At 50.2% G+C, this 68,663-nt stretch overlaps 4 protein-coding genes and 1 long non-coding RNA gene across 6 annotated transcripts; 3 read left to right on the forward strand and 2 right to left on the reverse strand.

The window, feature by feature from the left end:
* Positions 1-13,040: 13,040 nt before the first annotated feature.
* PTMS (parathymosin) lies at positions 13,041-15,865 on the reverse strand. The gene is made up of 5 exons (XM_065626856.1): positions 15,558-15,865; positions 14,828-14,899; positions 14,012-14,093; positions 13,788-13,852; positions 13,041-13,182 (listed from the first exon to the last, which is right to left on the reverse strand). The coding sequence occupies exons 1-5, from the start codon at positions 15,603-15,605 to the stop codon at positions 13,132-13,134; spliced, it is 318 nt and encodes a 105-aa protein (XP_065482928.1). The 5' UTR covers positions 15,606-15,865; the 3' UTR covers positions 13,041-13,131.
* On the forward strand, positions 15,449-22,554 carry LOC135984511 (uncharacterized). The gene is made up of 4 exons (XR_010605640.1): positions 15,449-15,546; positions 20,055-20,151; positions 20,631-20,718; positions 20,801-22,554. It is a non-coding gene; the product is annotated as an uncharacterized LOC135984511 (long non-coding RNA).
* A 1,637-nt stretch (positions 22,555-24,191) lies between these two features.
* MLF2 (myeloid leukemia factor 2) lies at positions 24,192-31,363 on the forward strand. Its single transcript, XM_065640428.1, has 9 exons — positions 24,192-24,387; positions 24,599-24,672; positions 26,596-26,722; positions 27,177-27,212; positions 28,827-28,880; positions 29,264-29,389; positions 29,742-29,901; positions 29,990-30,230; positions 30,777-31,363. The coding sequence occupies exons 2-8, from the start codon at positions 24,623-24,625 to the stop codon at positions 30,166-30,168; spliced, it is 732 nt and encodes a 243-aa protein (XP_065496500.1). The 5' UTR covers positions 24,192-24,387; positions 24,599-24,622; the 3' UTR covers positions 30,169-30,230; positions 30,777-31,363.
* A 9,903-nt stretch (positions 31,364-41,266) lies between these two features.
* Positions 41,267-44,955, reverse strand: COPS7A (COP9 signalosome subunit 7A). Of its 2 annotated transcripts, XM_065635752.1 has the most exons (8): positions 44,606-44,955; positions 44,423-44,498; positions 43,808-43,896; positions 43,530-43,732; positions 42,974-43,079; positions 42,432-42,583; positions 42,037-42,102; positions 41,267-41,761 (listed from the first exon to the last, which is right to left on the reverse strand). In XM_065635752.1, exons 1-7 carry the CDS (start codon positions 44,765-44,767, stop codon positions 42,063-42,065), a joined length of 828 nt encoding a protein of 275 aa, XP_065491824.1. In that variant the 5' UTR covers positions 44,768-44,955; the 3' UTR covers positions 41,267-41,761; positions 42,037-42,062. The 2 variants fall into 2 exon arrangements, with proteins under 2 accessions (XP_065491824.1, XP_065491814.1); XM_065635742.1 differs by having other exon boundaries at positions 41,274-42,102; positions 44,606-44,954.
* Positions 44,956-60,718: 15,763 nt separating this feature from the next.
* Positions 60,719-62,182, forward strand: PIANP (PILR alpha associated neural protein). The gene is made up of 4 exons (XM_065658420.1): positions 60,719-61,280; positions 61,461-61,542; positions 61,798-62,025; positions 62,161-62,182. The coding sequence occupies exons 1-4, from the start codon at positions 60,719-60,721 to the stop codon at positions 62,180-62,182; spliced, it is 894 nt and encodes a 297-aa protein (XP_065514492.1).
* Positions 62,183-68,663: the final 6,481 nt, after the last annotated feature.

Here is a 68,663-nt window from a genome sequence, read left to right on the forward strand (position 1 = left end):
GGAAGATTCATGTGGGAAGAGACCTCTAGGGTCTCCGCTCCATCCCTCTGCTCCCAGCAGCATGACTCTCAGACTAGACTGGGTTTCTCAGGGTCTGGCCCAGGCAAATCCTGAACAACTCCAATCGTGGACATGCTCCAGCCTCTCTGAAAACATGTTCTACACCCTCACAGGAGAGGCTTTTCCTTCTGTCCCATAGGAAGTTCATATGTTGCAACCTGTGCTTCTTGTCTTGTGCCTTTTCTCTGTGCCTCTGTGAGAGGATCTGGCTGTTTCTTCTCTCTAACCCCCTTTGGGCAGTAGCAGGCAGCAGTTAGCTCCCTCCTCTTCTTCAGGCTGAACAAACGCCCCTTGTCATGCTTCATGTCCTCCACCCCACAGCCATCTTATGGCCCTTTGCTGGGCTTGCTCCAGTGTGCCAATGCCCCACAGTGTTGCAAATGTGCCATGAATCGTAGAATCATAGAATAGTTTGGGTTGGAAGGGACCTTCAAAGCCCATCTAGTCCAACCCTCCGCAATGAGCAGGGACATCTTCAACTAGACCAGGTTGCTCAGAGCCCCGTCCAGCCTGGCCTGGAATGTCTCCAGGGATGGGGCATCTACTGCCTCCCTGGGCAACCTGTGCCAGCGTTTCACCACCCTCATTGTAAAAAGTTTCCTCCTCATGTCTAGCCTGGATCTCCCCTCCTTTAATCACTGCTTGCTATGTTCTTGCTAATGAAGCTGAGCATTCGGCTAGCCTTCAGCACTGCAGAGACACCCTGCTGGCTCTGGAGGTACCCCCATTCTCACCACGCTGGAAGATGACTGGCTACCATTGCGGCATGTACAACAGGCTTTTTTGGTGTAAGGACTGACCCTTCTTTACCCTCAAAGGAGGATGGGACCAAAGAGATGGAACTGTACTTCTGTGTAAAGGGGCTTTACAATTCCCTAGAAAAGGTGGCACCTCCCATGTCAGGATGAGGGCTGGGAGAGATCTGGGTTCCCAACAAACTAAATATTAGGAAGTTCTGCCAGGAGTCAGTCACCGGGGTACAGTTAAGGCCATGTGGGGAAAACATGAGTTTAAGCTTTTTTTGCATTTTTTCCTTTTTTTTTTTTTGGTGCCACTTATAATTTTTCCTGGTTCTAAGAAGTTCCTGTCTGCAGATGTCAGGCCCCGTTCTCCAGGAGGTGAACAGGCCACGCTGAGCAGCGTTCTCTCTACTACAACAGCCTTCTCTGTCAGGTTTTTCTCAGAAAGCCACAAAAAACCAAAGGACCCTCTGTAGCTGCACAGCGCGCAGTAGAAGACCTGTAGAGTAGACGAGAGTAGAAGATAAAGCAGCTAATGCTTTTGTGTCCTGTGTAAATGCTTCAGACCCTTTGCTGATGAGATGAAAGTGTCCTAGAAATTCAGGCTCTGTGAGCTTCCAGTGCTGGGCTGCCACATGAATTGTTCAATCATCCAGCTGCTTTCTGATGTCCATGGCTGTCTCATGCTGCCAAATGTGGCCAGGAGGGCTACACAGCTCTGCAGGTGTGACTGTCTCTCCTGGCACGGTGCACACTTCATATTTGGCAAGGTTGACAGGAAACAACTGCCTCCTAAGACCCCTGGTAAAATCACACTTAAAATTAAAACATAAGGTTATATGTTGAGGAACAGAGCATGTGGATCACGCTTCCAGAACAGAATATGGTATCCTGGGAAGAAAAGACTCCGGGGAGGGAGATAAATGATAGCATGCTGTATAAAATGGGATCTCAAAGAGTGAACAGATTGTGTTACCTCTGTTTACAGCACAAGTTACTGGAATGTGTCCATGATTCAAAAAAGGATGTGGAAAAATGGAAGAGTGGTACAAAAAAACTGACTTAGCCCTGGAGATCTTGCTTTTGAGTGTACAGAACTTGAGGTATTTGATCTGTTTTACCTAATCCAAAGGAAACGGTGGTGAGCTCAGGCAGCAATTTTACTACAAACAAAAGGAAATGAATTTTACCCATCATAAAGATGGTAGAATTATTGTTAGAGGATGTTGTCGAGACCAGGAATATAAAGTAGGTAGTTTGTGGATGATCAGTTCCTCACTGGCTTTTGAATATGATGACCTGGATATGCCGGCCAGCTGAGGATGTCCTTGGTTCTTGTTTACAGGAAGATTCTATACGATGCCCTGTCCCTCAGCACCTTTCCTTAGGGATCTTGTGTCAGCCATAGCAGAGCACTAGGCTGGAGAGACCATAGGCACAACCACTTTTACGCTCCCGCATTCACAATCGATCTTTGATATTTTCTCCCCATGAGGAGATGTGAAATAGAGGCAGGTTGTCTGCTCCAGCAGAGGAGCGTAATGATGACCCGTGGCTTGAAATGAAAACCAAAATCTGACTGGAAATGAGGTATGTGTTTTTCAGAACAAGGCTCTGATGTGGGAAGAACTCTTGTGGTGGCCTCTTCACCACCTGCAGGCTCTTGATGTGAAAAATGCTCAATGGCATCCTCTTGCTCTGCCCTAGGGTACGAGGCTCTCTGCAGGAATGATGGAGCCATGCCAGCTGATCACCATCATGAGACTAAAACACCATCTATTCATATTTCCCCAAGCTTTTCCCTTACTCACAGACCTGACTGCAGGGCTTCCCTAAGAGTACATGTGGGCCCTTTTTAAGACTCGGGGAAAAAATCCAGCTGGTCTTGCTCTGCAAGAAAACTCCAGTGCAGGGCTGGGAAACAGCAGAAGAGTGTGACTGCTGAGCTGAGGCACACAACCTGCAGAGAAAATGAAGGAAAAGGCTCCTGGACTCAGATGAACTGAGGCGGTGGTGGCATGTGGGTGTGGGGACTTTCCCCTGAGTTTATCACGGACCTGCTGTTTTTTCCCTAGCTACAGGTGGTCAAAGGGCTCACTTGTTCCAGACTTGAAGGAGATACAGGGGTTTCTCTCTTTTTTTTTTTTTTTTAAAAACTATAATTTTCTTCGGTGTGTTGCTTATTAAGTCAAAATAAAAGTCACTGTGAAAGACTGGTAACCTCAAGGGTTCTGTGTGCCCCCACCTGAACTGTAAGAGCACATCAGCTTATGCAAAGGAGGAAATAAGGATGAAATGGTCCAGTCACAAGCCAAGGTAAAGTTCAGAAGCCTTAATAATGGAAAATGAGGCTACAGTCAAAATACTGGCCCAAGACTAGTTATTCAAAAGAAAAAAAAATGGAAAGGGAAGGGAAGAGGGAAGGGAAGAGGGAAGGGAAGAGGGAAGGGAAGAGGGAAGAGAAGAGGGAAAGGGAGGGAACGAAAGGGAAGGGAAGGGAAGGGAAGGGAAGGGAAGGGAAGGGAAGGGAAGGGAAGGGAAGGGAAGGGAAGGAAAGGAAAGGGAAGGAAAGGGAAGGGAAGGAAAGGGAAGGGAAGGGAAGGGAAGGGAAGGGAAGGGAAGGAAAGGAAAGGAAAGGAAAGGAAAGGAAAGGAAAGGAAAGGAAAGGAAAGGAAAGGAAAGGAAAGGAAAGGAAAGGAAAGGAAAGGAAAGGAAAGGAAAGGAAAGGAAAGGAAAGGAAAGGAAAGGAAAGGAAAGGAAAAGGGTAACAGCATTTCCTGCCCTGGTCTGTGAAAAACAAACATTTGAGCTGGACATAAAAAAAGACAACTCCTCAAAGTGAAGGGGCACGCTCATGGAAGGGTCAGAAGATGACCTGGAAACCTTCCCAGGTAGGTGCCTGAGGGTGGGATTCCACCTTACAGCTGCTGTCATGAGGAAACTGATCCAAGAGACTCTCTTGCAAATTTGTCTTCCTGTCTCAGTGCCACTGGGAATGCTACCTCTGGCTACGTACTCAGCCCCCCATGCACAATTTATGATAATATGGGCCCTTCATGGGGCTGTAAGACAGACCAGTGTAAACACTGGGTTTAAAAGGAGGAGGAGAAAAGGTGAGTGTGTAATTAGAGTAGGGAATAACTAAAATTACTTCCACAGCAGGTTCCTAGCACACCTGAGTGGATGAGAAACTGTGCTAAGGAGTGCAAAGGACAGAAAACTTTTAAAATGCCATTGCTGTCACATAGAAGCACACTCTGAATGGCTGGCTGATGTCTGTAAAGGGCTCCGGGACAAGTACACTATCCAAGCAGTGTCCTAAACCCAGCAGACAGTGCAGCACTGACAGACTAGAAGATACTTGGGGCAGTTGCTGTGGCTGCCTGGGGACTTGTGGGCCTGCCAGCTAAACCCAGAAGTTTGTTTCCCCAAGAAAATTCTGCAACTGACAACCCTAAACCAGGTTCTTCAGAAAGCTGCAATGATACCAGGTTCTATCTCTGTTGTTGGGCATCCAATATAGGTTCTTGATAACCAACTGGAGTTGTAGACAATGAAAAAAAGAGGCCACTAACTTCCTAAGGGGAGACAGTCAAACTTCAAGGCTCTACCTAGGGGATCCAATAAGGGAGGGAACAGTAGTGGGAAAGGATCCAAAATCAGCTACAGCTGAGAAGACTGCGAGTGGCGTGAATGTATATGTGCCTTTCTAGTGGAGGGGCTTTGGGATCTGCATGGATGGAGCCAGTCCTGGCCACAGAAGAAGAGTCATGAGCTCTGGGATTACTACAGCCTTCCCACAAGTCCTTTAAGTTGTGCAAAAGGCTCACAGGAGCTGTTCTGTTTAACCTTAGCTTCCAGGTAACCTTTCTCTGACAGCATGCGAGAAAAGTAGATGAGAGGAGGGCATGGTTACGCTGCCTGATGCACCTGATAGTATGGTATAACCCCAGAAAGGCTGTTTTTTGAGGAAGAACACATTGGAGGAAATATCCCTTTTCTGATCCAGAATTGTTCTTGTTCCAGACAAAAAGTGCAGTAAGGGCTGTACTGGGCCAGGAGAGATGATTTGTGGAGCAGATATTAGGGAAGTAATACAGTGTCCCATTTAATAGAAGTGGATTCAAGGGAGGAGGAATCTCCTTCCAGGTTCTGCCTTGCACTCTTGAGGCAAAGGACCATTTCTCCTGGAAGCCAGAGAGCAATCTGTGTGTGTTGAAATCACCCTGTGGACACCCAGACGAGACAAATCTGATGCTGATTGATCACACAGGTACTTCTTGTTTCTCCATGTTTGAATTAGGACTCTTGTAAGACCGGTGGTGTGATTGGAGCCATTCTTGATTCCTCCACTCCAAGAGACAGCTCACAGCAAGCTCTCTGCCAGGTATTTTGGGTATGGAGTTGCTCGGATGAGGACGGATCACAGTCTTTCAGTCAAGTATTTACAGAGATACCAAGTTTGGTGCCACCAGGGGGCCCTTTAGGCAGGAAAGCTGTAGATCTATGCTTAAAGGACTCCAGCGAGTCTTCTTTCACTAATGAATCCGTTCAAGAGGATCAAGAAAAGCAATATAAAGTGCACCCTCCAAGCTGAAAGAGGTGTTAGTTTGAGCTACGTTTGGTTCTGCTGCCTGTTCTCCCAGAGTGGTGCTCTTTTTCAGCACAAGCAGAGGTCTTGAAAGAAGAGATTGGGGCTTTGCCTTTGTATCTGAAGTTACACAGAAGGACTGGGTCCTGCTGGAGGACCCCTTGGAGTCGTCAGTGACGAGAGCATGTACAGTGCTGAGATGTTCTAATGCATAGCGACTGGGGTACTGCAGGTGTCACCACTGTACATCAGTTCCATGACAGCATTTTCCCTTCTTGTCTGCAGTCTGGGATCCCATCAGCTATCTGTAGGGTTTTCACCTTTGGAAATAAAAGCAAAAGCAACAGTGGCAAATACTGGGAACAACTGTAGGAATCTTGCCACAGATGGGAGACCTTAAATCAAGATTTGATCTGGAAATCCTTTAAAGCATGGAAAGACTGAGGTTGAACAGGATCATCTCCCAGTGAGAAACTACAGTCAACACAGCACACTGTTAGCAGTGCTCTACAAGAATGCTTATTTCTACAGCTATGAAAATAGATTCACCATCCCCAAAGCAGTCTATATTTTCTTTAGATATAAGCAAAACCTCATGACTAATTTGAACTACCAGGTTGGCTTTCCCAAACTTCTCTACTGAACCTTCTGTGAAATTTACCTTGTGGAGAGCAGACAAATTCCTATCTACCATGCTGCCATCCTGGAAGCTCAGGGGGTTTGTTGGAGCCGTATCTGACAGCCTCAGCTGTTTTCAAGACTGGATCTGACATAGGAAAAAAATCAGAAGTACCATTTAAGAAACTGTCCTTCACATAAGAAAACACCAACTAGCTGTAAGTTTTCAGATGGGATTTCTGGTGTGTTTATGGACAAGTCTAACAGAGTGCTACCTGAGTCCATGATGTGGAGTGCTGTCCAGCGAATATGTTTTTGTGAAGTCATTTGGATGCACAACAACAGAAAAACTGGTGAAGGATGCTTCAGGTAAGGATTGTTGAAAATTTTCACTACAAATTATGCAGCCTAATAAATGCACCCTAAAATGATGGATGAATTGCTGTAAGATGTGGGAAAGTCTAAGACATGACTCTATCTGAGCTGCCAGAGAGGTATTGGCGGACATACATCATCACAGACCTCTGGAAGATGACTAGTTTTGCTACATCTTATGGCATTTACTGGTTTTAGGATCTTCCATCTTGGATGTATGAAGCTCCAGGAACATTTCAGACTTAGGGACAAGATTCTTAATTGCAGGACACACGGCCAAATATCTTGCTGACATCATGGCACCAATTCATGGATTAAGCAACTACGTTAAAAATAAAGCATCTTGAGCTCCAATAAGACACTGGAGATGTTCAACTGGAATTTTTGAGATACCTGGTAGAGAATGGGGACAACAGATGTCATTATAAGAGTCACTGGAGATCTGTAGAATGTGCAGCTCTTATAGCCCGCCAATGACAAGTAGCATCAGCTCAATATCACCTGCAGCATATACATCAGTCGCATGCTCTTCTGTCCTCCTTACTGGGTGATCTGCAGCAAGTCACCTAGTTATCTGCCATAGTCTGCCTGCACAGACACACCTGACAAGGTAAAGCATGTCTGCTCTGATATCCCAGTTCTCTCAGGCTTAGCTAAGGAACTACTGTTGTGCACAGATACTTCCAGCTGGGACTCAGGCTTCCTGATCAGCCTGAGATGGGAAAGCATACTCTTCTGTGTCTGATAGAAAATGCTTCCCACAAGAGTGAAGCTCTATCTGATGGCACCATGCTTGGTCCATACACCATTTTGTGTGCCTGAGACCCTTGAATACTAACACCTGTGGCTGTCCATGTTTTGCTAAAACCGTAAGAGCTCACCCCAAAACCCCAAACTCAGCCACTCGTAATACCAGCACTCCAGTCTTGTCCATCTGCAATATGTCCCCAGTCTGAGCCCACACATGTAAACACAGACCCCTTCTCTGAGGAAACACACAGGCTGGATCAGCTATGAGCATGTTTGTCTTTGCTCTTGAAATAAAGGAGAGAGGTGGGAGGGAAAAGTACATGGGCTTCTTAAGGATCTGGGAAGCCAAGTTGCTTCGGTTTCCCATATGGTGTATGGGAAGCGACTGAGCAATGCATCTCCTAACCAGAGGGCCTAAAGAAACCCCTGATCCCAGATGAAGGCATGGAGAAGTAATTACTCTTCACTATTTTTTTAAGCTAGTACAACTGGGTTATTATGGACTTTCCTGAAGCAAGAAAGGTTTTCCTCCCAGACCAGCAGCAGCTGGAGGGCTCACTTTTTCCAGGTCTAAAGGAGGTTCCGCAATTCCGCCCCTGCAATAGTTTTGATTATGCTGGTCTTGTTTCATTTATTGGCTTAAAACTGGTGTGAAAGACCAAACAGGCTGGTGGATCATTTGCCTAAGGGGGAAATGAGGAGGTGACAGCTATAAGATGAAAAGAGCATTTGTCTCTGGGCACAGCACTTCAAAATATCTTCAGACGCTGCTCAGATTTTCCATGGCAGGCCTGTATTTCTCCATATATCGCAGAAAAATGTAGGTGGGAAGGGACCTCTAGAGATCTATAGCCCAACCCCCTTGGCTACAGCAGAGCTGACTTCAGAGTTGGTCAGGTTGCTCTGCTTAACCAGAAGCATTAACTGGTTTTATTCAATCAACACAGAGCACAGCTGACTCCTCTCATGCTTGCTGTCTGCTGCTCACCACCGCAGTCAGAGCTGTCCCATTCAGGAAGCTGTGCCTGCACGGTCACCCAACAAGGAGCAGCTCACATCTCACCAGTACTATCCTGGCAGGCTTGGCACCCCCTGCCACAGCCTTCAGGAGGTGAGCTTGCCTCCCTGGTGGGTCCAGGTCCTAATTGTCCAGTGATTCCTGCCAGGGAGCAAGGGCTCACTCCCTCGTCAGAGGTTGGACAGGGAGCTGTAGGCAACTCTATCTGCTCTCTGCACTGACATCTGCATTTGCTTTTCTAAACCACACAAAAGGACTGTTGGAAGCAGAAATTGTCCGTCTAGAGGAAAGTCTAGCAGAGCCTGCAAGAGCATGACTGCACCACCTCCACACCTCTCTCAAAGCAAGCTCTCTCATCCTTGGAAGTGGATGAGGAAGAAGGAAATCTCTATTTGCTATTGGCAGGACCAGAGCTGCTAGTAGCTTGGAGCAGGTGCCATCCGTAGCATGGAAGGGACCATGAGCACCAGACATGTCCTTGACAGCTCTAACAATGCTGTGATTGGAGCAAGCAAGTTGCTTAGCAAAGGCCTCCTGACACCAAAACCTCTCTCAGGTGAAACCACTAAGGACTTTGTTGTGGGCTTATTGAAAACTAAGGTCTGGTCTACAATCATACTTGACCCAGTGGTAAGACCTGATCAAAAGGCAACTATGTTCAGATGGTACACACTTCCGTGCAGCCTCTTTCAGTTTAATCTCAGCATGCACTGACTTGTAGAGCGTAACTTTTGGTAAAACTGATAGCGTTGAGGGAGTTCTGCCCTCAGCTGATGAGGTTAACAGATGATCACAGGAATTAAATTAGATGAGTGGAGAATTAACACAGAACCCAGAAAGGTGAATAAGGCCCCTGAATGGTATCATTATTTCTGAGGAATCACTGATGAAGATGGGCTTTGTTCTTATCTTGATAGCACTAGCCTGACACTCACTGTGGAAGAAGAATTAGATTGAATTATAAAAAGTATCTTCAAGTTTGGATGTAAATCAAGCACACAGGCAGGCTTGAGAGGAAGTGCAGTGCAGAAGCCTGTATCCTCAACTTTTTCTGGAAATCTATGCGACTTCTTTCTGTGGTTGCCTTTGTCAGCTAAAATACCACCAGATACAACATGGATCTTTGCAGGTCTAAGGAAAGGGAAGAAACTGCGATTTTTCCATCATGCTATCTGTAGCCCCCACCTCAAGTCAGCAATAATGTCCCATAGGTCACCAAGATGAAAAATAACCAAAGCAGATATTCTATTTCTAGAACTATAGCTGTATCTTTTAACTATCCATAGATGATGACAAAGGTATTCAATAAAACTGAATAAGATGGAAGAACCAGGAGAAGCTGTAGAGCCAAGGGGTCCATAGAGACATGGGAAACCTGGCTGGCAGCCCTTTCTCACTTCCTTTTGTCCTGCAGTGTTTCCCTCAGAGGAAATGAGGGATGGCTGCTCACATTGCTAGTGCTGGGCTAACAACCAGGTGGTGGCTCGCTTCCTTCTGGATGACCAGCTCAGTAGAGTCAGAGGTACTGGTGTTGCATCCACATAGAAAGCAGAGACGGAGTTCTCTCTCCATACCTTCTCAGTGGCAAGTACATTCTTCACTGCTCAGAGTCAGGCACTGCTGCAGTGATGGGGACGAAGTATGAAAACTGTAATCAGCCTCTGCAAAAATCATATCATCCACTAATAATTTATCCTCAGTACCAAATAGTAAAAGGTGACTGGTCAGCAGAAAGTTTGAGGAAGTCCTGAGGACTTGCTCCAATGTGAAAGTATCTTAAACAGAGACTAGAATCCATCATTTTTTATAATGGAGCAAGAGTTGGAACACAAAATTGCAAAAGCACGGTTAAAAGACACATGTAAGCAGAGTGTCCAAGGCCGGCAGGAACAGGGAGGGGAGTTGCAAGTCATAGAATCATAGAATAGTTTGGGCTGGAAGGGACCTTCAAAGCCCATCTAGTCCAACCCCCCTGCAATGAGCAGGGACATCTTCAACTAGATCAGGTTGCTCAGAGCCCCGTCCAGCCTGGCCTGGAATGTCTCCAGGGATGGGGCATCTACCACCTCTCTGGGCAACCTGTGCTAGTATTTTACCACCCTCATTGTAAAAAAATTCTTCCTTGTGTCTAGCCTGAATCTCCCCTGCTTTAGTCTAAAACCATTACTCCTTGTCCTATTACAACAGGCCCTGCTAAAAAGTCTGTCCCCATCTTTCTTATTGGCCCCTTTTAAACACCGAAAGGCTGCAATAAGATCTCCCTAGAGCCTTCTCTTCTCCAGGCTGAACAACCCCAACTCTCTCAGCCTGTCCTCACAGCAGAGGTATCCCATCCCCTTGATCATTTTTGGACCACCTCCAGCAGGTCCATGTCTTTCTGGTACTGCGGGCTCCACTGTTGGAGCCCTCAATCTGAGGCATCAGCTCCTTTCTTTTGCAATACTCTTCATGGGGGGAAGGCACCCTAGCTGGCTGTGGCTCCAGCTGCCCAGGGACCTCTGTGGAGCAGGACAGGGTTGCAGGTAACATGACTGAAACCAACCCAGAGCAGCAGAGAGTGAACATGGCTGCAACAACTGTGCTGCAAAGGCCCCTGAAGACAGAGCCCAGCACATGGCTCCAGCTGGAGATGGGGATGTCCCAGAACTGTAGGGGCCTGTTGGAATCAGGCCCATCCCTGCTGGAGGAGAAGGGCCTGATTCCCCTTCCTGACACCAAGCTGGGGAAGAGGGAAGGGGCTGGGGCAGGAGCACCATGGATGTGGTTGCCCTTGGGCTGAGATGGGTCCAGACCCAGCAGAGGCTTCACCAGGAATGGGTACCAGGAGCAGTGGGATGATCCAGAGCGTTTCCCAGTGCCCAGAGCACCTCACGGCTCTCAACTTTCTATTATTTGGATCTCCAGCTGCCTAGTGAGTTTTGTGGAAGCAGGACAGAGCTGCAGTGAACATGGCCTTCCAAATCTCTACTTAGCAGCTCAGCAGTGCCCCCCTGGACCTTCTGGTGTAGTCTAAAGAGACTGTGAAGCTTGGGACAAGCATGAGGAACTAGAGGATCTGCACAGCGACAACCTGGGTCACATCTGGATTTTCTGCAGGGCCAAGAGCCCTGCAGTAGGAAGACAGGCCAGGGTTTTCCCATCTCTCAGCCTGCTTCTGGTGTCCATCACTTGCACTCACATTGCACAGTGCAGTGAGATCCCACCAGGCAGGCACACCCACCCCCTGCCCCAAGACCTTTGCAAATGGGAAGGGTCTTGGCAGCAGCCGTGTCCTTTGCACCACACTTGTGTCCCTCTGCACCCTGGGGCCAGTCCTGCAGCCAAACACAGACATTTGGAAAAAATGATGTTTGCCACTTTGCTGCTCTGGAGAAAAGCAACTGTTTGTGCTTCCAGTATCTGATCTATTGCTGCAGTTGGACAAGCACAAAGCCACTGATGCTCAGAAAGAAGTCGGTATTATTTACAGCTCCCAGTCTCAGTGGCCCATTGCATGATTGCCAGAATACAAGTTTAAAATATGAAAAGAAAGCTAATGGCAATTTTAAAGGTCTACAAAGATAAAAAGACAAATGCTTGATACGCATCTCCCAGGTGGCTGGTGGGACAAAGAACTGAAGCTTTTGCCTCTTGAAACACGTCCCTGTGGCTGTGACTGATGCTGCACGGGTCAGGCCTGGAGCCAGGCAGGAAGGCCATGAGGCAGCAGAGGGTGAGCGCAGTGCAGGGCCATGCCCCAAAGCTGTGGCTCAGGTTCCTTTTCAGAACCTCTGTTGCCTGGTGTCAGGACCCAATGGTGGTTTCCGGAGCTTCATGATGGCCCTGGAGCTTCACCTGATGTTTGTGCTGCCCTCACTGTATCCACCTGGCAGAAGGGGAGGAGCAGGACCCATGCAGGCTGGTCTGCAGTGCAGAGGCCATCTGAAAAATTAACACAGGCCTTCTAACAACAAAATTAGAGTTTCCCTTGCTACCTCCTGCTGGTCAAGCCACCGTATCTTTCTGCAAACCAACTTGTTTGGCAATCTGATCAGAACATAACCCAAGATGTACAAACACAACTGTCCACACAAGCTGTTTGAAACTTTTTAAACACTTTTATTTACAGTGCTAGTTGAAAACAATATATATATTTATATCTATCATCCTTGTGATGTCTGTGCCATAGAAAATGCTGTGGCTATATTGCCTTTAATTTACAAAAAATGGTCACAAGAAAATCTGAAAGGGAAAAAAAATGGAAATCAAAGTTTGGTCCCCAATTATTTCTTTCTTGGTTTGTCTTATAAAAGCCTCCAAATTAAAAAAAAAATACACAGTTCAGATGGAATTTATATATAAAAACAAGCCTTATCTTCTGAAAAATTCACGAGGGCTAGCTTGCTGTCATGTAAACTTGGAAAAAAAAAAAAAAAGAAGCTTAAAATAAATTCTGTCTCCGTGTGTAGTCTAACAGAACCATTATTTGCTTGTAATATTCTTTTTGTCTCTCAGAGTTGAACACGAAAGCAGATAAGACCTAGGACAGGAAAATGCACCATGAGATCTGTGCCTGCAGCCTCCTGACTTCAGGGAGGATACCCGACAGCAAATCTGGGAAGCAGAAGCTGTCAAGAATTTCAGTCATACTAGTGACAAAAAAAAGGAGGGCAAGTGACAATGGAAGGAGACGTGCTCGCCAGGTGAAGAGCCTGGCAAGTTCAGGCACTGGGCCCCAGGAAACAACGAGGGAAGAGGATCATTTGTAAATGGGGCACAGCTGAAGGGATGTGGGGTCTGGAATAACTTCAGAGCTGGGGAATGTCACAGATGGGCTAGATCTTCGGGTGAGAAGGAAACTGCTGTCTTCCCTGTTTGAGAGCACTTCTAATCTTTCCTCATCTGAGACTGTGTGAAGCCAGAGGCTAATGGACAGTGCAAGCACAGGCTGGAATGGAGGAGGAGAGATGGACGGAACAGAGGAGATGGGAGGGGAGGACTCAAGCTGAAGACCCATTTTCTGTCTTCTGTCTCTTTGGATCCACTTCATCCTACATAGGATGCATGGAGGAAAAAAAGGAGTTACCATCAGTCACCACACCAAGGCACATAATTTCTCCATAAAATTCTTACTGCTGGTCTTTCCTCCATATGGAAATGTGTTGGGCCCACCCTAAATCTCCTCCTCTTTAAAGGATTTTTGAGTACCCAACACAACTGTTCTGTTGATGGTCACAATTAAGGTGTGGACAGCTCTATTTGGAGGCATATCTGTGCTGTTACTTTTGGGAGGTAATAACCCCAGGCTCACAGCACTTCAGACACTGAAACCCACCCTGACAAGTCCACCTTCTGGCCTGAAGTCCAGAAGTCACAGGTGTTTGAGGGGTCATTGCCCAGCACCATCTCAAACACCTTGATTCTCAAACTCTCAGCACTGTGACTACTAGTGGAAGGACCAGCATCCTCCAAATAGCCTACAGGGGTTTATTATCCCCTTGCCACATCAGATTTGTTTACCCATCTGCTGCTGAAGCAGCAATGAGACCCAAGGCCAATTTGAGATGCTCAGCAAGGGCATCCACAGGGATCTGATCAGCACATAGCAGGTAACCTAGTTCCTTCTCACTGCCATTACTCTCACACTATCACTCACCTCTTCTTCCTCTGCAGATCGTTTTTCTGCATGACCATCCTGCTCTTGCCCATTCTCATCTCCTTCTAAAGCACGAGCAAGAAAGGAAATAACAGGTTAATTGAAGCAGCATTTAAGGGAATGTAATCTCAGTCAGAGGGATTCAAAGGAGGAATTTCCCTCCATGATCTTCTATTCCTCCACAACTTGATAATTCCCATTCTCCCTATAGCAACTATTCCTACCTTCATCCTCATCACCACCTTCTTCTTCATCCACATCATCAGGATTCTCTTCTTCATCCTCTTCAGCTCCATTTTCCTCATCCTAAGTGAAACAAATTGGTCAGAGCAGAAATTGACATTCCCATGTGCTCTTTGCTTTAAGTACAAGAACCACCTCCATAGCTCCATCCACTTCAGACTCCAGTCTCAGATGTGCATCACCTGAGTGACCTCTGCACTGCTACTCAGACACCATCATTCCCACCATTCCAGATGAAACCTTCCTCCCAAACAGCCTTTTTTCCAAAACCAATCTTTCCAGTCCCTCCCCACCAACATGAACTGCCTTGGCTTCCACAAGCTTACATCCCAACCAGCTGCTGCCATCCAATCAGTTAAAACATCTCTCCGGTTACAGGCTAATGACTTAACCTATGGTCATGGTATATCTGCTCCCAGATTCCTTCTCACCTTCAGCAATCTGTGCATTTCATTACTGTTCCTTCCCCCACCTTCTTCAACTTATACTCCTTACGCACCTCAGGATACTTCAGTAGGTGCAGGACCACATCTCTCTGCCACCTTGTCCTTGTCTCCATTCCTGTCTTTGACCTTTTTTCCTCTCCTCACTAGGCCATGCTGACTACGCTAAGTCTTTTGAGGCTCATTCTCCGCAATTATCCATTTGCCTCTCTCCCTTACGAGCTCCCTTAGCCTGTCCTTTTTCTTAATCTCCCATATTCTTTTTATATTCATCGCCTGCAGTGAGGCCAGCTAACCACCCCTTATAAACCACCCCCCCGACACATCTAAATATATCCCTCAGAAGGACTGCACCTCTACAATCTCCTTCTTCTTTTCTTTGTGGGCTGTTTTCTCCTCAAGTTTTTCCTTCTTTTCTTTCATTTCCTATATGTGAGACGAGAAAAACCATTTCAGTGGTAAGAAAATAAAAGATTGGGATGCTTAAACAAAGAGGGTTTAAAGGAGATGCAGACTAACGGTGAGGAGAGAAAACATATTAGGTGTTAAACCTGCCCTCCCTGACAAAGAAAAAGCAGCGAGAACGCGTCAGAGCTACTTTCAGACAACGCACATGTGGAAACCAGAAGTACGCAAGAGTTTGATTTAAAAGAACCTCGTCCGTAGGACCGAGGCGTTTCCGGCCCGCCGCCCGCGCTTTGTGTCCACACAACTTTCCACCCGCCCGGGGGCCCCGCCGTCGTTAAACCGCTCCCTAACGGCCCCGCCGCCTCCCGCCCCGCCGAGAGACGCGCAGGCGCGATCCCCCCGCACACACCCCCGCCCCGAGCCGGACCCAGCGCGCGCTCCGCCCGGCCAATGGGGGGGCGGGGGCGGGGCGGGGGGCGCGAGAGGTCTCTCGCGCCCCCCGCCCCGCCCCCGCCCCCCCATTGGCCGGGCGGCGGGCGGGCCCGCGCGCGCCCCCGGTCGGCCGGGCACCTCAGACGCCGCCGTCCGGCCCCGCAGGGAGGCGAGCGGGGGGTCGGCGCCTTCCGCCGCCCCGGTGGGAGCGGGTCGGCTGGCGAAGAGGGAGGGTGGGTCTCACCTTAGCGCTCAGCTCCGCCGGCGCCTCCTCGACGCGTTTTTCCGACATTCTGGGCCGGGTAGCGAAGGGAAGAGGCCGGTGGGAACCGTCCGGGGGAGCCCCGCGGGGAAGCGAGCGAGGGTCGGGAGTGGGAGGTGGTCAGCGGCGGGAGCGCAAAGTCCCAGCGATTCGGAGGCGGCGGGCTCCCGCCCCGGGGGCCAAAGTATCAGGGTCTCCCGCGGTGGGGGGATACGCCGGGGAAGGGGATTTATACACCGCCCGGTGACGAGGGAAGGAGGGACCTGCGGAGGGAGGGGAGAGGGACGGGAGGCGGAGGAGGGAGGAGAGAGGGACGGGCCGCGCCGCGGGGAGCGCGGCCGGCAGAACAATGTGCGCTCAGCGCTACACAGGAGCCGACGGCCGCCTGGCAGCGGGGGCGCGGCGCAGCCCCCGCCGAAGCGCCGCCTCCCCCTCCGGCGCCGCCCGGCCCGTCAAGGCCAGGCGGGGGCGCGAAGCGCGAAAGCCCCGTTGCGCTCTTCCCGCCGAGCCGCCGGGCTGCGGCACCACGCACTGTTTGGAGCACCCGAGCCCTCTGCCCGCCGTCCCTGTGGCACAGCCGGGGGAGGCCACTGTGCGGCCCAGCCGCCGCTCTCAGGGGACCCCGGGGTGCGCGAGGAGCGGTACCGCGGGGCCGTGTGGGACGGCAGCGCTGGCGACACCAAGACTCACGCGGCCTCCCGCCTGGAATTTTCCACTCCAGCGGCCCGCCTTCCCTCCCGCCCGCCCGCTGGAAGCGCTCCCGGCGGCGGGGCTCCCCCGCCCACCTCGCGGCCCGGCCCGGCCCTCCCTTCCCTTCCCCTCCCCCCGACCCGGCGCTGAGGCCCCGCGCGAGAACCCACTGGGTGGGGGCAGGGCGGGAGAGAGGCTGCTTTTCCCGCGCTCTGTCCGCGGCGCAGGGAGAGGGCGGGGCTCGGCTCTCGCGCAAGTCGGCGAGGTAGTTGGCGGTGGGGGCAGGGCTAGCGAGCGCGTCCCGATTCCCCATATAAGGAGGGACGAAAGAGTGGGCGCCTGATTGGGCTATTCAAATGAGCTGTCTGCCTGGCAACAGGCTTCCTATTGGCTCTCGGGGGCTTGCTTGCTGGCGAGGTGGGGGGTGCCGTTGCTGCAGTGAGGAGGGAGGTGCCGCTGGCACGTGGGGTGGTGGGGAAGGTGCGCGAGGGATCGAGGGTGTGGGGCAGTGCCGGGCTGCGCTCCTGCCCGAGGCCGGCCTCCCCCACGGTGCGGCTGCCCTCTTTGGGTGTGGGGGGCTGTCCTGGCTGGCGTTTGGGGCGGCTTGCGCGGAGAGGGGCACGTTCGGCAGCAGCCGGCCAGCGTGGGGCGCGGGCGTTGCGCGCAGCCGGCGCTGAAACCGAGGGAGCCGTCGGTGTCGTCAGCCCCGTGTGCAGCCCCACTGTAGCACAGCAGGTGTTGGGGATGGGCCTCGCCATCCCCCCGCCCCTAGGTCGGCGGTGGCGGTGCCCCGTTGGCGCTCTCGGCTGAGGCAGCTGCGGCCGCCCGCTGCCAGCGCGGCCTCCCGCTCCCGCGGCGGGGCGGGGCGGGCGGAGGAGCGGCCGGGCGGCATGCGGCGTGCGACACTGCACCCTGCCGGCTGCCGCAGCGCCCTGCCCGCCGGCCGGCGAAACCGGGCTCCTCCCGCCTGCGGCCCCCGCCGGCCCGCAGCGAGCGGCCGTGGCGCCGGGCAGGGGACGGCCCGCTGAGGAGGGTCGCCGCCCAGCTCAGTCTCGTTGTAAGCAAACCTCCTTTCTGCAGGGTGGCAGGTTGTGTCTTGCAGCTGCAGAGATTTGTTGCTAACTAAACAGATGTTCCTATGGCTGCGCTTCAGACTGTTCTTTGTCAGCTTGAGCAGACTGGGCTGACTAAATTCCCTTTACCCTTCCCAGAAGATTTATATTGTCCCACTCTTAGTCAGAAGCACATACCAAAAAATCTGCATGCATTTGCAAGCCTACGTACAAAACTAGGCGTGAGTACATGTGGCTGTACACATGTACACAGCCATTCTTACAGGTACACAGGAAGGTTATTGTTTGGAAAATGCACTTAGGCACACAAGCCCTTCTCGGCCTTCTGATACAAGCTCAGTAAGCCTCAGTGCAAAGTCAGGATTTAGAACTGGTACTCCAAGTTCAATAAGATGTGTTTCAGTTTGAAAATTTAATAGAAAAAGCTATGCCTGTGGGACAGGAAGGGTAATGAGTGCCTGTCTCCTGAAGGAAAATTATGAAAGAGATTGGATAAAGCATCATCTGTGTGACAGGGAGGTAGCAGGTCCCCACCTTGCCATCTTCTCTCTTCCACAGCTACAGCTGCTTCTCTCAGATGATCTGACTAATCTGTGTTCTTTCTAGCTACACACACTGCATAGTGTCTGCCCCAAAGAAATTGTCATGTAACCCAGACACACAGATCTAGACTAGCACCAAAATAACAGATCATTAAAATAAATGCATTATTTTTTTTTTTCCTTCTGTTCCATACAGCCCCTCTGGCCAACTTGTCAGGTCTACCTGCTATCAGCATTCAAGCTCTGGTTTGGTTCAATTACCCTTCTTTCATCCCTCTCTTCTGCAAGAAGAAAACCTTAATTTCTGGAGCTACACCCAAAAATAGGAGCTGAAAAAATCTATAAATCAGACATGTTGTTCATCTCTGGTGCTTGTCAGGAGACATGAGGCACATGGCTCTGCTGTTCTCTTCACCAGTCCGGGTTTTCATCCTTTCCTTTACACAATCAGTTACTGAAAATGCAAAACTACATCAACACTCATCCCTTGGCAGAGACATTTTCATATTAATGCACGAACAGGCCTTGACACAACATCCTAGAGGAGAGAAAACAAGGATTATATTCAGTGATGTTGCTGTGCCCAAAGCGCGTTGTAGACACAAACAGCGCGGATGCAAACAGACCTGTTTGTGTATGGGAAGCCCGTTTCCAACAACCTGTAGGATGGGGCTGCTTGGTCAGCTCTATAACCTGCTGTGCCACCTGTGACCTCTCCCTTCCTCCAGCACTTAGAGCACACAGCCTCGTGTTTTCCCTTCCACGCTCCCCACCATATATATATCCTCTTTGCAATTTTTACCTTGTCTGTTGCTTCTCAACTTTTGCCTTGTACCTGTATTCTTGGCAGCATTCCTCCCATGGCCCTGTCCCTGGCTTCCCTTTGCGACATTCTTTATCTCATGTACAAAATTAATGTTGTGTCCTCCCCTTCGTTTTCCCCATGTCCCATTTTGCCCTGCATCAAGTATGTTTTTTCCTTTAAATCCTATGTGGGACTCTTCGTGTGTTGTGACATGCCTGCTTCTTCATCCCAACTCTTCTTGCCCTTCAGATCCTGACAGTGACATTGCCTTGGCTTCTAGCATGCAGCTGCCTTCACTCAAGCCCTGAGGGCATGCCTTAACCATCTCACCTAACTCTTCCCTGTGTTTTCTGCTTCTCCACCAGATTCGTCCATCTGCGTTTCGTCTGCTGGACTGATTTGCAGATTTTCTCTGCTCCCTTCTCTCATCTGTATTTTCCCCTTAATTGCAAAAGCGAGTGTGCTCATTGTGTGGTCTGCAGATGCGAGTCCCTTTTCAGCATGTGCTGTAATCCTTGCCTCAAGTTGCTTTACCAACTCAGCAGAATATATTCCATCCTTTTCAGAGCCTTATGTTCTTAGACAAAATGAGAGAGGTGCAGAAGTTGCATGATATATAATTGTTTGGGAACATTGGTAATATGCGTGTCTGTCTGCAGCCTGGAGAACAATATGAATGTAATTTTCTCTGGACAATAAATCACAATTTTTGTGCTGTACGCTGTTTGTGTTTTGTGCTTATGCAGGTGCGTGCATGTGTTTAGATGCAGTACATACCCATTTGTGTATAGTGGTGATATTTTCTCTCTGTTACATGCATTTACTATTGTGAGTATAGAAAGTATGGTACTTTTGTACTGAGGCATGTGTTAAGCCTACGTGTATGTGTCTTCATACATGAGCATGTGCTTGCATATGTGCCTGGGCTTTCATGCATGGTATGTATATCTCTGCTTCTAGCATATGCAGGGTGCATGCACCTAGAAGCAAGTATTCATGCATTTTGTTTTGATACCTTGCTAGTCTTGTCACTGTATTGTTGGGAAGGCATGGACTTTGTTGTTTATGTTGAAGGCTGAACTAACTCTGAGCCATTTTCTGAGCAAGACACAATACTGGGCATTTCAAGGATTTTATTTTGTAAGCTAACTCATAAGTGGTTCCAAAACTCTTCCAAACTGTTTGTTGAACAACAAAAGAGCACAAGGTTGTGTATTTGCATTAGCTTATCTTAGATTTACATAAATTCAGACACAGAGTAGCTGTAGTTTCACTTAAAGTGAAACTAGCAGAGGGAATGTGTTTGAATGCATTTACATATTTAATCCACACCATTCATCTTTCTGTTCTGCGTCCCTTAAAAATCCAGGCAGATAATCACTTTTCTTCTTTCATGATGCTGCATCCTGAAGTCAAGAGGAAATATCAAAGAATTCAGCCACCAGCCAACTTTGCGTTGGCACATGGTAACACATTTAAACAAGCACTGCGGAGGGCTGGGAAGCAGGGTAGTTAGCATGATGAGAGGAAGCAAGAGGAATAGAAGGGAGTGACGAGGGGTGACACAGCCTGTCAGAAGACTGGAAAGGGGAGGGAGGTTTTCAATTGTGATTTTCGTGAACCTCTCTTTGCTAACACAGCACAGATGGAGGTCGTGGTTCTCACCCACAGTGTGACAGACACATTCTTAACATGAGCAAAATATTCTGCAAGTAATCGCAGCCACGCAACACAAGCTGCAGCCACCACAAGCTGGCTCTAGCATCCCAAATATGAATTGTCATGTTTGAGGATCAAATCAGAGCTGTCCTTCACTCAGGGTGTCCTTCCTCTGAGGTCATCTAGTTGTTCGGTGAGGATTACGTAAGAGGTACAGATGAAGGGAACCAATGAGGAAACAGCTGTGGGCCTGACTTCTGATAATGATGATTTCTTTGCCTTACAGGCGTCCACAGGGGCCCTGGAACATTTGGACACATTAAGAAGCTGTTTGTGTGTTCCTGGCCAAAATGATTGGTCTCTGGAAGCAGCAGGTAACAAGGTATGATTTTTCAGCGTCCTGTTTATTTACCTTCACCACGTGATACTCAGCTTGCTTTTAAAATGCTTCCATAGTGGCTGCCCCCTTGGCTGACCTGCCGCTGAGGGTGATGGGGCTGGTGCGGGAGACTGCCGGGCGGCAGTAGGCGGGAGAAGGTGGAGCTGAGAGCAGCGTCGCCATTCACCCCTCTTCCATTTTGCCCTTCACTCAGCTCCTCCTGGCTGCCAGCTGAGATCATTCTTCCTCCTCTTTCCCTCATCCTCCACCACCTGCAGCAAAACCTGGGCAGCTTAAAAAAAAAAAAAAAGAAAGGAAATGTAGAGACGTAGTTAATGGCTCTTATTCATGAGGAAAACAGAAGCAGCATCAATAGCAAATGTGGCAGAAACAAGATGGGAGTCTTGCTTCTCATTCACACCCCCACATGCTTTGTTATTCTAACCCTGTGAACGGCCATTCCCTTGGTGCATGTTAGGCATAATGTGGTGACTACTACACAGAAATCTCTCCTACTAAGAGTGCCATAACACAGCTTCTGCATTTCTCAGAACTGTGGGCTTGCCCATGTTCCAGAACAAGGCTGCACTTCCAATTCTTCCTTCCAGGGTTTCACCCAGCATTTGCCACCAGCATGATTCTTTGCAAGCTAGATTGCCCCAAGATTTGCTGAACTGGTAATACCACTGGTAGCGTAGAGTCCTTGGTAAAAGAGGTTCATCAAGTGTAGATGCTGCCTGTAAGGCTACAGAAACATCCAGTAATACAGCCTCAGCCCCCAGTCTCATAAACTCAGCCCTTTGGGTTGCGGGCCACTTGCAGAGGAGCATCATTAGGAACAGAAAAAGGATCTGCAAAGCAATATTTCTTCCAAACTCCGTTCTGTTCCTCTGCATTTGGAAGGCAGCAATACTTGACTTAGAATTTGGAAAAAACTGAGGGAGCCCTACCATCTTTAGGACATTGCAGGAGTGGGAGACTCACTGGTATCTGGCGGACAGCAAGTAATTTTATCTCAGATCTGAGGAGAAAAAAAAAAAGATGCTTACATTCTTGCCCAAGACACTCTTTACCTGCCTTTGAATCCTGCCACCCAAGGTCAACTCCACACATTCTAGGCAAGCACCAGCAGAGTCTCAGAGCAAAATGAAAACACACTAAACAGGAAAGGCTTTCCAGGCTGGAGGTCTCTGAAGGATGATTCGGGGTTGCAAAAGAAGCAGCAGAGGCTGAGGCAGCATTAGCAGAGGCGCTGTATGAACTCCAGTGCTCATAGTTCAGCTCTGGGCTAGCGACAAGAGAGTGTTTCAGCAGCTCTGCTATGAGCAGCCTCCCCAAGGAGCACTGTGCCAGAGGTTCATCGCTGCTTAGCCCATGCCCTACCCATAGGATCTGTCTCCACCTCACCATCCTGCACCACTGTGCTGTCCACAGCTTCCATGTTGTGGACATTAGTTGCAGCCTCTGAAGATCACACTTACTAGATACAATGGCGAACATCTGAAGAGTCTTCTACATATGCACAGGCCTCCAGTGAGAGGTCTTCTTTCTGGATACCAAGTAGTTTTGAGACCTGCTGTCGCAAGACATATCGCCAAGTCCCCTATGCATTCCACCGAATAAAGCATGCTACTGGGTCTTTTTCCACGGTTTGACTCCGAAATCCAAGGACATGGCTCCTGCCACAACGCAAAGAGTTCAATTTCTCAACCACAATTTGCAACCTGCTATTTCCAGTCTTCTGGCACGGATTTAGTCTGGCTCCCGCACATAGCAGGCAGGATGCAACAGTCAATAAAAACACCACTAAGGAAGCGCACCCTGGTATTGAGCTGGAATGAGTCAGTGTGCTCTCTTCCTTCTAATCCTGTGGAATTGGTGGTAGCTGAAGGCAACCAGCATTCCCCAGGAATGGTGACAGTGACTGTCAACCCACCCATTTGTGGAGGTTCCCCATCACTGCTGTAGGTGCGCACACCAAGTACCTCTGCTTTGTCTGTGGTTCCTGGTGGCAGCCCAAGGGCTGTGATGACCCACAGCTGTCTTAGAATCACAGAATCATAGAATAGTTTGGGTTGGAAAGGACCTTCAAAGCTCACCTAGTCCAACCCCCCTGCAACGAGCAGGGACATCTTCAACTAGATCAGGTTGCTCAGAGCCCCGTCCAGCCTGGCCTGGAATGTCTCCAGGGATGGGGCATCTGCCACCTCTCTGGGCAACCTGTGCCAGTGTTTCACCACCCTCATTGTAAAAAATTTCTTCCTCATGTGTAGTCTAAATCTTCCCTCCTTTAGTTTAAAACCATTACTCCTTGTTCTATTACAACAGGCCCTGCTAAAAAGTCTGTCCCCATCTTTCTTATAGGCCCCTTTAGGTACTGAAAGGCCGCAATAAGGTCTCCCCAGAGCCTCCTCCAGGCTGAACAACTCCAACTCTGTCAGCCTGTCCTCACAGCAGAGCTGTTCCAGCCCTCTGATCATCTTGGTGGCCTCCTCTGGACCACCTCCAACAGGTCCATGTCTTTCCTGTGCTGAAGGCTGCAGGGCTGGACGCAGGACTCCAGGTGGGGTCTCACCAGAGCAGAGCAGAGGGGCAGAATCACCTTCCTCGACCTGCTGGCTCAAAAATACCCTCCCTGTTTCTGCCTGGCAGAGCACTGGGGTGGGTGTATGTGTGCTGCTCATGCTCTCAGGCAGGCAGGCAGGCAGATGTTTCAGTTGCCCTTGCGTGCCCATGCTGTGCAGGACACCTGGGCCAAGTGCTGTTCCTGCAGCTGCCTGGATGTGGCTGCAGACTCTGGCAGTGAAACAACTGGTAACCGGCCACTGGCGTTATTGTGACCTGCCAGGTGGCAACCTCCATCTCCTCTGTGGTGTCCCCAGCCGGTGAGCGTGGCAGAGGCACCTGTGACTGTGCTCCCTCTCGTTCTGACCTTCGGGCGCTCGCCTTGCCCGTCAGCTGCCCCTCTGCCACGGCAGGACATCGGCAACACACCACCACCTCTGCCCGAGAACAATGGCCCCTTGTGCCTGGGCATGTTTTTGCTTGCTGCCAGCTGCAGCTCGCTCCCGAGCCCACCAGGCACTGCCGTGCGCTGAGCTGGGTGGTGTCAGCGGCACCTGGTACCCGCCGCTGCCGCGCTCAGGCCCTACGGACGGTAAGGCAGGCTGATGAAGCCACCGCACTGGCGCTGGGCTCACGGCGCCTCAGGCCTGGGGCGTCCTCCTCCGGCTGGCCCTGCAGACCCGGGCCCGGGGCGCCCGGCCGGCAGCTGTGCGGGGTTGCGGGGCGCAGGCCGGCCCGGCGGTGCGTGCTCCGGGCTGGCGGCCCCCGGGCCTGCCCGACCGCCGGGGGCGCCAGGGGGCGCTCTGCCGGGCGGCCCGGCTGGCCTGGCCGAGCTCCGGGGCGCGCGCGCGGCAACGCCGGCGCGAGGCGAGGGGCGGGGCCTCCCTTTCCGCCCTCGCCTTCCCCCGGTGAGCGCGGCGCCGCCCGGGCCGGGCGCGCATGCGCGGGGGGAGCCGGCTGGCGCGGGCGGGGCGGCGGGGGCGAGCGCGGTCCCAGGCCGCGATGGGAGCGGAGGCGTGAGCGGCCCAGCAGGCGTCCGGCTGTCGCGGAGGGGGAGAGGACTGCGCCCGCCGCTCGGCACCCACCGGCGCGCCGGCAGGCAGGGGAAGGGGAAGAGGCCGGGGGCGGGGCCTGGGCCCGCTGCGGGGAGGGCCGCGGCGGGGGGTCGCGGCCTAGGGCGCCGCGGGGGAGCGCTGCCGGCAGCTGCCCGGGATGGGGGCGAGGCAGGAGGCGCGGGGCGGGGAGGCCGGTTCCGCTGCTCGTCCCCTTCCCGCCCTCGGCCGCGCTCAGCCTCCGTGTCCCCTTCGCAGAGGCCGCCCCCGACCGAGGAGAGCATGTTCCGGCTGATGAGGGATGGCGAGCCGGAGGACCCCATGTTTGCCATGTGAGTCGCGCGGGGCGTCCCCTTCCGGGGGGCTGGGGGCGGCACAGTCATCCGCGGGGCCTGGGGGGCCGGGTGAGCCCTGCCCTCGCTCCGAACGGGCGGGCAGAGGGGCCTTGTGGGCCGCGGGCAGCACCGCAGCGCAGCAGCTGCGGGGGAAAAGTACAAACGTGCTGCGAAGGGGCAGCGCAGGGAATAACCTGGTTCGCATTGGTCTGGTTTCTGTAGTATTAGAGCACGGTCTTGGAGGAAAGCATAATTAAATAAAGTAGGCCAAAAAGCATCGCAGATGTCTGAGGAAGAGAGGACTGGAATACCTCATCTTTTTCTTTGCATAAGGGTTTTTTCTTTTCTTATGGAAAGTAGGATTTCGGTTCAGATGGATAAGGTCTACTGTTTGTCCAGTGTTTGTTGCACAGGAAATCATTAATGGAGCTGGGGAAGACTAATAATGCAGTTGTCAAGTTGTAAGGAACTAAGTAAAGAGATGATAACGAGTACTTTTGAAACATGAGTCTTGAAATCTAACAAAGATCCGAAGAACTCCTCCTGGGATTCCTTTTGCTGAATGTTTTTGTTTCTGTTCTGGGTCCAGAAAGTGGATGCTATTGATAAATTTTGGCAGTGAAACTAAGTGGGCAGTCCTTGCCAAAGCGGATAAGGAATAGACTGTACTACAGTGAGAATTTGATTGTGTTAAGCATAGCACTACTAGAAGTTTGGTGGAATTGATTTATACAGAAGACTAAATTCTGGGTTTTGCTCTTAAAATTGGTAATAAGCAACAATTTTATCAACTGTAAGCAAAGTAGCAGGAGAGGAGACCTTGATGTCCCAGTTAGTCACAGAATGACTGTCTTCTCATTGATGTGGCAGGTATGAGTCTAGCTTTTATTATGGGAAGCAGTTCCAGTAGAGACAGAAAAGTATTGGTTTGTAGTAGGTGCTTTTGTGATCTCAGGAATGTTCTATGCTGTTGAGGTTATTCATGCTTAAGGTGTGCAGAGAAATGCTATGATACTTCCCAGACTTATTTTACTGTGGCCACCATTTTTCCTCCTCCTTCTTTTTCTCTCCTTGTTCCTCCAGCATGTGTGAATGCACACAGCCCTCAAAGTGGAGGCTGAAAAAGACTGAAAAGAAAGAAAACCAGTTAGGAACCCAGTTATTTTTCCCTTTCCCTCTCAAATCAGCAAAAGCTGTATGTGGTCTCAACCTCTTGACAGGTGTACAGATAACATTGTAGGGAAGAAGCAGATGAAGATTATGTGGGGCAGAGGGCTGTCACAGGGTGTCAGGCCATTCTGGAGGGTTCAGTGTCGTGTTTGTGCTTGTGCATGTGTGTGTGCAGGGGTGAGAGGACAATATCTAGGATCATATGCTCTCTGGTCCCATTAAGTATAATCCTCTCTTTGCAGCCAGGAGAGTCTTTGTGCACCTCCCTGTAAAATGAAGAACTGCCCTTCTAGAAGGGTTTGATTGTTTTGCAGAGCTGTTAACATACAAGGTTTTGATGGCACAAGGATAAAGGAGCATGAAATGGTGGTGGTACATGGATGCAGATCTGAGAAGTGGCTTTCATCTGTTAGAGCAGTGAGGTTCTGGAATGGCCTTGGCTGTGCTTGGCCCTAAAGCGTTAGTGGGAGCAGAACACCAAACTACTTGTGAACAGGCATCAGTTAGTGCCTGAGAGGGATTCTGTGGTGTAATATCTTCTATTACAAGAAATAAGATGGGATCCAGAGGTCCCTTCCAGCCCCAAGGACCACCATAAGCAACACTTGAGTTATTTGGGTTCTGGATTTTCAGCTTGGAAAGGAATGTACAGTTACATAAGAGAAACTCAGAGTCAGAATGGGTGGATTATATAGGGCTTTGTCTTCTGTCATCCCTTCCTCACCACTGTTCTCTCAACCTTTCCAAAAGGGACCCTTTTGCCATCCACCGGCAGCACATGAACCGCATGCTTTCTGGAAGTTTTGGATTTGGCCCGCTCCTTGGCATCACTGATGGGACCACAGCTGGGGCTCGCCAGGCTGGCCGTAGGATGCAGGTAAAAGAGAGGCTAAGTACTAGATAGGATTTCTTAAACTGCCTTGTTACCTTCTGTAAGGTACCTACCTACCATTATTGGTTTGGGCATGCCCCTTGCCTTCACATGGACGGTGGGAGCAGAATTAATCTCTAAAACAGTGGTGGTCACTCCACGTGCATTAAATGCAACTGTATTCGAGGTTGAATGGGAGGAAAGGAAGAAATAAGTGTTACTTCTTAAGGGCATAAGTCAATGTAACTGGGTGAAATTTAGGAGCATCACCTTCTGTGTGGTTTGTTAGGGGTGATATGGTTTGAACCACCGTGAGTCTGTGGGCCACTCTCTTGATCTGTCTGTTATGCCTGAGTGTTCCCAGTTCTGTTTATGAGAAGGATGAGGGTGTTCTGATGAGGATCTAGTGTTCAGCTGTTGCAAGGTCATTCTCTGTTCTGTTTTTCTGTTGTCTTGGCAGGCAGGAGCTGTTTCACCCTTTGGGATGCTCGGCATGGTAAGTTCTCTGTTTTTCTGGGTCAAATTGACAGGCTTTCCAAGTAGTGGCTCCCTACTGAGATTCGTCAGTGCTGTGTGCAACCGGTGCTAAAATGTAGCCATCTGTGAGCAAGATCATCTATCCTAAAGAGTAGTGAGGGAAGGAAGGTGTGAAGAGACCAGAATGAGCTCTAGATTTATAGTAACTGGAATATGGAAAAGGATATTGAACTGAAAGTGGAGGCAGCTGCTTTCTCTTGGACCTGTCTCATTGAGTTACTATATGGCTTCAGACCTTCCCCTTATTTCCCCTCTAATGTTTTAATCTAGTCTGTGAGCTGTTTTAGAGGAGAGATTCTAACTCAGTTTATATGGGGAGGTTGTATTTGCACCTTGACCAGAAAAGAGCTCTAAAGCTGTTATAGCACAATATTTCATAGGAATTGGGACAGTTAATATCCAGGAAGAGCAGATAGTCTCTTAATAACCTCATAAGTCTGAAAAGAAACTGCGGATCTGTTTGGAGGTAATGGAGGAACTGTGATGAGGTGAGGAAAAGACTGGCCCAATGGTAGGCAGAGGTGATTATTGAACCTCCTTTGCCAGTGGTAGCAGATGGAAAAGCCAACAGAATAGTTCAGGTGAACAGGACTGGAATGAGAATGGCTGTGTGTATGTGAGAACACTGTGGTGGGAGCATAATGATCTCCCTCTACTAAAATACAGTAGAAATAGGTTATTCCAGATGCAGCAACTTTAGCTGCCTTGCTCTGCAGGATTGCCTCAGTGAAAGAGACTAAGTGTCCTGGAATTGTTGTAGCTCAGAAAAGGAATAATCAGAATACAAACAGATAGACTTCAAAGGATAATAACATTGCATGCGGATACCGCTCTGCTGGAAATGAGAACAGGAGGCTACTCGAGGAAACAAAAAAATCAGCAAGTTTAAACTGACATAGTAATTTTGTTTACATATTGCACAATTAAGCTGTGAGACCTGCTGGCCCAGTATATTACTGTAACCCTTAGGTTTACAAGATGAAAAAGTCAGGTGTTTGTAGGGAAAATAAGAAAACGTGTTATTATGTTAGAAAGAATATGATCAATGGAAACTTCCTTGTGGTTTAAATTCAGAGTTGACAGTGATGAGGTAAAAACATCATTGAGGATGACTTATGGTTAAGAGCACTGTTGGTGCACATCCTGAGATTTCTTCTCCTAGCTTTGCTGAGTGCCTGGACTCACAAACCCCAGTGGATTGGGAGTCACACCCATAGTAAAAGAACAAACTTTACTGTATCCAGAGATCTGGAGAGTCAGAACACTTGGGCAGTGCAACCTGAGAGAATGGAGAGAACAGCAACCTCAAATCCTGTTGTGTGTATTTGTTGTTTGGGGGTGGAGGGTTGGTGGTTTTTTTGTGGTTTGGTTGTGAGGTTTTTTTGGTGGTGTTTTTTGTTGTTGTGGTTTGTTGTTTGTTTGTTTGTTTTCCCTGCACTACTGAAAGAAAGGGAAAAGAACAAGGTTTTTCTTCTTTGCGGATGTTTTTTGTCCCTCACAGATAGTTTGTTGTTCTCTCCTCCTGTATCTTTCCAAACTGACTATTCTTGTGTTCTCTTTTCCTTTTTATCAGGCAGGTGGCTTTATAGATATGTTTGGGATGATGAACGACATGATTGGAAACATGGTAAGAACCCTCCATAAGCCAGTCTGTAGTGAGGGGGAAGTACTGAGGGTGCTCCTGCCATCTCCTCTAATGTCTCCCGTCTTATTGTCCTGCTTTAGTACAGGCTGTGAGCCTTTCTTCATGATCAGGATTCAGTGATAGAGAACTGTTCTTGAGTGCAGGGAGGAGAGATGGGTGAGGAAGGAAGTGTGGGGGTAGACTTGTTTAGTAAGACAGAAGAATTAATTTAACAGGAAGATATATTCTCCAGAAAGATGGACCCATGGGGATTATATTCTTCTTGTTATAATCTCTTCCTACTTAGTTGTATAGAGAGATAATTAACTGCTGTCTCTTCTTCCCTCCCATTCCTTCTTTATACCATTCCCCATTTCTTCTTGCAGGAGCATATGACAAGTGGTGCTAACTGCCAGACGTTTACCTCCTCAACTGTCATCTCCTATTCCAACCTGGGTGATGGGCCCAAAGTCTATCAAGAGACCTCAGAAATGCGTTCAGCACCTGGCGGGGTAAGGAGGAGGCTGCACTGCACCTTCCCAGCACGAGGCTGTTGGTTTTGCTGTGGGTGGATAGACTTCATTTGGTGGCTCAGCGCTGGCCACCCACAGCACTTCTGCTTGTCAGTCAGTTACAGTTTGAGGAGCCCGTTGTGACTCAGTGAACCATGCTGAGGGCCACTGGGAGGGCATGGAAAGTGCTGGCGGAGGGAATCCATTTTCCACTCTTTATTATGTTGTGTCTGACATCCTGGGAGTGGTGGCAGTGCAACGTGACTGAAATACTGCAGGCAAGAATCAGAGTGCCTTATGGGGCTGGGGGAATCCATTACAATGTTGATCCTACATGAGAATCTGCCCTCAGATCCGTGAGACTAGGCGGACCGTAAGGGACTCAGACAGTGGCTTGGAACAGATGTCAATTGGACACCACATCAGGGAGCGGGCCCACATCATGCAGCGGTCCCGGAACCATCGCACGGGTGACCAGGAGGAGAGGCAGGACTACATCAACATGGATGAAAGTGAGTGCTGCCCTTGTCCTCCTCACAGCAAGCCCAGGTGCTGCTTTCCCACCTCCACCCTGTCTGAGCTTGTTCTTCCCTCACACAGGTGATGCAGCCGCCTTTGATGATGAGTGGAGGCGAGAGACATCCCGTTTTCGGCCGCAGCGGGGGCTGGATTACCGACGTCATGAAGGCAGCAGTGGCCGCCGGGCCGAAGGGACTCGCCTTGCAATCCAGGGCCCTGAGGATTCTCCCTCCAGACAGTCCCGTCGATACGACTGGTGAACCCAGAGCAGACATTGTGGGGGGTGCAGCGTGGTCACCCCCAAATCTATCTACACGCTCTTGTAAGTCTTAACAAGTTTTTTCCTCGTCTTCCACTCTGCAGTTGCCTCTTAGCCATATGATTTTAATTTTTTTTCATTGCCCCCGTCTTATATTATTTTGAAGTGTTGGTTGGAAATGGGTTTTCCCACTTGAAAGCAGGGGAAGATGTGAATTTTGAGAAAATACTGTTCTGAATGGGAAGGTGGAAGCTGTTTAAGTTATCTTTGTCATCAGCAAATAAGTGTGGTGTCAGCCTTAACTGATGGTTGAAATTGTATAAAATGATGTAGGATCACAATCTGTAGAGTGCTTGTACTGTCGTTGCATAGAACTTAGTGACCATTTGCTGTCAATCCAGTTTGAAATATAAGTAAGAGATGGTGTCTGCTCTCCTATGTTTTGAACAGGGTTCACTAGGGTGTGATCTAGTGCTTGAAAAGGGACTTTTTTCTTTTTTTTTTTTTTAAATGTCCAGACATCAGGTTTAAACATGTCTTTATCTGTATTCTGTGCTGTTTTCTAGTCACTACTTACTCTTTTTATGTTCTCTGTTTCCCTCCTCCCAGGTACATACTGAAACTCTGAAGCCCCATCAAGCACCACTTGGACCCTCCTCAAATTTAGTATTAACCTCCCTCCCACTTAAGAATTGAAACAAAGCAACTAATCTGCATTGCTCTTTTTTGCCCCATTTGGGTGGTGCAGTGGGGCATGGGGAATCTCACTGATGTGCAAGAAATGCATTAATTACCCATTCCCTTTCTGCTCTCTCCCTTGGTTCTGTTCTTTCTGCCAGTAGTGGTGGGCATGAGGAGCTGCCACCTCGCCTTTTCCATCATTTCCACTCTTTCTGTGCTGGGTTGCGCTGGTTCTGAAGTTTGTGTTTAGTACCCTGTGAAAGAAATAGGAGGGAATTCTGCTAGAACCCCGTGTCAGTCCCCTCACCGGGACAGAGGCTTTGATTCCCCTCCCACTCTTTGGTGCAGCTGTGGAGAAGCAGAAGGATGTGCGTGTGAGAGAAGGGAGGAGCAGAACAAAAGCTGGATCAGCCTGTGGGCCCCCCCGATCCCTCTTCAATCAGTTCCCCCACTTTTTTAATTTGTGAAACTTGTAACTAGATGTTTACTGAATAAAGAAAAAAAACTGTAAAGAATCGTTGGACCAGTCTTTACCTTCATCTGACCTAATTGTGCCTGTTGTGGAGTTAAATAACCTCTTTCATGTCCTTGGGAAATTGCTGAGGAAAAACTTGGTGTTTAAGGCTTTATTTTCTGATAGAAAATAGCCTGATAGCCTTCTCATATAGTTACTAAGTGAGATGATGCTCAATGTGGAAGTTCTGAAAGATGACCCAAGAACCCACCGTTGGCAAAAATACCTTTTAATTGCTGTAGTTGTGCTGTGCACTCAAGGGAGGTTGGTTGGTCTTTCTTGCTGCCTGGTTGTATGTGCAGGCCAGAATTGGGCCTGTGGGATTCCTGCACGGCCAGGGAATATCTCCATTATTTTCTTGTTATTTCTCTGCAACTGAGGCTGGCGCTGCTATGGATGACCTTTTCTTAACTTCTTCAGTATCAGGCGAAACTTGAGAGGCATTGGGAATACGGGACTAGGGAAAATCTCCTGGGCTCTCGGTCCAGTTTTCTGCTCCAGCACGTGCCCTTAGTAAACCTTTTTATCAACTCGTTTGGAACAGAAGGTGGGAAGTTGATGTGTGAGTTAACCTTGGAAGTCGTGTGCTTGGATCTCACCGTGTCTCCCCATGTTGTACATCTGGGCACTAACAGAGGGACAGACACCTCGCTGGGAACTGATATCTTGCCCAGAAAAGGAGATGCAGGATGGAACACCTGAAAGCTTAGGGCAGAGTCTGCATATGTTCCACCCTTCAAGGGGAACAGAGATCCCAAACCAAAAGGTAAGTACAGAAAGTGTATTGGGAGGGTCTCCCCTTCGCTAGTCCCAAGGCTGACATGGTACGTTAACCTCTGACTTCAGAGAGCAGGAAGGATTTTTCTTCCCAAAGATAGGGGATGGTAAACCTTCCTGGACTCCTCTGGTTCTGGGAGGTGGTTCTTCACCTGCCGCTCAGGGTTCTGCTGGAGAAGCTGCCTCAGCTGCTCCAGGCTGGCATCAATCAGGACACAGCGGTGCCTTTTGGGCAGTGGCTTGAAGGAATGTGAAGGCAAAGAGAAAAAAGGCAGATCTGCACCCCGGTGGTGGCCTTTTGGGGCTCTCCCTTTTGTTGATACCCTGGTTTGATGAAAATTCCCTTATTGATCACTGATGCAGGTTATTAATCCAAAGGAAGAGCACGTGGAGAATTGCACAGAGGCAACGAAAAGGTGTGTGTGTGCAACATATGATTTACTCCTTTTCCACCTTCTTTAGACAAGCTGTGAGAAGCTCCAAATTATTGTAAGCAGGTGCCTGAGTCTGCCTGTGCAGCCCTGCTCTAATGGAACTGCCTGAAAACAAGATCACCCATGCCATCAGAAAGCCCACCTCTGTTATATGACCCCAACTTCGGCATTTAGACCGCACATACGCCAGGGTAGTTTTTTTTCCATTAGTTACCGTTTCAAGTGAAAATTGTTTCCTATGGAAAGTAGTCCACCTGCTCTATCAGGGCAAAGGAAAGGTCTGGGATGAGTCTCTTACATTTCTGAGATGTCTATGATGGAGAAAAAGAGGATTGGATGTTCCCAATGTGAAAGTCAAAGTGTTTTTTTTAAGATGTGCAGAGTTTGGCTCCAAGTCATCCTTATCCATCCGACGGAGACAAACTATTCTCACTCCTTCCACAGCTGTCACCTTCAGATGGGACTACTTGAAGCACCAAATCAATGTGGTTCAGTGGTACTCCTGGATCTTGCAAGTCTGGGTCTTAGAGCAAGTAGGGTACCTGGAGGGAGAAAGAGGGGTCTGCCATGCTTAAAAGGGGGAGGGGTGACTAAAGGGGGTCGGGGGGCAGAGTGAGGTGGAGAGAGGCTGGAAACCCTGATAGAAAGATGGATGACCTAAGCTGGGATGAGAATGCATGAGCTACACACAAACAGAATAGAAACTTAAGGGGGTTGGTTTGTTGTACATTCAGTTTTCCATATTTGAAAATTTATCATGAAAGTAAGAGCCATTAAAGCTTGCGGGAACTTCGTCCTTAAATGTTTTTGTCAGTAGCCCTGAAGCTCTGTGTACCTTTCACTGCACTTTTTAAAGCATTGTAGAATACTGAGGAAATAGCCTTGTGCCAACATTTGTAAACAGTAAATAAGATATCCACAGCTGTAAAACAGTTAAACTGGCATTGACATCAAAAATGCAATACATTTAAAAATAAAAAGGGATGTATCTGCTTTTATAATTTTTTCTATCTCACTTTTTCAGAATTGTTCCTGTCCAACAGCTGTAATATTTTCTGATTAAATCATGAGCTGGGTTAACAAAGGCGCTAGAGCAACTTAAAAGTTACATCAGCACAAAGTATCTTACTTAGCCACAAAAGACTATTCCCTGATTTAAAAAAAAAAAAAAAGGGCCAATATTATAAATTTTAGTTCACTGATAGATTTCAAGTAATGAGCAGAAAAAGAGACCCTAGAATATGAAATTATTTTGAGTAGGATGCTGTTCTGAAACTAATGCTCATTAGTAATCTAATTAATGATCAGAAAGAAGATATTAAACCAGTGTTGATGAAGCTTTTGGAGGACCCAAAGGACAATAAAGGTGATAAATGATGGAAAAAGATGAGATGTGCAGAGCAGTCCATAACTGTTGGTGTGGTGTTTATTTATAAACCGTAAGTATTTCTGGCTGCAGTGAAAGCAGAAAGACATTCATCCAGGGACATAAATGTAGTCTGAGCTCTCTCAAGATGGAAGACTGTTTTCTGGAAACTCTGGAGTGATTCCAGGAAAGAATTAGGGGATTGGGCGATAACAAAGTAAATGAATAATTCCTCAGCTGTGGTGATGGGTGACACATGGAGGCACCAGCCTGCGTCCACCAAGAAGGGACGTAAAGTTTCTCCCCTATATCACAATAGTGAAACCATTGTGTGAAATCTGAGTTAAGGACACTAAAAAAGATGCTAAAGAATAGAAGAATTTGAGAAGGATGACGTGAAGCCTGGAAGCACTGACTGGCACTACAAGATAAACATGAAGTCAAGACTTGCGTCTGAGGTCATTCCAGTTGCATGGGCTGGTGTTACCTTTGTGGGAATGAGGTTTCTGACAGCAGAGGGCTCTTCAACCCAGCAGAAAACCTGCAATTACCTAGTGATGGAACTGGAAATGAGATGCCAGCCTTTCGGGGGGAGAGCGTGATCATGAGAGGATACCTGGGTTTTCCAGCTCGCACCACTCCAAACCTGGGTGAGGTGTCTCCAAGAGAAGTTGGAGAGCAGGAACAGGAACGGGGTGAGGTGGTTCTTGGCCACTTGAGAAGCCAAACGATGTGATTAGGCCTGTCCCTTCAGGCTTCAAGAATCTATGAATCAGAGAGGGAAGCAGGGTGGCCCAGTGCTAAACTACCGGGGAGGGTGGGAAGGGGAAGAAGAGACCTGGTGACTTGACGGGGACTTGAAAGCACATGAGACCACAGAGGGAGCTGCAGGAAACAAAGTTTGTTTGGGAAACAAATGTGTGCTTCCATGGAGTAGGAGTGTAAAATCCCACAGGCAAATGTCACTCGCATGGCAGCCACTCCAGTGCTGGAGAACAACAGGATTTAAAATAGACCTCACTACAGGGTCTAGGTTAAAATTGCTTGTTTGAGTTTGCAACATTTTTCTACATTCCAAAATACTCCCCAAAAATGACTTTATTTTATTTTTCAGCCCTGTCTTAAATGTAACTTTTTTTTTTTTTTTTTCCTCCTAGGAACTTTATTTTTTAAAGACAACCCTTCAACAAATGGTCCCATGAGGAAACTCCACTTAGGTTATTATTATTATTTCTGCTGTCTCCTCATATCTGGCTGTTTTGGCTGGCTGGGTTTATAATCCTGAAGGCACTTGATACAAACTTAGAAGGGAAAAAAACGGAGATACAAAGGAAGGGGAATAGAATAGAGACTACCCATCTCCAACTGCTGGTGCCATAATGATCAGATGTAAGGTGGAAGTAGATGTGCTAGCCTCATGATATCCAACCCTTACTAATAAGGGAAAAGGAGAACAAAGACTGCAAAAAATAAATGCATGAGTAAACAAATAAAACCCAAACACTTTGCCAAATTGGATGACAGTATCACACAGGAGCACGTAGTTGGCTTTGAAGGTATCTGCCGATACCTTAGCAAAGAGACTAAAGTTAGTAACACAAAGTAAAAGGGGAAAGGCACATAGGACCTAAAATCAAGACTTTCTTAGCTGTAAACTGGAGCCTTGTTGATTATAAGCAGCAGAAAAGAAGAAAGACTCAGGATCACCAGTGAATCATATAACTGTAAGCACCTACCAAGGCATCGAGAAGACATACACAATCCAGGAGGCATTTCTAGTAGCTATAGGTACGCGTTACTATTGCTATGCAAGATGGCTCATCCGACTTCACCTGTGGAAGAGAACTGTGCCAATTTCTAGCCAAGAAAGCTTACTTTGAAGTGCAAGTAAGAGCAAGCTTGTTGGATAGCTCATGAGCCATGGAGAGCTCACAATGCAGAAGGGGGCTGGTTTGGTTAGTTGAGCAAAGTGAAGTCTGTACTTAAGGGGAATGAACACCAAGGAGGAAGAATAGCATCAGCTAAAGTCACACTGGCACAGGAGCAAGAGAATATAAACTAGCCATGAATCCATTTAAGCTGGAAATAAAAAAAAAAACTTTCTAACCACTACAGCAGTCAGGTTCTGAGGCAGCCTGCCAAGGGGACTAGTGGGGACAAAAAAATTAACCAATTTTGGTTGGCACTTGACACGCTTTCACAAGGGATTATGAGACGGCACTGTTGAGTGATCACACTTGGTCACCAGGAGCCTCCTTCTCACTTCTGCTCCCACACAACAGATCATCCGTCTTCCCACGTCACAAAGCGAGTGCTAAATGCTTCAGAGGCAGATGCAGGGAAACCTGCAGGAAACAGGGCAAAACCTCCCCAGAAACATTTCCTCCTGATCCGAAGGGGCTGGGGCTTCACTTGTGTCTCAGAGCAGGAGGGCTTAGAGTTGCTTTTAATGCATGCACAAGTGCTACAGAAATTCTGGATGTTCTTGTTACCTGTATAGGGGTCACAGCTCTCGAATCCAGCTGACATTTCAGTGTCTATTGAATTCATCATGATACAAATATAATTGCACATCGCACAAAGGATTTTATTGCAAATGAACTCCTTTCCCTGGCAGTGGCACAGCCTGCCACCTGCAGAGGAGACAGACAAAAATCCAGCCCTGCTCCATGCTGCACCATCAGGAATGTTCGCTGAAAACTGGAGCAGCCCCGAAGAGAAACACCCAAGAGGTGGGTGGCTGAGGAATCAGTAGAAAAAGCAGTTGTTTTCTTCTGAGTATTGCAGCTAAGCAGTGGCTACTGCTAGGAAAAGGGGTGAGGAAAGAAGAGCCTTGCAGGTGGGACCACGGACAGGCACCCGTGGAGAGGATGGCAGAGAGGAACAGGGGTCACAGAAGGAAAATGAGCAGCTATTCCAGGGTGTAAAAAGGAGACAAGAGAGATGTCAGTGAGCTGAGAGCTGCATTTGCGGCTACTGACATGGACCATGGGACTCCTCTGACTACTCCAGCGTGCACTGCACTGTAGTCCTGCAGAGCCAGGGCCTCGTCCCAGGGTCCTGGTCCAGCCGTGGCAAGAGGCAGGTGCAACCGCCGGTGGCTGCTGTCAGCAGGGAGCCTTTGCGAGAAAGTGTCCAGAGGAGGGCCGTGAAGCTGGTGAAGGGTTTGGAGAGGAGGCCATATGAGGAGCGGCTGAAGTCACTTGGTTTGTTCAGCCTGGAGGAGACTGAGGGGAGACCTCATGGTGGGAGCTACAGCTTCCTCACAAGGGGAGCAGGAGGGGCAGGCACCGATCTTTTCTTTCTGATGACCAATGACAGAACCCAAGGGAATGGCAGGAAGATATGCCGGGGAGGCTTAGCTTGGACATGAGGAAAAGGTTCTTCCCCCAGAGGGTGCTGGACACTGGAACAGGCTCCCCAGGGAGGTGTCACGGCCCCAACCTGACAGTGTTCAAGCAGAGACTGGACAAGGCCTCAGACACATGGTGTGACCTGTGGGGTTGTCCTGTGCAGGGACAGGAGTTGGGCTCGATGATCCTTGTGTGTCCCTTCCAACTCAGGACATTCTATGAAGGTACAGCCCTGCAGGAAGCAGACCTGAACACCCATCTGTCCATCCATGTCAGTCCACCCAACAGACCAGACTGTCAGGCACCCACCTTCCACAAAAAGCCTTTGAGGGGAGGTGCACAAATGCCCCTCAGGCGAATGCACAAATGCCTTCACACACAACAGCCCTCCTGTTTGTCAAAAAACAAACAAACAAACAAACAACAACCCCCTAAATTTCTAATTTAGGGGACAGAGGCAAGGGCAACCCACACAAACAAAATGTTGGCTCCCTTTGAGGGGAGCCAACCGAGGGCTGTTAAGCACAAAGACCACCTCTGCCTTCGTAAGTCCTCCAGCACAAACCACTGGAGGATGGGGAGAACCTTGGACAAGTCCTGCAGGGTGCTTGCAGTTACGCTTCTCCCCACTCACCAGGTACAGATGGGCACCATGGTGGACGCTGGGCTGCTGGCACCATTATGTCTGACATGCCCACCACCTTCAAGAAGGGGAGCACCAGGCTCCCCAGAAGAAATTGAGCTGCCAGTAATGCAATAAGAAGAATTACCATCACTAACCCAAATTCCTGTATAATACCCAAAGAGAGGTTGCGATGAATCACTGCACGAGAATCGTTACACTTTCTGTGCACAGGCTGGCAGATCTCCTGCTCCTCAAGCAGTGACAAACACTTCTCCATACCCTCTCTTTTACAATCCCCTAAACCTCTTTCCTTTGCCAGAAGTTAGAGTGGCATGTGTCCAACTATTTCTATTCTGCTCTACTCAGGGTCTGTTTTCTGAGTCTTTTCTTTAGGAAAAAACAGGGTTAAAACATATTTAAAATTAAAATGAAAACTTGTAATAATAATGATCAGTACTTATCTCACTCTTGCCATCTTCCAAGTGATTTACAAATGTTAACTGATTAATTAATCTTCACATCCTCTCTGACTGAAATTCAGAGTCACGTCTGAAGTGAACAGGAAAATAAAACGGGTGGTTTTCAGGTGAAGGGCAAAGGGAAACCTATGTTCCTGCCCACTGTTTGCCATCCGGCAAAACAATTTGCAGCAATATTTTCATTCTGCACTGCGCATCTCTCATTTATTTTTCAGTCATACCAAAGGTCTGAAGTAATTTTATCTGCTACCTCTGCTTCCTTTTTCTTAATGGAGGTCTTAAGAGCTGTGCCCTTTCCAAAGTAAACAGAATGGAAGACCTTCAGAGCAGCGCAGATGCCCCTTGATCAAATACATTTAAACCCAAACTCTTCTGAAATCCACAACACAACCAGCCTCAAGAGAGGCAAATAAGAAAATCGGCACTTGGCAAATGCCACTACCAGGGAGCTGAGCCTCAGAGAGAGGGGCAAGCTGGATGTCGCAACACAAACTTATGGCAGAAGCACACAGACAGACTCACACTGGCTGTGATTCAGCCCTGAGGATATGAGCCTGGGGCTTCGGCGCAGCCTGGGGCTGGTGTGGCAGGCCCCTGCAGACCCCTGTGTTGGTCCATGCTCTGGTTGCTGTCAGTCACACACGGGTTTTTGTGTTCACGAGACTGATGCCAGCGTGTGTACAGAGCGCAGGCGCTGCTCTGCCTGACCATGTATCCCATGCGGCTAGTGTGGAGCTCTTCATGCTGGCTGAGGATGCTTCCAACTCCACTCCCAGGATTTGCAGCCTGTATTTAAACTGGGGATTCAGGGTGTTTAAAAAGACCCCTTGTACCTAGTACCACAGAGTGGTTAAAGAGAGCAAAGGACAACAATAAAACAAGGGTGATGGTTTTAAACTAAAGGAGGGGAGATTCAGGCTAGACACGAGGAAGAAATTTTTTACAATGAGGGTGGTGAAACACTGGCCCAGGCTGCCCAGAGAGGTAACAGATGCCCCGTCCCTGGAGACATTCCAGGCCAGGCTGGACGGGGCTCTGAGCAACCTGATCTAGTTGAAGATGTCCTTGCTCATTGCAGGGGGTTGGACTAGATGGCCTTTGAAGGTCCCTTCCAACCCAAACTATTCTATGAGTCTATGAAAGCCCAAGAGGTCAGAGAGAAACCAAAACACTCAGGACAAAGATCTGTTACAGCTGTTCTTCCTTAGGCAGTGGGACTCCTGTGGGGCACAAATACCCTCAGCCATTATTGGTAACTTCAGATCTTCCTGGAGGTGCCACCACTCCAGCCCAGCTTCCACTGGACCTCAGCAGGCTGGTAGGACGTGTGCTTTGGCTGCTCGGCTCCATCCCAGGCCCTTCTCCTCTCTCCTTCACATCACATCCCAACAGCTTTGCCAGTAGCTCCTCTGTAAGGGGCATGAAGACCCAAACATTTGGCAGGTGCTCAGGACTCGCCAGGTATCACCTTCCCTGTCAGCACCTCAGTCCCAGTCCCAATCCAAGGGAGACTCTGATGTGCACGGACATTTTTGCTGCCTGCAGACAGCTGCAAATGCAGCAAGCACAGTGACTTTCCTCACAGAGACAGATGAAGGTGATGTGATGCAGAGGGAGGAAGGCTCGAGGTAATTTAAGCGAAAGCTGAAAGTGTTGTCACAATCCCTTCCTGCAATTTATGGAAAACAGGACTCATCAAATAGACTCCCTATTGCTACAAATTAGGCAGATCTCTCTAGGTGGGTTGGGACAACCCTGGCTTTGCTGCCCCCTTATGTGCTTCTGCAGCCAGATGGGCAGCTTTTGTCTGGACATCACGGCTCTTCTGCTTGGCACCTCTGCACCAACAACTGCAGCTGAAGGGCTGGATGGCTCGAGGTGCAGAATGGGAAAAGGTGTGGGGCTGCCCTAGCTCTTGGCAACCTCAGCCAGTGACTGCAGTCACCCGACAGCTGGGCACATCCCTGTCCCTGGCACAGTCGGCTGGTGCATCCTGCTCTCTGACCTTAAACACGTAAGAGTTTTATGAGTTAGTCGGTTCAGGTGACAGGGGTTTCCCACTGAAAGCTGGTGCTGCATTACAGCCGTCCAGAACTAGTAAAACAGCAATATTGCACAAACCAGCAATTTTGTGGTGTTTCGAGTATTGAGATGATATCACACCTTGCTGCCACAGAACACGTGGTCGCAGCCCTCTCCCCACTCCCCTAACGAAGGCTTGCTCCCACCCCTGCTGCCTCAGCTCCAGCTTGTCTGCACAGGACCCAGAAGAAAATTCACCCCGGCCAGTGAACTGAAAAAGTCTCTGTGCAGACAACGATCAGGAGTTTTTCTTGTTGGATTAATTTTCTGGTGGTTTGCTCACGCAGAGATACCCAGGCTCAGGGAATCAAATTTTAGCATTCGCACAAGGAAAGAGGCAGAACCAAGCGGGGGTGGGAGTCATGGTGTCAATTTACATTTACATCAGCGTACACCATGGTGGAACCGCAGCGCGACACTCGCATCTGACTGACTCGGCTTCGAGCCAGACTCAAGCACACATCCTCTGAAGAATCTGATTTTTTTTTCCAGGCACCTCACAGGACGGGTTTTTTTTGTTTTTTGTTTTTTTTTCCAACCAGACTCCAACATGGCCCAAGAATGGCTTAAGCAGCATCTATTCCACGAAAACTCATCCCGGTGGGCATTGGCTCTGTAACCTTCAACTCTCTGTCAAACAAGTTCCTACATCCCTTTCCGTTTTGTCCAGGATCACTGGGCACATAGTATTGAGACAAATATGAATTTTTTCCTCAGTCTTTGCACCTTGCTCTGAGACTACCTGAAAAGTACCTTTTTGAACATTCCGGATGCAAATCAGTCACACAATAAACAATTTAAATAAGATTTATGATTCATTCCTGCTTTAGAGATTCTCGTCCCAGCTCTATTGAGCTACTGTGGCACTGCCCTTTGGAAGAGTATTTTGAGGATATATTCCACCCAGAAATAGGACAGAGGCTCTCAGTATCACAACTTATTTTGGAACATCCAGAATCAGTGTACGAGACAAAGAGACACCACCACAGGAGCACAACATTGTATAGATATGTCCATAGTCCATAGACCTATATTTTTATTGTTTTATATATATTTATAACATATTTATATATATTTTTAAAAGAATCCCTTCAAAAACTACCCTCCCACCTAGCAAAACAAAGGTTAAACAATCAAAGATGGCAGCTGCATCCTGGAGCAAAATATCCCAGGGGTCTCATAGAGCCAAAATGATTGTTGAGCGCCAGTGCACCCTTTCCAAGCTTCTGTGAAGCCCTGCAGCTGCAAAGGTGACTGACAGTTTCATGGCTCTTTAAATTGACCTGTCAAAAGACAGGGAGAAAGAGAGAAACACATGGCAGTGGTGATGGGGACTTAAGGGGCAGGGAAAACAGCAACGCATACAACTGGAAGCTTAGAGTGTGAAATGCTGTGATGAAGAAGAGGGAGGCATCGCCTGGGAAGTCAGTAAAAAAGATAGGAAAGAGAACAAACATGCAGGAGAACTAGTTGGCAAGATGGATCTTGGGAAAGAGCTTAGAAGCATCACACCTGGGACCTTTGTGACCCCTCCATCCCCCAAATCTCTTCCTCTCACCCTCCCAGTTGTGAAGGGAGATCCAACTAGTTTGATTTAGACCAAATCTTCGCACTGCCCCGGAGCCTGTGGAGAGAGGAAAAAAAAAATTCAGAGTGGACACTAAGGCTCATCCCTGACTTCCTTTTCTAAATGCACACAGAGAAAAGCAGCTGATGTTCTTCACAAGAAGAGAACACAAGGAAGACTTATAAACTCTGCATCAGATCAAGAGCTGCAGAGATTCCCCCCCAAGTTAGCAGGAGAAAAGCTCAGCTGGGACTACATCTCTAACCACTCCCTGTCCATGGAGCAGAACCCTGCAGTCAGCAGCCTCACTGCTCTGAAACAGGGCTCCCCTCAGTTCACCTTGTAAGAACACAGAGGGGCTCTGCTTGTTTGCCCCCACTCCTCACCCTTTGGCTTTGGAAGTTTTCTTGCTCGCCTGGCGCTGGTTGGTGCCAGGGGCCGGCTCCCTGAGCTCTGTTAGGTGCTGTTCTGGGTCTTGGGATGTGGCTGCAGCAGCAGCTGCTGTTGTCACTTTAATGGTCTTCTTCAGGTTTGCCACCTGCAACAGCAGAAAAGCAAGAACCAAGGAATTTCCCAAGGTTTTTAGTTTGGTTTAGTGGTTTTTTTGTCATTGTTTGGGTTTTTTTGTTTGGTTGTGTTCTTTTGTTTCCTTTTTTTTTTTTTTTTTTAATAAAGCATGGCCTGGAGTTAAGAGCTGTAAGCTCAGGTAAAACAAAAGAGCTAACAGCTGTCCAGACTCTTGCACTGCAAAGGCAGAGGAATGTTAAGCTGATTTAGGATTCTTCTTCAGGCACAAACCCCTAGGGGTCTGGCCTAGGGAAATACTAACACCTTACTTGAGCAAAGACCGTAACAACCACAGGGTATTGGTTCTCGTTATTTCAAAGCGAAGGGTGGGCTTGGGCTGCTCCCTCCTTGGCCCACTCACCTCACTCTCTATCTGCTGCTTAAGTGCCAGCTGTTGCTCTTTATGCTGGTTGGCCCGGCTAACCTGCTCTTCGATGCCTGACAAGACAACCTCGCAGCCCTGGCACCTGGAGAGAAGATGTAAAAATGAAGAGGCCAGCATAGAAAGAAACGTGAAAGTGGTGTCACTTCAACTCTAGAGACCAAAAAGACCGGAAGGTGACAGCTACACCAGGCAGGAAAGACATAGGACTGGAGTCTAATGTAATAATGTAGTGACGTTATTACTTAGGAGGGGGACAAATAACAAGGTGGCACTAGGTTACACGTTTATACTCAGAAAGCCTGCTGCCAGCAGCCAGGACTGTGCAAAGGTTGCTGCGGTCTCATCACCCCTCCAGCAACAAGCAGGGGGATTTGGAAAACTATTTTTGGAAAATTCCTTTCCAAAGTAGAAAGAAAGTATGAGTATGCCATCTCACAACGCTATCCCCCAGTGACACACAGGGAATCCGGGGAAGCCACCGGCCACTCCTGCAACCTTTGTTGGGTGTTAGTATTGGGGGCTTCCTCCTCACCACTCCTGCAATGTGCGGCTGATGGTGCTCAGTTCCTCCCTCCGGATGTCCCTCCCAATGCTGTAATCCACCTCCAGGCGCTGGTTCCGCTGATCCAAGCTCCCTCGCAGCACATCTGCATACACAGCCTCAATCACAAGGTCCTCCAGTTGTCGGACGTTCTTCAGCTGTAACTGCTCCAGCAGCACTGAGTAGGGAATGCACTGTGGAAACATGACAGTAACTAGCATGAGATAATCTCAGTGGAGGGAGAACTCGGGGAGAAAGAGGACCACTACCTTGATCTTGGCAGCCAGAGTGACAACTGACAGGTGCCTCAGTTTGTTCTTCTGAGCCTCTGTCAAGGGAGGGAGGTTTGCTGCTTCAGCTATTGTCAGGGGAAAGAACAGGGTATAAGAACTTATGCCTCATTTTCCATTTCCCAGCCCTGCACAGAAGCATCTGCACTATAGCCAAAGTGTCTGCACACCAATCTCCGAAGCAATGCTTCATCTTGCCAAGCCATCCACACTAGTTCTCAGCTCAAAAGACCTTTTCTGAGCAGGATTTCCCCCCCTCAGCCTCAAGTCATGCTCTCTAGCTGTCCCATGCCTTATTTATGCAGGCCTGCACATCCCAGTGGATACCCAAGTCTTTCCCTTTGCCCCTCAGAAACGCCTTTGTCAAGATGTTCTTGGAAATCTCCCATGTAGCTGGCAAATGGGAGCATTGTCAGGTACCCCAGTGGTCTTGGGCCCAAACCACAATCCGTGGGGCCGCAGTGACAGAGGCACAATTCGGGTGAAGGGCCCCAGCGCCTCGGGGCTCTGGCACGCTTCCCACACCGAGGGACCAGCATCACCGGGAAGGGAAAGGGCCCCTGAGCCCCCTCACGCCCCGCCACCCGGCCTCACCCAGATAGTCCGCGTAGGTGCCGTAGGCGAAGATTGTCAGGAGGCGGAACACGGGGGAGAACTCGCTGTCGGCCAACTGCGGGGACACGGGGTCAGGCTCCGCCGCCCTCCGGCCCGGGCCGCGGGCAGGGCCCGGCGGGCCTGCCGCCCGGGGGTGGGCCGCGGGGGCCGGGCCGGTCTCACCTCCCGGACGGCGGGCATGTCCAGCAGCTCCCCGAAGACGTAGATGCCCGGGGCCTCCAGCACCTGGTGGATGAGGCTGGCGAGGGCGGCGCCGCGGGCCGCCTTGGCCAGCAGCAGGAACTGCTCCTGGCTCTGCCCCGTCACCTTCCCCTCGGCCGCCATGGCGCTGCAGCCGCCACCCCGCGGGGCTCGGGCCCCGCCGCGACCGCTCTCACACAGGCCCCGGCCCAGGCCCCGGCCCCGGCCCCGCCGCCGGGCGCCACCCTCCGCACGGCTCAGGCCCCGGCCCGCCCCGCCAGGACTTCTCTATGGCACCGCCGCCGCAGAGCGGCCACTTCCGGGTGCTGACGCTGCCCAACGCCGCAGCCCCGCGCCAGCCTCCGACTGGGAGAGGCAGCGGCACGGCCCGCCTTCGCTGCTTCCCTATTGGTCGGCCGCACGGCGGAGCGGCGAAGCGGGCCTACCGCGAAGGCGCCCCCTGCTGGCCGACAGTTGAGCGCCGCCTCGGCGCGCCGCCGGCGTTGGCCTCGCAAGGCCGGACGGGGCCCGGCAGGCGGGGCGGGCACAGGGCCACGCCGGGTGCCCGCAGCTGCCCTCACCCCCTGCGGCTCGGGCGGTTCCGCGGGGCCTGGCGTGAGGCCGGGGCGAGCCGGGCCCGGGCGGGGTGGCCACCCCCGGGGCCCAGCCTCGGGGCGCCGGCCCCGCTTCCACAGGCCCCGCGCATGGCCGGGGTGCGGCCCCTTCCGCCGTGGCGCCGCCGGGTTCGCGTCCCTGGAGCTCGAGGGGCGGCGGGGCCTGCCAGGCTGGGGCTCGTCCGCCTCCTCCCGGGCTGACCGGGGCCACCGGCAGGCCCCTGGCCTGGCCGTGCTGGTCACAGCGGCCCACCGGCTGTCATCTCTGTTCTCCACCGCTTCTTTTCGTGGCCTACCCTCCTTGCTGCCAGCTCCTCACTGTTCTGCTCTTTGCCACCCTCCTTCTGTCAAAAATCTCCTGTGAACTGCCCTGTCATCCAACCAGCTGCAGTGGGCTTACGCGTCACAGATGCAGCATGAATATCCATGTGTTTATGGGTCTTTCAATACATTTTGGTGAATATCTACCCCTTATCTGTACAGTATTTATGTTAAAATCATAGAATCACAGAATAGTTTGGGTTGGAAGGGACCTTCAAAGCTCATCTAGTCCAACCCCCTGCAATGAGCAGGGACATCTTCAACTAGATCAGGTTGCTCAGAGCCCCATCCAGCCTGGCCTGGAATGTCTCCAGGGATGGGGCATCGACCGCCTCTCTGGGCAACCTGTGCCAGTGTCTCGCCCTCATTATGAAAAATTTCTTCCTTGTGTCTACCCTGAATCTCCCCTCCTTTAATTTAAAATCATTACCCTTTGTCCTATTGCAACAGGCCCCACTAAAAAGTCTGTCCCCATCTTTTTTGTAGGCTCCTATATATAACCATTATAAATATATGTATTTTAAATATATATGCGTATTTTATACATATATATAAAAAAATAACTGATGAGAAAACAGATACACTACTATATGGCACAGTATTTTTCATATTTCAATGATACATTCTGTAAGTACCACACCAAAATTAAAAAGAGATCCACAGAATACCTTGTGTGTGCCTGCACATTGCTCTGCTTTCACACCATTAAGATCTCACTATTTTGGGCAATGTTTTGGGGATATGTAAATGTAAAAAATCTTATGTTGCAAAGCACTGTCCTTACATATTTAAACTGTGCATTTCTTAAATCCCTGCATATCTCCCCTTCTCTACTGCATTCATTTTTAGAGAAAAAATTGCTTTACTATCTGCTGAATCATTAACCGTCGCACTTATAAAGAAATGCATCCCCACTGCAGGCAGAGTATGGCCATAAAAAAATAGTTTAAACACTCCACAAGGATAGAAATGTTTATGGTATGCTTTAAGTATCTCTTTGTGGGCAAATGAGTAAGTCTAATGCGATCAGGAGGCACCACTGAGGACACGTTTCCCTGTGCTAGGTGAAAGAGCTGTTTTTACAATGGTGGGACTAAAAAGTGAGGGTCATTTTGGAAAAAAACTTCATAGTTCTTCTTGTCTTGTATAAATCATGTGATAGGTGGAGGTGAATTGTGAGGGAGACTGGGAGGAGCGCAGGCAGCAAACATGCATTTCAATAAGCAGCATTAAGCTGTTTGGCCAAGAGTTTCCAGCCCAGCACCGGCTTCCTCATGGCTGGCTCCTTTGGAAATCAGCGATGATCTTTAATGAAAGCAAAAGAGGCAACAAATTGATGTGAGCCCAATGTAGTCTGTGCAGGAAACATGGTTTTAGCATGTTAAAATCTTAGTGCTGTCAGGGCAAGTTTCCTCTCCAGCATATGGTTGCCAGCCAGAGAATCAGTCTTCAGCTTGATCAGTTTAGCATGTATTAAATGCAGTTGACTTGTGCTTTGCCAGACTTCTGTAAGCGTAACATCTTGAAATAGGCGTAACATCTTGAAATCTTAATCTGCGTAAAGTCTAAGTTTGTTAAGGTTTTACTTGTCAGTATCAACAACTCTCTTCTCATCGTTTGCTTTGACTCTAGTTCTTCTCACGCAGCTGCTGTGGCTGAGTAGTGGAGAACGCTCCTTTGGGGTTCTGTACTGCGCCAAACACAATTTTAGAGCTAGAAAATACCACCCATGTCTGCCTTGGTGAGTTAGGTCATTGTGTCTCCCAGTGAGAGGCTGTTCCAAGCTCATTTGAACAGCCATACATATTGTCCCTACCCCTTCTCAGGGTCCCTTCCATCCCTGAGGCTCCTTCAGTGCTCAGTCTCCACGTTGAAGCTACTGACAGAAGAAGGGAGCAGTGTGGACAGCCATGGTCAGTGTGGAAAACCAGACTTCTAACGTTAGTGAACATGCCACTAGAATTAGGTGGAGGTCACTCAAAACTAATTCCAGGCAGAAGGAGCAAAATGGCTCTGGATGCCTGGGCCAGGGAGATAAAGAGATGCCCAACAGGGGAACGCACCCAGACCCTCAATTTGCTCTGGCAGAGCACGTTTTCATTTACACACTCTGACTCCCCCTTAGCTTTGGGATGTCTCAGTCTCGTTTGCCTCAAAAATCTGTCACTGAACAAAGAGGCTTCTCTGATCAGCTTCTGTTAGTACACGCGCGTGGGCACAGTCACTCATCTTTCCTAGAAAAGTGCCCCCGACCCACTGGTTTGAGGCATTGTCAGAAGTTGTCCTGCCCCATGTTCTCCATGAATGAGGTGGTAAGGAGCATTTCCTGCACTCAGTTGGGTAAAATGTGACCAAGACACATTTTACCCGACAGACACATCTCCAGGACAGGCTGAAGACCATGGTGGCCCAGGGCAACGGGGACAGGACATCCATCTGTATCGTCGAAGCTAGTGAGGTCTGGGCTGCTCCATACAGCAGGATTAAAGAAGTAGCAGGAGGACTATCTCCTTCCCACTTTGCACTCTCCCTTTCTGTATGTAGGTTTGATTCACCATAGCCTTACACCTGCTGTATTCATTTACACCAGCACAGAGTGCATTCAAATCAGCTTCAAATGTAACCCTGCTGATTTGTAGTGTTTTATTACTCTCTTCCCCACCCCCTCACCAGCTCCTTCCATCTCAGTTTTATCTCTCTATTGATCTGTTTCTCTCACACTCTCTGACACGCTTGCTGCCTTTCATTATTAGTCAGATAAAGCCAGGCAGCCTGAGCATCCAAGGTACATGATGCTCTCTCTGTCCTCCTTCTCCACTCTGACATCTAGGTCCTATGTCCTGTGTGACCCACATTTTTGTCTGCTCCTTCTTTGTCCTGCACAGAGATAAAGCAAGGACAAAGACCAGGAAGTCCTTCAAATGAATCAGATCCTGAGCTCTCCAAAGGAGAAGGCCATCGTCTACCTAAAATATGCAAGCTCTTGTGAGAGTGCACGGTGACATCCCCATAATTTAGCAAAGTCTTTGCCTCATCCCTATATCAGAGTGCCGGGTGTTGAGATTAAATTCCAGACTCCCAGAGTCGTTAACTCCCATGCTTTCACTTTGTTCACAAGGCAAGCGCCTATCTTTATGGTCACAGGGAAACTGTGAAATGTGATTTTCATGTAACCTAAGGAGTTGAAAATAGGAGGCGAAGAGTGCAGATGAAAGCAAGTCTTTACAACATTACATAATTTTAAGATAAATCTTGTGACACGGGGAGGTTTGGCGTTGTTATTTCTGAATGTTTGGGATTTCTAATCCTCACTGTAACCACCCCTAGCGTCATCCCTCTCTTCTGATCTCGCTCTGATGTTTCCAGAAAGAAACCACCATTCTCTTCTTGCTGTAGATCCACCTTCTTTCCTATATGCTCACTGTCCCACTTTAAAGCCCGTCGAGCTGTCCTGTCTCATTTTAGGTTGTTTCTCTCTTGACCACTGCAAAATCAAAATAACTTGTCAAAACGCTCATGATATTTTTTTTCCTAGTCTTCCTCCAAACATAGCTAGGGTCACATTTTCTGAGACGATGTTTCACAGCTGTGTGTAATACCAGACTCTGAGACAAAAACACCGTAAGGACAAAGGAGGCTGGGGTGAATCGCTTGGATACCAACATGATCCAGAAGGCTTTTAACCCTATAACTGGTACTAGGCTAACATGCACAGGGTCATAAAATCTGTACCTAGTTACACCTGAAGGCAGCCCAATATCAGCTGCTTACTAAAAAGAGGGTAACTGCATGGTAACTCTTCATCTGATCTGCTCTTACAGCTCTCAGGATTTTGCAGATCAGGAACTGTCTTCCAGACAGGCCTCGGGTCATGATTCAAAGACTCCAGAAGAGAGAGGATCTTGTACTTCACTTGGTAGTTTGTTTCTGCGATTAATCACTCTCCAGTGACTGGCTCTTGTTATTCACTGCCAGAATACCTGGTAGACTTTTCCTCAGGAAAGAAGTGGTACTGCAAGCAAGTCACGTCTTATTCTGCTCTTTGATACGTTAAACAGGTTGACCTCTTTACATAGATGAGATCTCCAGCCTTCAGATCACCTTCGATTCCAAGTTATTTTAAAACTATGGACCATGAAGCAGTGTACAGTTTTCCAGCATGGGACTCACCCATACAGAGAAAGGTTTAATCATCTCCTCACTCCTCTTCCTTACTTCTGTCTTTGCATGGCCAGGCATCACTTCAGATCCATTGCTGCAGCCCAGCCTGCTGGGCTTGTATTGGGTTTTCTGGCTGTTATGATGCCTAAACACTTTTCAGATCACCTCTTTTCAGGACTGGAAGTTGTTCTCTCTAGATATGGATATTTTTTGCTGTTCATGGCTGCACAATTCGCTCTCAATTATCTTATAAGAAGTTTTATGAGAATGACCACCCTACTGAGTGCAGTAGGTCATTCTGTACTGGTCCCATCCTCATTATTTTTAACACTCTAACAATATTTGCGTCCTCAGTAAATTGTGTCAGAATGACCTATATCTGCTCACCAAGCAGTGAATAAAATGGTGAGTCATACCTGACCCTGGTCTTGTTCCTGGGCATCCACGTAAAAACACTGCCACTCAATGGCAGACTTCCAGGGATGACCCCTTTGCATTTGCAAGTAGTTAAATGGAATTAACCAACTCACTTAACCTCCTGCTCTGTTAGCATTGCATAATGCTATTTTTTCTCATCAGCATGCTTTGGGATATTAATGCTTCCAGAAGCCTGGATAGATCTAAGGCATCACCTTTTCTGAACAAATCCGTAGTCACATCAAAGACCGACAAGAACAAAACAAGTTTATGCAGCAAGATTGGTTTCCTCCGAATCATGCTGATTGGCATTAACTGGAGAATCTCATATCAGCTCTTTGTTGCTTTGCCTAGAAACTTTCAGGTCTTCTGTTTGCTCTTTACAAATACTGGCACAGCACGGCTCTCTTCCAGTCTTCTGGGATGCCTCTGGTATTCCAGAGCTTATTAACCAGTTGTTCAGTGAGCAAAAGGACCAAGGAAATTGGGTTCTCTACAGACTTCTTTCCTATATGTTCTATGCTTCCCACTACCATGCCTTCAACCAGGGTATCTTGATGGCACCCTTTCCACAGGCTGCCACGTCTGCAAGTCCTTTCCCCTTGCCCATCCTCTTTGTTGCTGGGCTCCTGCTCCACCACTCTCTGACACACACAGCTTTCCCAGTATTTTCTGCTTAATTCTTTTGGCCTGCTGTCTGGACTGCTCTGACCAGTGGGGTTTTGCCCAGCAGCATGGCTATGGGCTCTCTTCCAGCATGGGTGCTGACAGCATCTCTCTCCTCTGTCAGGCTGCTGGTTTTCATACAACTTATTGAAGCTTATTTACCTTTTAGACTCTGCTTCTTTTGTGAAACCCGTGGCAACTAACAGACAGATGGACAGACAAACTTCTGCAGATAGCAGGGCGACTACATGGGTCCTTCTGCCCTTAGGATACAATGCTAAAAACAGCAGCAGTGAGCTGCTTGGCCTCAGGACTCGGCTGTAAATGATCTGTACGCAATCATTGAAAAGTGTTTCTGCCAGACAGAAATAACAACCTCATATCCTTCCCAGGTATGTCTGCGCAGGGAGGTACTTAATTGTCCTCACACAACGTACACTGGTCCTGGTCCAAATCCTGGCCAAACACACAGCAGAGATAATTTTTACATTTCCATCTTCTTTCCATCACCACATCACCCTCACTTTAACACCTTCGGAGTAATGCTTTATACTTAGCACCACTCTTGTATCCTCTTTCCACAGCCCAAATGCTCCTCCATCAGCCCACCTGATTCCATTGCCTGCCTGATTCCATCGCCCCCTTCAAATTTTCCTGTAATTTCCTGTCAGCTTTCCCTTGAGACCACCCTGTACCTCGAGTTGACACACCGCTTGTCTAAGCCTCTGCTCCAAACCAAGCAAGCCATTCCCTTTATATCACACAAGAGTGATGCAAGAGTGACAGCAGCCCTTGCACCCACTGTTCCCATCACCTCGATGGCTTTCCTGACTCCCCCCACATCTCCCAGGGTTCCCTTGGTCTCTACAACATCCTCCTCCTTGTTCTCTCTCATATCTCTGGCTCCTTTTGCTTCCTTCTGTACTTTAGCTCTTCAGGGGGATTTTCAGTGTTTGCGTCATTTGGATTTTCGCCCTTTAACTGACCTTTCCCCAGTTGAAATTTCTCGTCTGTTTTGTGCTTCCCAATTATACTAAACACATTCGTCAGGATTTGAAAAGGTCAGAAAGAGCCCATGTGGCTGATGTAGCCCCTTCCAGAGCTTTCTACTGTCCGCTACTCCCAGGTGAGAAGGCAGGAGGAGAAGCACAGAGGGCAAGAAAAGCTGAATGCTGGCTCATGCCACACCGCTGTGTCCCTGGCCACATTGTACAGTTGGTCACTTGGGCTGAGTGTGCAAGGGCTCGCTGAGCGAGCTTTGCACAGATCATTTGTACAACGGCCTGGGAGGGCTAGAGATGAAAAGAGTGGAGAATGTGACAGTAGCCTGGATAATCTCTAACAGAAATCCCCATGTACGTGAGAGGGACAAAAGCCGAGGGGCTCAGCCATGTTCATGCCTATTGACCCACAATGGTGCTGCGTTTCACACAAACCCAGACCGTGACATCTCCTCTGGCAGTGCCGTCTTCTCACACCACGACCTCCTAGTGACCGTAAGCCTTTACACAACCACATCCCCGTGCCAAAACATCCAAACGCACACTGGCATTACTCCCAAACGTGAAAAAACTGATGACTCTCCCAAACACACTTACAAAAACATGCGCAAGGCTCAAATGTCCCAACACAGGAAAGCTCAGATCAGCCTGGTTCGCTAGTGTGGGAGCTCGCAGGAGGCCTGACGAAGGACAATGGACTCAGCCCCCTCAAGGTGTCTGTCCAAAGGTGGCACCACCTGTTCCGGGTATCCTCCCATGCTTGGGTTTGGTACTGTGTGTCCCTTTGTCATCTGTGTCCATTCCTGATGCAGCTGCAGGTTGCTTTACAGCACAGTGCTGTCTCTACTATTTCTTTCTGGGTTGGTTTTTTTTGTGTTTATTTTATTTTATTTTTTCCCCCAGGGTCAGCCACAGTCTTCCCTCATTGCTTTATGATGAAAAGTTTTTTATAGTTTCTGAAGATTTGAGGAAATTCAGACCCCAGAGTGGAAACGGTCTTTCTATCGTTGACTTTCTTCTGTCGCCCGTTTGTTGTTCAGCTGCTTCCTTCTAATTTGGACTGTGCTTTCTGTTTGGTACTTGATGGTGGAGGGAGACCTTCCCTGCAAAACACCGAGCCCCGCAAAGGCACATCAGCTTCTTTCTTTAATTTCGCTGTCACATCCCTACCATTTCGAGACGCATCCCATCGATCCCTGGCAGAAACGCACTTGAGGACACGTTCAAACGCCCAGGGTGATCCTTCAACGGGGAAACCCACCTTGGACGGACCCTCTGTTGCTCCCACAGCACCCGTCAGTGTCACCCGGCCCACGCGTGGGCGTCTCGGCTCTGCCCGTGAGGCTCAATCGGACCTCGCCGCCGGCCCGGGCTGCGCCCCGCCTGCCGCCCCGCGGTACCGTGGCGCGCAGGGGGGCCCGGGGGCCCGAAGCCCGGGGATGATGGATGCAGAGATGAAGGGACGGGGGGCGGGACCGTCGCGGCGGCGAGGGGCGGCCGAGGGATGGCATCTCCCCGAGGGGTCTGCTGCGGGGCGGAGAGGAGGGGGGCGGCGGCGGCGGAGGTGAGCCCGAGGGGGCGGCCCGGAGGAGAGGGATCCCGGGGGGCCTCCGCCCCCAAGGACGGACCCGTTTGGGGGTGGCATTCGCCGGAGCGAGCTGGAGCGACGGGTCCCTTGGAGACACCTCTCTCCATGGCAACCTAATCGCTTCCTGTGAAGATCCCGAAATAACCGACGAGACGGGGGAGCGGAGCGGAGCCGAGCAGAGCGGAGCGGAGCGGGCAGCGGCGGCGGGGAGGCGGCGGGGGGCAGGTCCGGCGGGCGGCGGGCGCGGGGCTGCGGGAGCGCAGCGCGGGCGGGCCGGGAGCGGGAGGAGCCTTCGCACCCGGCCGCTGGGGCAGGGGGTTCCCGGAGCGGGGGGCGCGGTGCCCCCGCCCGGCCGCTGCCCCCGCCCGGCTCTGCCGGCGCGGCCCTCGGGCTGCAGCGGGGGCGACGGTGCCGGACGCGCCCGTGCCAGCAGCCATGGGGTTAACGGGAGGCAGCGAGCGAGAGAGACAGAGACTGAGGGAGAGAAAGAGGGGCTGGACCAGTCCCCGGCAGCTGTTTATTTCAAGGCATCTCTCGCTCCCTCTCCCTCAGCCAGGGCTCAGCCTCATCAAACCTTCCTCCTCCTCTCCTTCCTTCGTCCTGGCCATGAGAGGCACCGGCAGCAGCAGCTGTGCTCCCTCAGCCCCCTGCTCCGCCGCCCCGGCTGCGCCCCACTCGTCTCCCCGCAAGGTAAGTTCATCCTCTCAGCCCGGGCTTGGGGGACGGGGTGGGGATGGAGCTTCAGGGACGAGGTGCAGGGAGGGATGCCTGCCCGTCTCCAAGTGATCTCTCCCCGTCTCCTTCCCCGTGTCCTTTCTACCCCTTTTTCTTTCCCCTCTCCCCATCTAGGTGCTCTGTCTCCTTCTAGCCGTCTCCTTCCCACCTCCTTCTTCTCTTTCAGTCTGGGGCAGGGGGTGCCCGAGGGGCTGGGAGGGAGGGGGCACAGCCGAGGCATCGCTGTCTCTTGCCCTTCGGCTCTGGGCTCCATCACAGACCTGTTGTGCTGGAGCACTGGAGCCTGCACTGAGCAAGGCGACTTCAGCCAAATTGGCGCAGCTGGAGAAAGGAAACGGAGGGGTCAGTCTCTCCTCCTGCCTGGCCAAGGGTGCAGCATGCAAGAGAGAGCAATTCAGATGTGGAGACTCAGCACCTGAAGCACTTGGATGCCCGGGAACAGTAGGAAACTGGGAGCCAGAAGATTGGCAGACTCATGACATGTATTGCAGGCAGGCACTAGATGGCAGGGGACCGGCATCCTAGAGCGCTGCTTGGAATGGGGCCACGCTCACAGTTCCCAAATGCAGGGAGACTTAAGCTTAGAGGATCATTGATGGGCTTCACACACCCATTCCCTAGCTAGCTAAATGTCCAAATGCACCATCACCCTTCTAGCCCTGGATTCTGCCCAAGCTTAGGATTTCCATACCCAGCCCGTAAGTGCTGGCCCTGGAACCCTGGCACAGGAATTCCCACCGGCAGTCACTGAACACTGCAGGACCCGCACTGACACAGGGTGAGCAGCATCAGCCCCTCCACAGTCCTGCTGGATCCTTCTGGGCACTGCCACCAACCCTCTTAGCTTCAGACACCAAGTAGTGCAGCTTGATATGAGCTACAGCATTGAGACTGCCAGCCCCCAAATTCAGCCTGCTCTGCAAGCTGTTGCCCCTGGCCCCACACACAGTGGGAACTCCTTCCCCGGATGGGCTTGGCATCTCCTACGCCAGGGTACCCACATTCGGATTCACACTCCCAGCTGCTGAAACTCCTCTGAGTGCAGCAGAATTGCCACCCTGGAGCAGCTACTCTGGGATTCCTCCCTTTCCCCATCCCCACCCAGTCAAATACAGCAGCCTGTAAATATAACCCCTTTTCACCAGCACCAGGGTTCATTCTTTCTGCTACCAAACCGATAATGACTGCATTTCTGCCTCTTGGACCATGAACTCTGGGGTGTTCATGACCACCGAGAAAAATATTGGCATGGGGTGCCTGGGACACCAGGCAGTGTGTGTGTGGGGGTCTCACTGCCAGTGTCTAAACTCGCTCTGCTCAATGCTTGGAGATAGCTACTAGGTTCCACAGTCCCAGATCATAGTCTTAATATATTGGAAGCTGTCACCGTAGCCCTTAATGTTAGCTGGGAGCTAAAAAATGACAGCCAACCTAGCATTCGTTCTCTGTGAGGAGGGCTGAGTACTCTTCAGGTTTGTTTTGATTTTTTATCACTATTTCGAGTGTGATTGTTGCCGTGGGGGAGCTGGGTGAAGAAAGGATTTGCATGAAGCCCTCAGTGCTGCGGGGTTGCTAATGGCGAGCGTTATTTCGGCTGGCAATAAGTTTCATAATCTTGGCCCAGCTCCTGTGAATGCTCTGTTCCTCAGGGTCATGGGCCTCTTTCCCCTTCTTCCATCCCTTCCCCCTCTCCCCAAACTGGTTGGCAATTTCATTGTTCCAGCAGAATATATCCGTTATGTGAGGTCATCGCTGCATAAGGAGTGGTGATTGATTGCTTAGGTCACTGGGGCCTGTCCCATGCTGGGCTTTGAATGCTGGCTTGGAGACCTTGACCTAGACTCTGTGCACAAAGGCGAGGTGATCTGGGGTGCAGAGGGGCACGGTGATGCATTCCCGTCAGCTTGAGTTGCCGAGCAAACAGACTGCTGCATTCTGAACTAGCTGGAGCGCTCTGAGAGCAGACGGCTTCATTCCTAGAGGCACAGTATCACAGCAGTCAAGCTCGAGATGTTACAAAAATACAGATAGATCATCATCTGCCAGCCGAGCCAGACAGAATCGGGTGCAACTCTTTTCTCATCCCCGGATGGAAGGAGACTCTACCCGCTTCTCACTGACATGGCTTGTGTGTGCTCGGCTTCATCCAATTGCTTTTCAGTCGGAGATGATCTCGGATAGGCATCGAGAAAGCTGTGAGATCCTCAGATTTTAAGGCCAGAGGGACCATTTTGATCATTGAGTCTGACCTACAGCAGAACACAGGCCAGAGAATTTCACCAATTTCATTTCCTGCTTCAAGCCCGTAACTTATGATTGAACTGTAGCATCTCTTTTAGAAATATAGCCATGTGAAGGCTCCAGGCAGTAAGGAATACACCACCTGCCTCAGTGAATTGTGCGAGTGTGTGACCCTCTTTATTAATAGTATTGTTCCTCATTTGAATTTGTCAAACTTCAGCATTTTGTAACAGAAGGTTACAGATTGCACTTGATGTGAGGGAGCTACAGCGCAGGTATTGCCTGCCCACGGCTGGCACCTCAGCTCTTTTATTCCTGTCACAGCTGTTATATTTGGATAGGATTTATCTTTGGGACCATGGCATACAAGAGTACCAGACACAGAAAAGGAGTTATTGGCAGTGAATCCTAGGGCTTCCCCGGGGCGCGGTAGCATCTGAACTCTGGAGCTTAGGGTGTCACATTCAGGGTTTAGTCTGTGCTCCCTGCTCAGAGCAGGAGTGCAGCAGTCTTTGCTCCTAGCCATTAGTTAGGATGTAAATTCTCAGCTCCCTTGGTGAACTGGGATACATGCTTTGGGGCATGGCTACCGAGATCTGCTCTCTCACGTCCCAGCAGTGGTGGGTCTGTGCTGCAGGAGACTTACAAAGAGGGAGGAAGTACAGCTGGCTCCCTGACACTGAGGAACAGCAGCGGGATTTGTGCATCCATCCTGCAAATGCGATGAGAATAGCTCCTAATAGATTAGCCCTGGGGTATCTCTGGTCTGGACCAGTAGTGGGGTCCATATGCAGTAGCAAAGAGCAGTGTAATTCTTACTCACAGCTTTCAAGCACCAGGATTCACAAAAACTGAGCTCAATGAAGTGCCCTGGGGAAACAGCTTTGTCATTCACACTCTGTCATCTGTGCATCACAGGACTGGAACACTGCTATGAAGGCTCTGTACCTAGAGTGAAAATACACTGGTCCATCTTTGGATCCTGGGAGTAGCCCTTTCTGGTTTTATCACAGTTAGACCTGGGAAACACATCTGAAAGCAAGAGCCATGCCATGTTGTACTGGTAAAGAAATCCAATCTCTTTGCTCTGGCACACAGAGGCCTCTTGAATGGTGTAAGGTGTGTGGATACTGGGATTTATGCATCCAGGTAGTAAGAGCATTGCCATCCCCTTCTCTTCTTTGAAAAATCTACCAGTTTCTTCAGCATCTGCATTGGGAGCTGCATACAGAGCTGAATGAAGGGCATTTGTTACACTTGCCCTCCAACACAGCAGGGTCTATGCCCAGGTCACAATCCCCACTGCTGGTGACTAACTGCAGAGTGCCCCAGACACGCTTCGTCTGCTGCTTTGTCAATAAGCCACGGGGACATCCATGCTCTGTTTTGAACATGAGCACTCCATGGACAATGGAGTCCAGCCCTCACTGCCTGGCATTTACACCTGAAACCTTCCTTTGTTCTCACAGCACTCATGCTATGGGAGACACCTCTGTGCTTCTCCCAGCTCCTCCACAACCATGCCTGGGTGTGCTAATGCAGGACACACTCTGTCTCAGCCATTACATGATTAGCAAATCAGAATGTGTTGACTGAGATCGACTGACGTTGCCTCACTTCTGCACTCACCTGAGGCCACCTTTGGAATAGGAGCACCAGGAGCCACCTGCTCTTCACTATTAGCAGCAGGACCTGTGCATAGCAGTGTCTCGTGTCTGAAGCTTACACCTGATGTCCAGGCTGTCACTTCCACAGCACTGTGTGTACATGAGGAAGCCAGTGCTGCGGCTCACTCCTTCCCCTCAGCTACAGCCAATACCTGCTCCATAGGGCTGAAATTCAGACTACTGGGTGTGAAAGCAATTCAGGGTTTGGCTCTGTAGGGTTTCTTATTCCCAGGCTGTAGACCCTGGGAATCCATGGTCTGGGGTGCTGTTGCTGGAGCTCACAGTTTCAGCTGGGAAGTACAATGAGGTCTCCATTACGAGGCATCCCAACAAGCGTGAGGACCACGGTGAGCTGTGTGACCCAGCACACTGTTCATCGGCACCCAGACACATTTCTGCCTGTAGAGCCACCTATGGTAGGAGGAGTGCTAGTGGTTACACATGCACCCCAAAAGTACCACGCTCCCCCGCGGGACCGGCACCTGAAGGTCTCTACTGCTAGGGTGGCACTGTCCAGATCCACATCTCCTGCTGCCTGATGTAAAACAGCCCCTGAAGGCCAGAGCTGTAACTGGGAATGCTGTGCCACCAGCAGAACAGGCTCTTCACCCCAGGGAACTACTGTCCTGTAGTGAGTCGCAGGCATGGCCCCGGGCCCTCCAGGCCACCTTGAAACCACTCAGGAGGTTTGTGTGCCCTCTAGCCCAGGGACTCGCACAAGGAGGTCCTCGATGCTTGGAATTCCCTCCCTTTCCAAAGTCCAAAAGAAATTCTGTCACGCATTTGTGTTGCCAGACATACTTTTCCGCGGCATCGTGATCATAATCCAGATGGCCAAGATCTCGCCAGCCTCTGGCTTCGGAAGAAGCTTGCTCCGTTCTGCTGCCTCTCTGCAGAGCTGCATTTTAATACTGAGTCCCCTCCAAGGCTTAGAGGTTCGGGAGCAAAGTACAAAGAAATGCTGAGAATAGTTGCTCTTTTCTCCACTTCTTCATCTCAGGATCCCTCCAGAGACTGATCTTGCCCCAGAGGGAAGGGCAGGGCACATTAGCCGACAATTCTTTTTTTTTTTCCTGTGAACTTTGTTTAAATATTTAACAGAAAGAAACTAAAAATATCCCCAGTTAATGCAGCAGGAGCTAGACAGCTACTCACTCTTGGGTGCCCTTCCTCCCAGCCCCTCTCCTCAGGTGTACATCGGGGGGGTGTGAGTCCCCTTTCCACAGCAAGCAATGGGTTCTTTCCTCAGCAAGCAATGGGTTCTTTCCTCAGCAAGAGGAGGCCTCCCATTCAAGAGGGGCTGCACTTCTGGTTCAGGGCATGGGCTGAGCAGGAGGAGATGGCAGTAACCCCTTAGGAGCTGGGAGGTGCAAGACAGCTGGCTCGGGGCTGGAGGTGCGTGGTTAGCCTCTGCATCGACTCCCTTGGCCAAGCATCTGTGTTTCTCCATCCCGGCAGCCACAGAAGGGCATGACCGTGGGTTGTTGGCATTCAGGCTTTCCCCTTCAGGATGGGGGAACGAGCTGAATATCTTGAATGATTTTTGTGTGTGTATGTGTGTGTGCGTGCGGTCTCTGCTGCGGAGTGGGTCCTGGGTCAGGCGCAGAACAGCTGCCAGAGAAGAGTCGGCGCTGCGCTGTGCCGAGCCAAGGGAAGGGGCAGGCAGCATGAAGGGCAGCTGTGCTACCGCCCGATGAACTGATGCCAGAGGGTGTCATGCGGCCGGTGCAGAAATCCAGAAGGGGGGACCAGCCCTTTCTCTGTTACCGCTGCTGCCTAGTGCTGCTTGGCCAAAGGAGGTGGGAGAGAAAGGGGAGGAACAGGGGAGAAAGGGAGGGATGGGACAGCATGGAGGACACTTGGACAAGGAGTGTGGGAAGGTAATTACGTGTTAGCTAAGAGGAAAGTAAATACTAAATATTTGATAGGCATATTTTTGCTCTTAAATTCTTTAGTAAGGCTGGACTTTTCTTGCTGATTCAGTCTCTCTTTCTCAGTCTTCTTAGTTTATCACTCTCGTGCTTCCCCTCTCGCTCCCTCATTCTGGCACACAATGAAGAGGCTCTTTTTTAATAAATGGATTACACACTCTACTACTTTAAATAAACAGAGGAATTAAGATTCAGTCTTGTTCCAACAATAAGCAAATAAAGATGCCGAATCCCCTTCTCGGCCCTCAGACAGAAGAATCCCCAGGGAAGCTGTACATGTGGCTCTGCACCTGTGCTCCAGAGATTGCCCCTTTCCTTTCGTGCGCATACGCTAACGCATGTGTTTCTGTGCAGCGCTGTGGTCGGGGGGGCGATGCACGTCTGTGCAGGAGGGCATGCAGGCATGGGGGGACACGAGAGCCGGAGCGGGTGCATGTGTGGGTGCGCCGGTGCCCTGTTGCCCTGCCTCTGGCGGGAAAGTGGTCACCTGTGGGTGAGGGGACGCTAACACCTCTCCCTTTTGATTCCCAGTGAAGAAGATGAGACAGGATCCTCGCTAAGCAAAGATACTGTTGCATCTGAGATGGAGCGCGGTGCCTGGTAGGTTCACAGCTTCCCACATTCGGCGGCAAGGCGGGAAGAGAATGGGAGCATGGGTGACAGGCTGCTCCCAGCTGCTCTAGGCTTTGCCTTTTGGCAGGACAGACATTTCAGATAAAGCTCTTTTCTTCCTCCACCCCACCCCACAGGAGGATGCCTCCATTCCTCTCCTGCATCCACTCCCTGCAGCTTTGGCATCTTCTCCTCCTGGTTTCGTCTATCCCTCCTCCTGGCGTCTGGTCTCTTCGCCCTCGGGGTCCAGCGGCCCCTCGGCCTCTTTGTGCCCGTCGGAGCCCCTCAGCCCCACGACCCATTTGCATCTGGGACAGGACCTCGCTGCCAGAGAGGGATTCTCGCTTTGCCCTGCCACGCCAGCGTTCCCTGCCCGCCCGGGGAGGGGAGCTGCGTCATGTCGTGCGGCTGAGGCGCCAGGCAGTGGGGGCTCGCCCCGCCACCCCCTCCGGATTTGAGGATGGCATGCCCTCCTCCCAGTACCCTTGGGCCATTGTCTGGGGCCCCACGGTGTCGGATGAGGACGGAGGGGACACCAACTCAGCCAACCCAGGCTTTCCACCGCTGGGATACACCTTTGTCTCGCCACACGGGATGGCGACAGCGCAGCCCAACTCCCACTCGCTCCTGCACAATGCGGGGCTCAACCTGCGTGAGACCCCGGCCACCCTGCGGCCCTTCTTGTTTGGGCCCCGGGGAGAAGGTAAATCTTTTCTTTGCTTCTTTCACTCCCCGCCCCTGCCTCCCCCGCCCCTGTCCCCGCAGGAGCAGCTTCTTCTGCAAACTTCACGAGAGCCTCAGCAGGAACCTCCCCTTGCACTGCTGCCCTCCAGGTACTGGTGGGGGTGGCCATCACACCCCCCTGTCACCCTCTGTCTCGCAGGTGTGGACCCCCAGCTATATGTCACCATCACTATCTCCATCATTATTGTCCTGGTTGCCACTGGGATCATATTCAAGTTCTGGTGAGTGGGGTTTGGGCCAATGGAGGCTGTCGCCATGCCGGTACCTTCAGGTGGGTGGGCAGGAGGACTGTGGGCTTGGGAACCATTTGTCCCAAGGGTGCGGACCTGGTGCTGCAAGCCCCTGTGAGCTTTGGCACATAGACGGGCTGGACTCCAACGCTGAGCATAGCAGGGTCTCACGAACTTCTCTGTCGCAGAGGGCTGGGGCTTGTCTGAGGGGTCACTCTTTACCTCACCCCTTGTCTCTCTCCAAAGCTGGGACCGAAATCAGAAGCGCCGGCGTCACTCGGGGCAGCAGAGCGGTGGGAGGCAGCAGGAGAGCCAGCAGCACCTCACAGACCTCTCCCCCACCACTGTCAGCATCCTGGGACCCTACAGTGACTCCCTGGCCCCCACACCCGAGGCAGAGGAGTCCAGGCAGGGCCAGGAGGGTGTGGATAAACTGGGCGGCCATGGGAAGAGCACAGCCTTCCAGCTCAACCGGTGAGTGGCCAGTGAGCTGGGACAGGCGGCAGACAGTGGGGGCATGGGGACCGGCAGGGCAAAGGTGCTGGTGGGGGTGGTGGGGCAGCACAAATGCCCATTGCTAATTAATTTCCAATTCCCTTTTCCCCCCAGAATCCCACTGGTGAACCTGTGACACTCACTGGGAGAAGCAGAGCTGGCTCCCCCCACCCTCCTGTCACAGCTGGCGAGTGCAGACTCCCGCCACCTCTGCTACCCCCGGAAAAAAACAACCTCCTTGTGCCACGGCCTGCCACCACCATTATTAACCAACTCCACCAGGACATGCCTGGGCAAATGGACAAGCTGGGCCTCCTTTGCCTCCTGCTGGGGGAAGGTTGGGGACCACCCCTGGCCCATGCAGGACAGGGTGATGAGAGAGCAGGATGGTGGGAGGGAAGACAGTTGGTGGTGGTATGAAACCTTGGTCTCCCCGGCCCCTCTCCTAGCACACACGCAGAGACACACACACTCTCGGGTCTCCGTGACTCTCTCACTAGTGCATGCCTGACATCGGGGGTAGGCAAGGTGAAAAGGCACACCCCTGTCCCCATGGGCCTAACCCCTCTGTGTGTCCCTTCACATGTCGTGTGCTTCGAAGTGAACATCTGGAGTTCAGTTGCTGCAGGATTGCCCGCCAGGGCTCGGTCTCCCCTGAGCCGGGACTTAGATGGTGGCAGGTTCTTCTATTCCCGAGGCCTTGGCCCTCCCAAGGGTTCCAAGAGTGGGTGAAGCTTGGGAAGAAGAGGCTCACACAGCACCTGGGCCCCCTCAGCAACCCATTTCCTTGAAGGAAACATTACATCCCCCCTAAATGGAAGATAATCACATCTTTCCACTTTGTTTCTGCCTAGAACTCCTCTGTTTTTTCTCGTCAGCTTGTGTCTTTCTTCATCTCTCTGTTCCCATTTTTTTTTCTCTCAGTTCCTCCCCCCACCACTTCTCTTGCCAGTTAAAGCTGGAAAAGGTTCCTTTAGCTTTCCAAATATTTTTATCTCTTGGAAGCCTCTTTGCTGTCACCCTCAACTCCCTCAGTCTCCTTCAGCAAGGTTTTTCTGAATAACATCAGTCTGTGGCATTGTTCTTCAGAAAATCTGAGGCAAAACCCTCTGCCCATCATGTAATTTAGCAAGTGTCCTGTACGCTGGGATACAGCTGAAGCAGCTGAAACACAGAATGCAGATATAGCTGGGCACGAGGAGCTTAAGTTTTGCCAGGCTGAGACAGAGAATTGCTTTCAGACACTCATGCCACAGGCAACAAGCAGCAGATGTGATTCTCTGTGCCTGGGATGACAAAGAGCAATCTAGAGTTTACCTTGGGAAAGTTTGGAGGGTTGTCATTTACTGCTGGTAGGTCTCTCTTGGGTTCCGTGGGCACCTTCAAAGTAATTCACAGACACCAGATTGACAGCAACTGAGCTGAAATGATGCAGATTTAGGTAAGGTTGCCCCTATACTGTACAAACACCTTCAGCTGCTGGACTGATGTGTGCAGAGACAGGAAACTCACCCACAATTAGAAGGCCCTAAAGCACACATACAAGGTCTCTGATAAAAGTCATCTTGGAGAAAAGGAAATGTCACTTTCATCCTTTATCTCTGCAGTAAAAGCCTATTCTTTATAGGACAAAGCACAGGGAGTTGCATATGAGGCCTAGTTCTGCCCATTTACCCAGCTGAACTATTAGGTGATCTCAGGTCCCATCTGGCTCACCGTGAAGGACATTTAAATGCAAGTGTAAATTGCAATAAGCTTCACAAAAAAAGTAGAGATTTGGAGAAAATGACAGGTCAAATAAAATTACTGGCTTATTAAAAGCACAGAAAGGCTGAAAGATGTAGGTGGAAAAGGACTCTGGAGGTCTCTAGTCTAAGCACAGGCTGAGTCTCCACTTATAGCAGGAGTTATTATGGCTTTACCACAGATCGATCTATTACTGAGCCTTTTCCTTATTCAGGCTCTGTTCAGGGCTTTGGTGCACATGGAAGCTGCGGCTGAGAAAGGGGCAGACGGCTGTTCCTGCCTGCTGCCCCGCTCACCACTGTCCCCTGAGGGCGCGGGGCACATCAGCCCTGGGGAGGGAAGGACATCCATGCCCAGGCTGCGAGGGGCTGCACTGCTCATTGCTGGCGGTTTATAACACAATGCCTTGAACTGGTGTAAGTAATCTTCCAGACCAGATTAATTAGATTGCTCTTTGATCAATAGCGCTTGTTGAAACAAGGCCAGAGTTTGGACTCTACCACTTCAAGGGCTGTCCTTGGACTTTCGCTTTCCACACTCTGTGTGGAGATGTCTGTAAGCAAGCAGCAGGGCACTGCAGGACCCGTGCTGAAAACGTGTTCCAACACTTGATGCGGGGAAGTCCTGTGCTCTGCTGGCCAGGCTTTTTTAAACTCTGCAAACAAATCAGATTTTGGTGGTTTTGTTTGTTTGTTTGTTTTTTCCTCCCTTTAACGTGTCTCTGTTTCTGTTAAAAGTATCTCCACGCCGTGAAACCTTTCATGGATGCTGTGGTAAGGGGGAAGCTGAGGAAGGCAGTAGGGAAAACTCATACAATGACAGAAGTTTGGATATGCTGAACATCTTTTCCAAGACCAATTTTTCTAGTCAAATACGTTTTTATGACAGTCATTCACTCTTTCACACAAAACAGGTTAGATATGGGAAACAACTTCATTGGCCTGCCCAAACTTTCATTGCTACATTTTGTCCCTGGAACAAAACATTCAAAACATGTGTGGACATACGAGCCTCTTCCAGTCAATAAATAATCTCACTGGATCTGTTTTCTCCATGGCTGGAGCCTTATAAACCATCTTCCCCTATGCAGGCTGGAGCCAGAACATGCCTGCAGTCTCTCCCCTGGCCCAGGCTGATATTCAGTGGGATGCTCATATGGACGGATTGACAGCACCAAGTACCAAGCCAGGGCAGAGGCCAGCCCCTTCTCAGGCACAGCATATCAGGTTTCCCTGTCTTCTAGGTGGCTGGAGGAGAAAGATCTGGATTAATTTTTTTCCAGTGGAAATTTTACAGAGAGAAAGGTGTGAGGGGAAACCAACATAAAATGTTCATAGCCTTGGGCTGAGCCTGCCCAACATTTCCGTGCAATTAAAAGGGAACGTGCAGGTGGGTTGGGTGAGTTGAAGGAATCATGTCCCTGCTGAGCTCCTGGAGGGTCCTGGCTCTGTTAACACAAGGGTGACCTCTTTTTGAGCACAGTGGGGAGGAGGGAAGATCTGGAGAAGAATCCCTCCTCTCTGCCCTGTATTGTTTTGGAGCAGGAACTGGAAATCCCTCTGTTAACCCAGCAAAGTAGCATGATCATAAGGCCAAATCCTTCTTGGGCTTTCCCATCTGCTCACTTGGGACTGGTATGCAGGGGAGCAGACCTCCAGTGTGTGCTTCCACACCATTCCTCCAGTCCGGTTTCCAGGGACTCACATCCAGCCAAGCATCCCACAGCTTCAGAGAGGGCTATCTACCTCTTCCTCAATGGCACCTAAGTGCCCTTGCAAATCTGGTCCCTTTCCCGTTAAAGAAAAATGCTTGGAAAGGAGCAGTTTGTTCATTCCCCGCAAGTTCTCAAACATGATCACCTTCTGACTGTTCTGAATTAAACTGTGGGTTTGTTTTTTTCACTCTGACAAACCACATCTATGACACAGCCTTAGAGCCGAGTCCTGCAGCACAAAAGCCTTGGGCCAAACTCTAGGTCCCTGCTTGCCCCCCTGCTGATGTCTCATTGTAGTCCTGGCTCTGTTTTGGCAAGACCATAGAGGAGGCCCCATCCTTTACCAACTGCCGGCTCTCTACTCCTTTTTTTCCCGTTTTCCCTCTCCCACTGTTTTCCCACTTCCCACTCCTGTCCTGTACCATGGTCTCCCTCCTGATTATCTCTTCCCTCCTGCTGTTTCACTTTCCCCGCTTGTCTCTTGTTCTCCCTTTGCCATTCAGTCTCGTTCTGCCGTGGCTCCCATCCTCCCCTCCGTATTCCCTCTTGCTTCCACACCGAGTCTCGCTCTTCCTCCTCCCCTGCCCTTGTGCGCTGTGATATATATTTTTGTAGGATTTCTCTTCTCCTTGTGGTGAAATATTCAATTCTTGTGGGATGTTAGTTTCAACATTTTTAAATAAACCTTTGCAAAATACTGAAAGCAGAGCTCTTGCTGCTGTGGAAGAGGCCATAATGGAGATGTCAGTGTGGGATGACAGGGACTTCATCCTGGGCAGACCCCAGTCGGATGGGGACTCAGACATCAGCCATCTCACAGCCTCCTCTGGAGGAGGTAGAAGGGCTTCACATCCATCTCGCCTTGGTCTCCTCACTGGTCAAAGTGGTCCTCACACATTTCCATGGGAGGTGGCCCCTGATAGAGGAGGCTGCTGGGGCCTCACACACCCACTTCTCCACCTGGAGCAGCTGTTTTGCCTCCAGAGCTGCTGCTTCCCAGACATGCTTTGGGGCTGCTTGTCACACACTGGTTTGTGCTGGGAGCCAGGGTGGCCTGGAGAGGTGAGAGAAGCTGAAGGGAAAGGAGGTAGATAGAGCGATGCAGGCACAGAAGCCTCCCTCACTCTGTTCCCTGCGGCTGCCTCCGCAATTTCTATTTACAGCCCTGCTGCCTCCCCTCCTGGCCACAGTGCCGCTGCTGCTGCTGGTTTCCAGGGCTGCTCTGTAATTAAGCATCCTCGTCTCCTGCAACTCCCTCACTTCACAAACCCCCGGTGCTGATTGGTGCTGGGGTGGGTACGGAAAGGGTGCTGGAGACCAGCACCAGACACGGTGGACACTCCAAAGGGCTGCTCCTCAGCAATGTCGGGTGCTGGGGACAGGTCCCAGCCCCTGATTCCTCTGCCCACTTGCTGTCCCATTCCTTCAGAGACTGGAGGCATCCCTGATCTGCTGCTTTACTCTCAGAGGAAGGAGCAGGCTTCCCAGACCAGACCTGACCTTGGACTCTGTCCTGAGGTCTCTGCCCACTGGAAGGAGCCAGGACTACCTCCAGCTGCAGAGCCAGACCCCTCCACATGGCATCCAGTCCTCTGGGCAGGATCTCTGTTGGCTGGAGGTGGCTCCAGGCCCATCGGAGAGCAGACACACGCCTGTGGTGGCTGTCTCAGGGCATGCATGCATGAGAGGCTGAACAGCACCTCTTCTGCACCTGTGCCAAATTTGGGAGGAGGGAGTCCCTCCCTCCTGTTGCTTTAGGTGACTGGTCTCCTGTCCCCCCTGACTAATGCTCTCCAGTCAACCACATACAGTGGCTTTGGGGCTGGGCAGGCTGAAGAGGCTTGACCAAGGAGGTGATAGATTGTCACTGTGCTGAAATTACAGATTTATGTACTCAGTGAAATGTCTTCCACAAACCTCACCTCCTTCCAGCCAGAGCTTCAGCCCTTCCTGCTGACTTCTCTGTCATCAGATGCTTTTCCTCTGGTGCCCTCTCAGCACAGGCTGGGGCTGCAGGTGCTCAGTCAGCTGTTCCCTTTCTTCACCAGGACTCACTCTCTGCCTCACAGGAAAAGCTCCATGAACTGCCCCTTTTTCTTCTGGCTTCCTAAAACAATGACTCCCTGGTCTACTCCCTTCCGATCTCCACTCTCCATTATATCACTCTTGCCCACCTGCCCATGTTGGCTTCTCACTGTTCCAGTCTGGTCCCAGCCCTGCCTCCTTCCCCAGCGTCTCCCTTCCATCCCAGTCTCCAGCCTCACCTGCTTCCCTAGCATCTCACCAGCATTCTGTTCTCTGTCAGGGAGCTAGAATGGGGAGATGCATGCTAAACGAGGACAGCAGAGATGGGAGGAATGGATTAGATCATTTAAATCAAAGAACACCTAAAAACCATATGACCACTTCGAGACACATGAAAATCACCCCAACAAGTGGTCAAAACCAAGCATGAGATATTGCTGACCACTGTGATTTCCTGGGAAAGAGAGTACTTCAGAAAAACATGAAAATATCTCCCAAAGCTGGGATTCCCTCCAGCTGAGTGCCTTCTATAACCTGCAATAAATTATCCCATTATGAAAAAAAAAAAAATCAAGCAACTGTCAGCTGGAAATGTCAGTCAATGCAGGGATTTGGCAACGAGCTTCCCTCCCCTGCTCCAAGGATCATCTCCAGAATTGGGGCTGGAAGTCAGGACTCCATGTGCTCTCGCTCTGCCCTCCTCTCTGGGCCTGTACTGTTGGTTATTGCCACTTTTGTGTGCCTTTGCAGCATGCCCTGCAAGAGTGCTGGCCCCACACCATCGGCAGGAGGGTAATGGTGGGAAAGCACCTGTGGAGCTGTGGGTATCCCTGCGCTCCTTGGGGCTGTGGAGTGGACCAGACACGGCAGCATGGACAAGCTGTGCTAACTCAGGTGTAAGCCTCAGTGCAGAGGGGAGAGACAGCTCAGTTAGAGATATCTCCTCACCCTGCTAAAGGGATGTGCCTGTGTAAATGGCCATTTAATTAGGAGCAACACATAACTTGAAAGTGCTGTGAAGAATTGCCCTGAAACAAGCAATCACGGATTTCAGTGTCACATAAAGGAGCTGAGTAGTTCCCTTGGTTCATTCCCACTTTGATCCTCAGAGGCAGAATTGAATCTTTACTGA

The sequence above is a fragment of the Caloenas nicobarica genome, chromosome 1, assembly GCF_036013445.1.
Source record: "Caloenas nicobarica isolate bCalNic1 chromosome 1, bCalNic1.hap1, whole genome shotgun sequence".
NCBI lineage: Eukaryota > Metazoa > Chordata > Aves > Columbiformes > Columbidae > Caloenas > Caloenas nicobarica.

Excerpts from the sequence above, each read along its gene's own strand:
- PTMS (XM_065626856.1), bottom strand. The coding sequence starts at position 15,605 with ATGTCGGAAAAACGCGTCGAGGAGGCGCCGGCGGAGCTGAGCGCTAAG. Across the intron at positions 14,900-15,557 it reads CGGCGGAGCTGAGCGCTAAG|GAAATGAAAGAAAAGAAGGA; the intron begins GTGAGACCCACC and ends TCTCACATATAG. Across the intron at positions 13,853-14,011 it reads AGGTGGTGATGAGGATGAAG|AAGGAGATGAGAATGGGCAA; the intron begins GTAGGAATAGTT and ends CTCGTGCTTTAG.
- MLF2 (XM_065640428.1), top strand. The coding sequence starts at position 24,623 with ATGTTCCGGCTGATGAGGGATGGCGAGCCGGAGGACCCCATGTTTGCC. Across the intron at positions 26,723-27,176 it reads AGGCTGGCCGTAGGATGCAG|GCAGGAGCTGTTTCACCCTT; the intron begins GTAAAAGAGAGG and ends TTGTCTTGGCAG. Across the intron at positions 28,881-29,263 it reads ACGACATGATTGGAAACATG|GAGCATATGACAAGTGGTGC; the intron begins GTAAGAACCCTC and ends TTCTTCTTGCAG.
- COPS7A (XM_065635752.1), bottom strand. The coding sequence starts at position 44,767 with ATGGCGGCCGAGGGGAAGGTGACGGGGCAGAGCCAGGAGCAGTTCCTG. Across the intron at positions 43,897-44,422 it reads CACCTACGCGGACTATCTGG|CTGAAGCAGCAAACCTCCCT; the intron begins GTGAGGCCGGGT and ends CCCTGACAATAG. Across the intron at positions 43,080-43,529 it reads AGCCGCACATTGCAGGAGTG|GTGCCAGGGCTGCGAGGTTG; the intron begins GTGAGGAGGAAG and ends TCTTCTCTCCAG.
- PIANP (XM_065658420.1), top strand. The coding sequence starts at position 60,719 with ATGCCTCCATTCCTCTCCTGCATCCACTCCCTGCAGCTTTGGCATCTT. Across the intron at positions 61,281-61,460 it reads GTTTGGGCCCCGGGGAGAAG|GTGTGGACCCCCAGCTATAT; the intron begins GTAAATCTTTTC and ends TCTGTCTCGCAG. Across the intron at positions 62,026-62,160 it reads ACAGCCTTCCAGCTCAACCG|AATCCCACTGGTGAACCTGT; the intron begins GTGAGTGGCCAG and ends TTTTCCCCCCAG.